This window comes from Ascaphus truei, chromosome 8 (assembly GCF_040206685.1).
Source record: "Ascaphus truei isolate aAscTru1 chromosome 8, aAscTru1.hap1, whole genome shotgun sequence".
NCBI lineage: Eukaryota > Metazoa > Chordata > Amphibia > Anura > Ascaphidae > Ascaphus > Ascaphus truei.
In genome coordinates, this window is record NC_134490.1 from 101,576,831 (window position 1) to 101,648,919 (window position 72,089).

The window sequence follows — 72,089 nt, forward strand, 5'->3', positions numbered from 1 at the left end:
TCGGACATTCCTGTGCCGCGAGTTCGTCCTTCATTGTCTCCGAGAGACCCTGCCAGAAGGCGGCCAACAAGGACTCGTTCCATCCGGTCTCTGCCGCCACGGTCTGAAACTCGAGGGCATAGCTAGCCACCATCCAGGTTCCCTGGGAGATATGAAACAGGGAAGATGCTGCCTTGCATCCGGGCATGTCGAAGACTCTGCGGAACTCCCGTGTGAACAGCTCAATATCCTCGATCTCAGCTCCCAGATGGGGAAAGCCCAGGCCAGGGCGTCGTCAGTGAGCAGTGAAATTATATACGCCACCTTTGATCTAGGAGAGAGGAAACGAGAAGGCATAACCTCAAACTGAATAGCACACTGGTAAAGGAACCTACGGCATCCATGCGGATCCCCTGCATAGCGGTTGGGAGTGGGAAGTCGGGGTTCAGACGTCGGGGTGAGTGAGTCTGCAAAGGGCGCGTTGGCGGTAGGAACCAGGGAGGGAGACGCTGTAGGGAGAGTGAGTTCTGGTTCCTTAAGAAGGCAGAGGTACTCCTGTAACAGAGCCATGCGCTGATCATGGTGCTCAACATACTGTTCCAATTTGGAAAACAAGTTGGCGTGCATGCTCAAGACTCGCCCCACCTCAGCGGGGTCCATGTTTGTTGGGCTGAGCATACTGTCACGGTGTGTTCACCACAAACTAGACGGTACCGCGAGACAGAGGTGGGGATTTGAAATAACACCAACCCACAGCCGCGAGGGCGCGTCTTGATTGTAGATTGGTCAGGGTAGCCGGGTAAGGGTTAGAGAGATCAGGATAATCAGTGATACTTGCCAAGGTCTGGAAAGGAGAGGTACGGATCATTTCGGGTACTATAGCCAACGTCAGGGTTGGAGAGGTCTGGATCGTCATGGGTAATACGAGGTCAGGGAGGCAAAAGAGCGGAGTCCAAGAGTAAAGCCGGGTTGGTACATAGGAGGTCACTGAAAACAAGGCAGAGCAAGGTAGCACGAGACTGGAACAAGGCAAGGCACTGGAGAGGTGAAGCACAGGTAACAAGAACGTTGCTCAGCCGAGGAGTGAATGGTGAGCAGGGAAAATATATGAGAGACACACCAATTGGAAGCCAGGAGCCTGGAGGTGGGGATCAGGAGGAATCCAACGCAGGTTAGGTTCCAGGTGCAGAGGCACCTATGTCTTTAACGAAGTGGGCGTGCGCCTGTGTGAAGAGGCGTGCATGTACGGTGCGCACGTGTGAGGAGAGGTCCCCAGCTGGCGCCGGGGCGCACATCTGAGCCGGCAGCACGGCGTCCGCATGACTGTGGCAGCAACGGCAGGGAGAAGAAGGGACTGAGGCCCCGGACTCCCTAGCGGTTAGGGGTTCCGTGCCGGTGGTAGCGTGGCACTCCGACCCCCACAAGAGGGCACTCTGGGGGCAGTGCACCTCTGCAGACCTCAAAGATACCCCCGGGCGCAAGGTAACTGCAGCTTAAACTCTCTTAAATATTTCACAGGGAGACCGGACTGTGGCCCGCTATGCAGTCAAATTTCATACCACTGCCGCCGAGATCGTCTGGAATGACGAGGCCTTGACGACAGCATTCTGGCTAAAGATAAGATGAATATTGAATGTATGAACTTTTATTTTTACAGGTTTTTTTTATTGGATTTTTTTTTTTAATGCTTTTCATTGCCCATTGACTGCGAATGTATTAATCTGCCTGTTTATTGTACAGATGAATTCAGTGGGAGCCAATGCATTTTTTGGCAAATGCATTTCTTCTACTGTATTACCTGTTTTATTTTCTATGTCTTTTTATTGTTTAAATTAAATTGAAGAAACAACAAGGGAGATAGGGAGTGATCACAGGACCATACTAATTGAATGAAGTGATTGGGTATATAAATAGGTAATCAAATGGTGGGTGCAAACTGTGAACTGAAAAGTGATTCAGAAAAAGGGAGAAGGGGAAACACAAAATGGATGTGCCCCCTAAAAGAATTCACTTAAATGCACACCAACAAAGTGTAAAAATTAACTTTTAATAAATTTACATAAAACATATATTACCAAAGTAATGTGTAATGTGAATTTAAAAATGTATTAAATCAACATAATCAAGCATCCGTTGCCTCAATTATAGAGTCATACTATCCCAGTTGACCACTCAATATTATTGGGATATAGAGGACAGAGGATGCTGTGAGTCAGGGTGTTAACCCCTCTGGAGCAACGGTGAGACCAGATGGTGAAACGTATATATAAATATTCACAAGTGAGTGGCCGACGGATTCAATATCCAGCTTCCCTGCTAAATTCACATCACTACGCACTTCAATGAAAAATTAGCAGTATATTTGAATAAGAGTGCTAAAGTGGTAGAGTTGGCAGATACATTAATAATGATGGTGAATACACTGTATCACGAGACTGCCAAACACAGCAGTACTGGGGTGAATTCACAGTACTGAACTGTGAAAACGCCTCACATGGGGAGCAAAGAATGCAGGCACACTGACTGAAAATAAATGAATAAATAACTGACTACTAGGGTCTACACAGTTAGGACCAGGAGACTGCAGACACTACATTAAAACAGCTCCAAGTAGGAGACTGACAACATTGCGCGTCCAACGCGCGTTTCCCTCCAGCAAAGGTGCTTCTTCAGGGACAAATTTTACTGGGGGAGAGAGGTCTAAACCCTTTTATACCCTTGCAGTACCCTAATTGCAAAATCAATGACTATCAGCTGTTGCCCATGCGCACTGAGCTCTCGCCCAAACTAACTCGATAAACTGCTCAGATGCTAATAAAAGGCAGTATCAGGGGACTCCTTGGCATTGTACCTTTATTTTAAGATGTTTATATCGTGAACCGATCATTGGTAAAGCTTCTGAGGCCATAAAACATAAGCGCCGCATAGAATGTTAACTGCGCATGCGCGGGGACTTAGAAAACATTTCTATTATGGCCCGTAAGTATTGCGCATGCGCGGGAACTTAGAAATAATTTCAATCGGTTCCATACACAGCTTTACCAATGAATCCGTCAGCCACTCACTTGTGAATATTTATATATACTTTTCACCATCTGGTCTCACCGTTGCTCCAGAGGGGTTAACACCCTGACTCACAGCATCCTCTGTCCTCTATATCCCAATAATATTGAGTGGTCAACTGGGATAGTATGACTCTATAATTGAGGCAACGGATGCTTGATTATGTTGATTTAATACATTTTTAAATTCACATTACACATTACTTTGGTAATATATGTTTTATGTAAATTTATTAAAAGTTAATTTTTACACTTTGTTGGTGTGCATTTAAGTGAATTCTTTTAGGGGGCACATCCATTTTGTGTTTGCCCTTCTCCCTTTTTCTTTAAATTAAATTGATTTGAATTGTCATGGCTTGTTTTTTTCTTTTTACAGATTGGTTAGTGATTTTATTTAACGATGTATTTTGGTGGCTATTGGTTTTAATTAATTATATGAATTAATTGTTGTGTTGGCTACTGCTTTTAGGTATTAAATGTATTTTTTGGCTAGTGGTATGATTTATGTAATTGATTGCATAGTGGTTTTGATTATTTTATTGATTGACTAATGGTTTTATTTCTTTAATTTATTGGCTAGTGGTTTTATTTAGTTAATTGCTTGGTTGGCTAGTGCTTTTAATTTTTGTTTATAGGTGTTTAGGTGCTTAATTCACATTACACATTACTTTGGTAATATATGTTTTATGTAAATTTATTAAAAGTTAATTTTTACACTTTGTTGGTGTGCATTTAAGTGAATTCTTTTAGGGGGCACATCCATTTTGTGTTTCCCCTTCTCCCTTTTTCTGAATCACTTTTCAGTTCACAGTTTGCACCCACCATTTGATTACCTATTTATATACCCAATCACTTCATTCAATTAGTATGGTCCTGTGATCACTCCCTATCTCCCTTGTTGTTTCTCTAAGTGACTTTCTGGGGTACTCTAGTTAACCCCTTCTAGGGAGTGGATCCATTTCTCATACATACCATGGCTGGTTATCTTACTAGTGGCATGGACATGTCTGGCTGGCAAGATGAGGCAAGAAATGTTTTTACTAAAACATCACAGGGTACTTCAGATACAGGTCATGATATCGTTAACTATTTTCGCAATATCTCTCAACTCCTACGCACCCAATCTCAAGTCTGGTGGGAGATCACAAGTCTGCAAAGCTATCTTGACTCGAATATGATCCCCAGAGGACTGAGATTGAAACTGAGTCCTGCGTATCACATTACTTCCCAGGACTTTATTAAAAAGTGGGAAGATATTCTGTCCAGATGCTCTAATGAGCTTAGGAATCTCCTCATTGACCATGAGAAATCAAGGTTAGATGTGACTAATAAAGATCTTGATGTCAACCTCAAGGACCTTAGTAAATACAAGCAACTACAGGAATTTGATGAGATGGAGAAAAAGTTGGAAACTAATATGATCAAGTTTAGACAAGAGCTGAAGGATAGAAAACACACTAAATATCTGCGTGATACCAATGACTACGAGCACAGTCTATAGATACCCAATTAGGTCTAGGAGAAGGGGGACTTACTCTGACTATTCCTCGTCAGAGACAGATGCCTCTGACAGTGAACAGAAGGGCTCCAGACCGAAGGGTTCCAATAAAGGTAGAGGTAGCAAGGCCACTAAAGATACTCAGGCTGGTTTTTTAGCACAGGCCCTCCAAAACGTAAAACCAGGAGAGGAAAAAAGGTCTTTAAGAACCAAGAAAAACCCAAATGCACCCACCTAAAGACTACTAACTGTATAGACAACGATGCCCTGCAAGTCTTCAACCTGTCCAGCCATTCCTTCAGTGATAGTCAACTTATTCTGTTAAAGAAGGGATTGTCCTTTTCACCCACCTCGGATTTCAATTTATTCGAGTGGGTGAAGGATTTAAACCTTTTTGGCAGACGGTTACTGTTACATAAATTCTATTCTAAACGTACTGCCAATAACCCCAATGCACTCACTGATGGTATGAGTGTACAGGAAAGACAGGATGTTGCAGACCTTTGTCAGTTGTTTGACCAAAACACCTCACCAAATAGTGATATAACTGGTCCTTTTACTCACCTTAAGACCAAGAGTCACTTTACCCCGCCCATTACTATCTGTCCAGCTGTTGAATTATTTGTCAGTTGCGTTACTAAGGACCTAGAAGCCGAACCTAAACATTATAAGTCTGACAATAACCTCACATCTGAGAAAAGAACTGGCCTAAGAGATCTGATGTCTAACAAAGCCTACACCATTAAACCATCTGATAAAGGTGGAAACATCGTCATTTTAGACACTGAAGCCTATGTTAGTGAAAACATGAGGCTTCTCAATGACAAAGATTGTTATGAGACCCCTGAACGTAGTCCTACACCTGAATACAAATTAGAACTATTGAACATCTTACAGGATGCCCTTGATACAGACATGATAAGCCGAAGTGAGTTTGATTTTATGTACCCCAGGTCACCTACTGTGGCGACATTTTACACCTTACCGAAGGTACATAAACGCTTACAGTCCCCTCCTGGTCGCCCAATTGTCTCGGGCAATAATTGTCTGTCCGAAGGCAGCAGTATCTATCTGGACAAGGTCCTAAGGGATTTCGTTATCAGCCTTCCATCTTACGTTCAGGATACGAAAGACACACTGAAGAGACTGGACGGTATTCATGTTACATCCCAGACCATTCTTGTAAGTCTAGATGTTGAGTCATTATACACTTCCATCGTTCACAAGAATGGTCTTACTGCTGTCAAATACTTTTTAGCAACTAGGGACTGTAAGTTTAATAGACACAACTCATTTGTTTTGGATCTACTGAACTACGTTCTAACACACAATTACTTTGTTTTTGACGGGCTCTATTACCACCAGACCCAAGGTACGGCTATGGGCACGGCTTGTGCACCCACGTATGCCAACTTGTACCTGGGCTGGTGGGAGCTTACCCACGTTTTCAATGAGGAACTATCTATGTACACTGACCACATTTCTATGTGGATCAGGTACATAGACGATATCCTGCTCCTATGGGAAGGATCCAGTCAACTTCTGCACAAATTTGTTGGAAAGCTGAATTCAAATACGCTCAATCTGAGGCTTACAACTGTGCTGAGTACCACATCAATAACGTTTCTAGATCTGAATATCTATGTTGATGGTGAACGAAACATCCAAACTAAGTCTTCGGAGGAACTGCTCCACGATCGAAGAATTTACTACTCAATCCAAAGAACTTCGATCCAGGTTCCTCAACCGTGGGTATAGTATCAAAACATTGAATAAGGCTTATCATCGGGCACTAGATAGTGATAGGGTCTCACTCCTGTCCAGCAATAAGGAAAAGGTGAAAGATAAAACAATCAGAGTCATTGGCACCTTTAACAAAAGATGGTGGGCTATCAAAAAGATCTTTGCTAGACACTGGCATCTTCTTCAGGCAGATGACGATCTGGTGAAGGTTATAGGCCCTAGACCCACTATTACCAGCAGGCGGTCTAAGAACCTATGGGACTCTCTAGTGAACAGCCATTTCCAGCGTGCTAGAACTACCACTTGGTTGAGTCCCGTGAAAGGCATGTACCGCTGCCAGGGGTGTAAAGCGTGCAGACATATCAACGTTGGCAAAGTATTCGCCAATCATGACAACACATCACAATACTGTGTGAATAGTTTCATCAATTGTCGTACTACCAACGTTATCTATCTTATCACATGTAATTGTGGTAAGAGATACGTTGGTAAGACAACCAGACAACTACGCAGACGTGTTCTTGAACACATTAATTCCATCAAACACTCTGCAGAGACATCGGTTGCTAGACATGTCACACAATGTCATAACGGCGATACCAGCGTACTTAAATTCATGGGCATCTACCAGCTGAAATGTCCCATGAGAGGCGGCAACACTGACCAATCCTTGCTTCGTATCGAAGCGGAATGGATTTACAAGTTAAAAACCAGGAGCCCCAATGGTCTTAATGAGGGGTTTACCTTTAGGCCCTTTATTTGATTAAGGGTTCATTGGGACGGACATATATATCTTTGTGTCCCTGTACATTGTGAATATATACTTCACTGGTCTCTCTGACAACCAGCTATATCATTTTCATTGTCCACTATGACAGTTTGCAGCATCTGGTATTGAAATATTAAATAGACTATAGAATTATTATTATTTAGATTAGTGACTATAATACTAAAGTTCTAAACCCAGCAGTGGGTTTAGTGTTTGTGTAGTGTTCGTGTATGTGTGTATATGTGCTGTATATAATGAGCGTAGACAATAAATTCTGTGCATGTATACATTTACGCGTTTCGAATTGTTTAATTGACTTATCTATCACTGCATTGTAAGTTGACACATTGTGTAGAACAATATACTCATGGGGGTTTGCTAACAATTTTATTTGTATAATTATCTTATATAAAATGTGTAATATAGGTCCTATATACCGCTATCCTCTTCCTATAGCTAGTACCCGATCTATTTGCTTTACAACACTCCTATCCAGGTCATCACCCCTGAAGAAGTGCGCATGCGCACGAAACGCGTTGGGCTATTGAGAAGCATTCTAAAGCTGTACTGTGAGAGGAGCAGACCTTCCAAACAGTTTCCAGAGTTGCAGGCTATAGGAGGTGCAATCGGCAGTAAGATCTGGTAGATCGTCCCGCCCGCTGTGACGCACTTCCGGGCGCGGTTGGAGGACTCCACGAGGAGAGGAGGAAGTGCCTCCATTACCAGCCAACAGCATTGGAAACTCCTGAGGGCTACACGTGGCACACGTGCCCCAACATCACCTGCCGGACGTTCACCATCCCCACCTGCATTTATTCTAGGGACTTGCTGTAAGTAGGATTCCGGTTTTTACACACCGTATCCTAGACCTCCTCGTCACTAGACAGCTGCTATTTATTTTATTGTGTTTATTAAATCATTTATAATATTAGTCAGCTTAACTGTCTTTGTTTAGTGTTGTCTTGTGTTATGTATGTCAGTCTGTCTTTATGTGTGTGTTTATTGGTATAAGTTATACAGTGTCACACTATGATCTTGTCCTTTTGTCTCCCCTGCATGATTTAACTAATCCTGATGCTGAGGAACCTGTTGACAACTGGATCAAAGCAACATTTGCTGGACACTCCAATTCACCAATTTGAACTCTAACTCTCCCATTTGGACTTTAAGGCGCCGGTCTGTATTGTTTCCCTACTCCTATCCAGGTGCCATCAGCAGGAGTGTGGCTGTTTGGTTTCATCAGCCCACCTCTGCCGATTCTATGTCTCTACCTTGGCAATTGTTGCTATATTGTAGAATTTCTGAGTCCTCACGCATGCGCACTATGGTTGGGCAGACACTATAATATTCCCTAAGTCCCCGCGCATGCGCCATACCATCTGCTAGAAATCGCGCAGAATTTCAAAGTCTCACGCATGCGCAATACGTTTGCATTTGTATGAAATAATTTCTAAGTCCCCACGCATGCACAGTCCGAACGGCTAATAACCACGAAGAATTTCTAAGTCCCCACGCATGCGCAATACCTATGGCTAGGAATCACGCAGAATTTCTAAGTCTTCACGCATGCGCAATACGTTTGCATCTGTATGAAATAATTTCTAAGTCCCCACGCATGCACAGTCCGAACGACTAATAACCGCAAAGAATTTCTAAGTCCCCACGCATGCGCTATACTTATGGCTAGGAATCGCGCAGAATTTCTAAGTCTTCACGCATACGCAATACGTTTGCATTTGTATGAAATTATTTCTAAGTCCCCACGCATGCGCAGTCTGAACGGCTAACAACCACGAAATATTTCAAAGTCCCCACTCATGTGCAATGTGTATGGAACCGATTGAAATTATTTCTAAGTTCCCGCGCATGCGCAATACTTACGGGCCATAATAGAAATGTTTTCTAAGTCCCCGCGCATGCGCAGTTAACATTCTATGCGGCGCTTATGTTTTATGGCCTCAGAAGCTTTACCAATGATCAGTTCACGATATAAACATCTTAAAATAAAGGTACAATGCCAAGGATTCCCCTGATACTGCCTTTTATTAGCATCTGAGCAGTTTATCGAGTTAGTTTGGGTGAGAGCTCAGTGCACATGGGCAACAGCTGATAGTCATTGATTTTGCAATTAGGGTACTGCAAGGGTATAAAAGGGTTTAGACCTCTCTCCCCCAGTAAAATTTGTCCCTGAATAAGCTCCTTTGCTGGAGGGAAACGCGCGTTGGACGCGCAATGTTGTCAGTCTCCTACTTGGAGCTGTTTTAATGTAGTGTCTGCAGTCTCCTGGTCCTAACTGTGTAGACCCTAGTAGTCAGTTATTTATTCATTTATTTTCAGTCAGTGTGCCTGCATTCTTTGCTCCCCATGTGAGGCGTTTTCACAGTTCAGTACTGTGAATTCACCCCAGTACTGCTGTGTTTGGCAGTCTCGTGATACAGTGTATTCACCATCATTATTAATGTATCTGCCAACTCTACCACTTTAGCACTCTTATTCAAATATACTGCTAATTTTTCATTGAAGTGCGTAGTGATGTGAATTTAGCAGGGAAGCTGGATATTGAATCCGTCGGCCACTCACTTGTGAATATTTATATATACGTTTCACCATCTGGTCTCACCGTTGCTCCAGAGGGGTTAACACCCTGACTCACAGCATCCTCTGTCCTCTATATCCCAATAATATTGAGTGGTCAACTGGGATAGTATGACTCTATAATTGAGGCAACGGATGCTTGATTATGTTGATTTAATACATTTTTAAATTCACATTACACATTACTTTGGTAATATATGTTTTATGTAAATTTATTAAAAGTTAATTTTTACACTTTGTTGGTGTGCATTTAAGTGAATTCTTTTAGGGGGCACATCCATTTTGTGTTTGCCCTTCTCCCTTTTTCTTTAAATTAAATTGATTTGAATTGTCATGGCTTGTTTTTTTCTTTTTACAGATTGGTTAGTGATTTTATTTAATGATGTATTTTGGTGGCTATTGGTTTTAATTAATTATATGAATTAATTGTTGTGTTGGCTACTGCTTTTAGGTATTAAATGTATTTTTTGGCTAGTGGTATGATTTATGTAATTGATTGCATAGTGGTTTTGATTATTTTATTGATTGACTAATGGTTTTATTTCTTTAATTTATTGGCTAGTGGTTTTATTTAGTTAATTGCTTGGTTGGCTAGTGCTTTTAATTTTTGTTTATAGGTGTTTAGGTGCTTGTTGCATCTGTTTTATTATTGTGTATTTTGGACATTCATGCTTTTGTATTAATGTGACCATTGACTGCTATAGTAGCTTATCATGCCCATATTATATGGGTATGATGTACTACTTTGCCACTCAATCGGTACAGGGTGGGTTTAGTGTGTCCAGGGTGGGTGGTTACATAGTTACATAGTAGATGAGGTTAAAAAATGACGTAGGTCCATTAAGTTCAACCTATGCTAAATTTAGACAATAGATACTTTATCCTATATCTATACTTACTTATTGATCCAGAGGAAGGCAAACAAAAAAACCCATTAAGGGGAAAAATTAATTCCTTCCAGACTCCAAGAATTGGCAATCGGATTAATCCCTGGATCAACATCCTTCTCATGTATACTTATTTGGTATATCCCTGTATACCTTTCCCATCTAAAAAGATGTCCAACCTTTTTTTGAACAAATCTATTGTATCTGCCATCACAGTCTCCATGGGTAATGAATTTCACATTTTAACTGCCCTTACTGTAAAGAACCCTTTCCTTTGTTGCTGGTGAAATTTCCTTTCCTCCAACCTCAAGGTATGACCCCGAGTCCTTTGTACTGCCCGTGGAATGAATAGTTCTTTTTAAAGCTCCTTGTACTGTCCCTTAATATATTTGTATATAGTTATCATATCCCCTCTTAGACGCCTCTTTTCTAACGTAAATAAATCTAATTTAGCTAGCCTCTCCTCATAAGTTAGAATGTCCATCCCCTTTATTAATTTGGTGTCTCTTCTCTGCACTCTCTCTAGTTCCATAATGTCTTTTCTTAGGATTGGTGCCCAAAATTGTACTCCATATTCAAGGTGTGGTCTTACTAATGCTTTGTAAAGGGGCATAATTATGTTTACTTCCCTTGCATCCATTATCCGTTTGATGCAAGATAAGATCTTGTTTGCCTTTGCAGCTACTGCATGACATTGGGCACTATTGCTGAGCCTATTGTCTACAAGCACTCCTAAATCCTTCTCCATCAAGGATTACCCCATTATATCTCCATTTAATTTGTAAGTCGCCTTTTTATTCTTGCATCCCAAATGCATAACCTTACATTTATCTGTATTTAACCTCATCTGCCATTTACCTGCCCACGTTTCCAGTCTCTCCAATTCCTTCTGAAGAGAAATGACATCCTGCTCTGATTCTATTACCTTACACAATTTAGTATCATCAGCAAAGATTGAAACTTTGCTCTCGATCCCAACCTCAAGGTCATTAATAAACAAGTTAAAAATCAGGGTGTCACGCCTGTATGCCCGCAGACCTGGCAAGACCCCAGTACTGAGGTGGGAACGGTATTACCCCACACACCCACAGCAGTGGGAGCAAGCCCGGAGTGTGGTATAATGTTGCTGGGCCTGTTGGAAAAGGTGGTTAAGATACTTGCAACGTCTTGTAGGGTTAAGCGTAAGAATGGTCTTGTCCGTGTGCCAATATCCAGGGGTACAGAGAGTAGAGTAGTCGAAGTTCAAAGCCAGGTCCAAGGATTCCAGAGGTCAGCAAAGTAGAGTTTGTAGCAAGGTTCAAGGGTAACAGAGAACAGGGTAGTCCAGGACAAGCAGGGGTCAAAGCCAGGGAAATCCAAAATAACCCAGGAGCAGGTACTAGCAGGAACACAGAGGGAGCAAAGCATAGGTCAGCACACATAGGGAAACAGGAACTATGCAGAGCGATGATAGAGAGGACAGACAGGGATTATAAAGGAAGACACACCAATAGGAGAGAGGGGAGAAGCAGAGAGAGAAGTGGGAGACAACAAGGATAGGTCAGGGAGAGAAGAGGAGGAGACAGAGGGGTCAGACAGAGAGATAGCTTGCAGGGAATGGAAGGAGGAGTCAGGAGAGTGACAGGCCTTAGAAGAGGAGCGTGTGCACGCGCCCTCTGTACGCTGAGTGCGTGCACACAGGCAGAGCGCTGCGCCGTGGGCACGCCAGCGGAGGGAAGCAGAGGACCGGACAGGATCGCCACCGGAGGTGAAGGACTGGCAGCGGGCATTGAGAGTGTTGCCGCAGTGGCTCGGGGACCGCGCGGGTGCGCGAGACTTGCGGGGCATGCGCTGAGGCAATGGGGCAGTCAGAGAGGTAGACGGAGCGGGACAGGAGTGGGTAAGCGCAGGGAGATTGGCAAGGGAAGGGACAGAGGGAGAGAAAGAAGGGGAAGGAATCCCCTGAACCGTCACACAGGGGTCCCAGTACCGATCCCTGAGGTACTCCACTCACGACTTTAGCCCAACCTGAAAAAGTTCCATTTATGACAACCCTCTGTTGTCTGTCCTTTAACCAGTTTTCAATCCAGGTGCATATATTATTACTGAGTCCAATTTTCTTTATTTTGTACACCAACCTCTTGTGTGAAACCGTATCAAAAGCCTTTGCAAAATCTAAGTAGACCACATCAACTGCATTACCCTGGTCTAAATTCCTACTTACCTCCTCAAAGAAACAAATAAGGTTATTATGGCAAGATCTATCCTTCATAAATCCATGCTGACTATTACTAATAATTTTGATTTCCATTAGGTATTCCTGAATGTTATCCCGTATTAAACCTTCAAGTAGTTTCCCTACTATTGAAGTCAGGCTTACAGGTCTGTAATTCCCCGGTTGTGATCTACAGTAGCTCCCTTTTTAAATATAGGCACCACATCTGCTTTACGCCAATATTGTGGTACTGAGCCTGTGGTTAGTCCTCCTGGGTGGGTAGTGGTGCAGGGTTTGTTAACCCCTTAATTACTATAGTGGTTATTAACTGTTAAGGTGATTAAGGGGTTAGGGGTCATAAGATTATATTTTTTTAATGTATCTTTGCTGGCTTTGGAGGACACGGCCCTGCAGTATGCTGACAAGGACACCCTTCATATTGGCAGGGGTAAGTAGAACGGTTTTTATTTACTTTATTTATGCTGGCTGGCTTATGTTTTGTTTAATAATGGGCAAATAATCTATTATCCATATGTGCTTGGTGGGGGGAACGTGTATTTATTGAAATGTAGGCCATGTTTTATTTTGTTAAATACAGGAATGGTACCGCATGTCAGTGGGGACCCACAGGGACCACCCGAGGACCCCCGGACATCCACAGGGACCAACTGAGGCCCCCGGACACCTGCGGGACCACCAGAGGGCCCAGAGACACCTATGGGAACCACTCAAGGACCCCCAGACCCATGTGTGAACCACCCGTGGGCCCCCAGACACCCTTTGTGTTGTCCCCTTCCTTCTTTATATGAGCACTTTCCTCTGCACACTACCATGGTGCAACGCTTTGAAGGCCAGTGATTTTACTTACCAGTGATTTTACTTACAGTAAGTAAGCATGTCTCAAATACGTCACATTTTTATAAGATTTAATGTACATAAAGCATCTTTGAACTGTTGTAATACATTTCTCTTTACCAGGAGTTAGTAAGATTGAAGTCACTGTTTTCCGTTTCTCCTTAAAAGGCCAGGAGATTATGCAATTTTGAAAAGATCATATTTAATATATAAATGACTCATGCAGATATTGCATCTACACGTTTATAATAAACTTAACCCCTTTGCTACTACCCTTCAGATGAAAAGAATATCTTCATACGGTGCTATTTTAAATTGGCAAGAGAGATTTAAGAATCTGAACTGGCGGAAGTGATTTAAAATAGGTACAGTACGTTTGCAGGTTCAAAATGCAAATTTCAGGAAATGTAAACTTCGTCCGGAAGCTTAACTTGAGCCAAAATCTGAGAAAGACTCATCCTTAGATTAGTTTAAATTAATGTTGTTTTCATTTTTTTGTTTTTGTTTTGTGCTTTTTTACAAACGGGTCGAACTTTAAACAGAAAAGAAAAAAAAACAGACTTTTGTGAAAAAGTTCAAAAAACATTTTGGCCACATTTTGAGAGAAAAAAAACTATAGAGTTCGGGCAAAACCAAAACACGAAACCTTTTTAGAACAAAAGCAAGAGTGAAAGTCCCCACCCTTGCAAGTCATTATTTCATCCTTTCCAGAAGTACATGGAGGAGCAGCCGCGAGTGAGAGAGCAGGAGAAATGGCACTGGCTTCAAATCCAGATACTGACACGGAACAAGAGGGGGACGAGGAAGAAATAAGCAGTCAATCCCTTCTCCCAGTACGGTGCTGTGACTTCGAAAGACTTTACAATGATTTAAAATCCCTACTGCAGGCGGAAATTAAGGAGGTAAAAAGAGACGTGGTGAAGCTGGGGACCAGAACAGATGACCTGGAAAATAAAGTGGATCTCACCATCAAAGCAGGGGAAAAAACGGAGAAGAAGACAGGCGACTTGCAGAGGCAGATAGATGAACTAAAAGAGCGGCAAGAAGATGCAGAGAACCGCGACAGGCGGAATAACATCCGAATAAGGGGGTCTCCAAGGAGGTGGGAGACTGCGAAGAGTTCACTGCGCGCTGGCTGGAATCCCTGCTGCCGGACTGCGGCAAGGAGGCTCTGGCCATGGATCGTTGCCATAGAGCCCTCCGCTCCCGACCAGTTAAAAACGAACAGCCGCGGGACATTATTATCCGGCTGCATTTCTACACTACCAGGGAGGCAGTCTTACGCCAAACAAGGGCCCTGCCATTTGTCGAATTCGAAAATAATAAAATGCTAATTTTTCAAGATTTGTCCCCGTAACTCTATTGAGGCGTCGCAGCCTGCTGCCAGTCACTAAAGTTCTGCGCGAGCAGAACGTGCGGTACCGATGGACCATCCCGTTCGGGTTGCTAGTGGCGCGGAACGGGAGGTCCATCACGATGAAAGAACCTGCAGAGGGGCCGGAGTTCCTAGCCAAAATAGGCCTGAAGGGTGCCCCTGTAAGGGCAGCGGACGAGGCAGACACACTGGAACCTGAATGGAGCGGAGGAGCGGGCTCACCAAAGTCCAAGGGGAGCAAGAGGTGAAGGACTACAATAGCCACGATAATGGCTCGCACAATGTTAAAAGTTGTTAAGTTAAATTTCGAGAAAGTTGCCTGCCTGTGAGCTGTGGGATCTTCCAGCTAGGAAAAGCATGGCACCTGTAATGCCCCGGTGAAAGGGAAAAGTGGAAGCCCCCGGATGATTCCCGAATACCCCCCATAAATCTGCACGGTGCGGCGACAGCTCCTGGTAAAGAAAAGAGAGAAACTCACCTTTGATTCCGGACCGGGAGGTAAAGAGAAGATGGCGGGCAAAATGTCGCTCTTCGAGATCCAGCGTGAGGCAAAAAACCAGGAAGAGGTAAAAAGGCGGGAGGAGAGAGCGCGCTCCATCCTCCTCGAGGCAGCAGACAATCCAAAATGGCGGTCGCCGGAAACCGGAAGTTGTCATCAAATGGAGCCGTACAGAGAGACGCCATCTTGGTTGGGGCAGCTGACGTCATAAGCAGGCGGGGGCGCCCCGTCGAACGTCAGCCAAGAGAGGAAAGCCCCACTTAGGAGCCCAACCTGGCGCCAGAAACAGGGAAAGCAGCGGAAGGAGAGAGGGAGGTCTAGAAGGCCGGATGGTCATGGGGTGGGTAGGGATAGACGGCGGGCCGCCCAAAAAGAAGGAGGCAGATTAGCACGGAAGACAGGGGAGGCAGAGGAAGAGGGAAGGAAGGGAAGCGAAAGAGGGGACGAGAAAGAAGGGGGTGAAGAATAAAAGGAGGGGGCCTAGAGAGGGACATAGGGGCAGAGGATATAAGAGCGCATAGGTTCGAGGAGAGAGAGGCAGAGGGTAGGCAAGGTAGAAGCACACTTTAGGGGCATATAGAGTTCAAGTAGAGGTCCAGGTTAGAGCTCATACAGGCAAGTTAAGGCAACTATGGTTATGGTTGTATGTTCAAAGGGTTAAGTGGGGTATAGAGAGAGCGCGGGCACGGGGTGGAGAGGGAGCTTCACGCTCTGGGGTCGGCATGTTCTGCAGATGGGGCCAGGGGAGGTGGGTCCCCCTGGATTCTGTTAAAGTCCTTTGGGGGGTAAATGAGGGTCATGGTCAGGAGGCCACAGGAGCTGCCACCCCAAAGGCGCTGGACTTGGCTACAGGACAGGGAGGCCCTGGAGCCGAGGACATATTGTTCTTTTTGTGCATGTACTTATGTGGTGTTTTTTCCTTTTGTGTTCCCTAGTGGACTTTCCCTCTGTGTCACACCCCGCCACCCCTCACCCCCTCCCCCCTTTACATGTGCGACCAAGGCAGGAGACAGTGAAATTGGAGAAGTCGGAGCCATGAGTAGCGCACCACCGCTGAAGAACAGAACACCCCGTAAATGCACCGATAGAGAGTCGCCTCGAGTCACGCAAAATGAATAAAGAGATCAGGTGCATTTCCCATAATGTCAAAGGCTTTAATAGCCCCGCAAAATGTAAGTTGGCCCTTAAAGATCACAAACGACACAAAGTTGACATTCTCTTTCTCCAAGAGACCCACTTTTCCAAAGTTAGCTTTCCCAAATTTTTAGACAAGGACTTTAGCACAGTACACCTAGCATCAGTAAAAGAAAAAAAGTGAGGGGTAGCCATTGCAATCCACAATAGAATATCGTTTAAGCTAGAAAAGAAGGTAGTGGACGCAGAGGGCAGATTCCTTATTCTCGTAGGATCCGTACAGGGTCAGTCCATGACGGTGGCATCAATATATGCACCATGCGAGCCGGCTTCAGAATTTTTTTCCCTTTTCTTCCGGAAACTGCAGAAGGAGGCAAAGGGAAATATGATTGTGGCAGGGGACCTGAACAGGACGTTAAACCCTAAGCTTGACCATTGCACAGCACCTAGCCTCCCCCTCAGACAGGATGTACTAAACATTACCCAAGGACTACGAAACTGCCAGCTAGTGGATATCTGGAGGGAGCAACACCCACAGATCAAAGATTACACGTTTTACTCAAACCCCCATAACCACTATAGTCGGATCGATTATTTCCTTGTGTCCAATAGACTGGTTCCAGTGGTCTCCCACTTGGGAATACACGACATTTCGTGGTCAAACCACGCACCTATACAGCTGCGGTGCACACTAAATTTACTAGACAGGCTGGGAGCGGGCTGGAGACTAAATGAGCTGTTGTTAAAAATTCCAAAAATTGAGAGAGAGGTCGCAGACAAGATCAAGGAATATTTCACGGAGAACGAGGGTAGTGTGTCATCACACGCCACTTTATGGGAGGCCCATAAGGCTACCCTTGGGATCTCTTATGTGGCTAGATGCTAGACGCAAAAGAGAGCAAGAGAGCCAGATCAAAGAGCTGCAGGAGAAATTGGCATCCCTCACCGCAATGCATAAAAGCTACAAAAATGACTCTGCCCTTAAACAAATTTTAGATACCAAACGACAGTTAAATATACGATTGGCTTCCCAGACTGAAAAGGAGATGAGCTGCACTAAGCGCAGGTTTTTTGAGAAGGCGAATAAGCCGGACACCCTCCTAGCCAGTAGACTCAGAAACAAATTACCAAACTACCACATTCAATCTATTCGCTCGCAGGGGGGGGGGGATTTACCTCGAATCCTAAGCGGATCGTAGCGGAATTTAAAAACTTCTATGAAACGCTCTACGATGGTGGTAAGGTCATACACAATCAGAGAACGAGGGACAATCTCCGAGAATTTTTAAAAGAGGCGAAATTGCCAACACTGAGCAGGACGGAGAGAGAGGCGTTACAGAAAGACTTCTCTTTAGAAGAGTTAACGGAAGTTGTAAAGTCCCTTAAGCCAGTCAAGGCGCCCGGTCCAGATGGCTTCTCAAACCTCTACTACAAAAAATATGTGAAAATTCTAGCCCTGCATATGCTGAAACTCTTTAATTCGGTCTTGCTAGGGGCCTCGTTCCCAGCACAGATGCTTCAGGCGTCTATCTCTCTGATCCATAAACCTGAAAAGAACCCAGCAGACTGTAAGAGCTACCGGCCCATCTCTTTGATCAATACGGACATAAAAAAAATTTCTAAGCTTATAGCTAATAGAGTGGGTAACGTCCTTCCCAGATTGATACACCCAGATCAGGTGGGGTTTATCGGAGGAAGGCAAGCGGCAGACAATACCACACGAATAATCGATTTGATTGATCTGGCTCTAAAGCAAAATATTCCGTCAATGGTATTGTCTGGACGCGGAAAAAGCCTTCGATAGGATCGACTGGCCCTAGCTGAGGGGGACACTAGAAGCATTTGGCGTTGAAGGACGCCTACTGGGAGCCATTATGGCACTGTACAAGGGGCCGGCGGCAAGGGTGCGACACCAGGGGTTCCCATCGGAACAGTTCCAAATCCGTAGTGGCACGAGGCAGGGATGCCCGTTGTCCCCCTTGTTGTTCGCCCTCTGTATAGAACCCTTGGCGGCACATCTGAGAATCAACCCGGATATTTCGGGAATAGCATTAAAAGAGCAGTCACATAAAGTGGCGCTGTAAGCGGATGATGTGATCCTGACATTATCCAAACCTCTCACCTCTCTGCCCAATGTTTTTTCAACTCTGGGGAAGTTTAACCAAATTGCGGGGTTCAAAATTAATCAGGCCAAGTCGGAAGCCCTCAATCTAAATTTACCTAAACCAGTGGAAAAACTAATTGGACTAAACTTTAACTTTAAATGGCAGCCCTTCACGATCAAATACCTAGGGGTATATCTAACTAAAGATTACAAAGCCTTATATAAGGCAAATTATCCCAGGTTGTTTAAGACTCTACGAGAGGATCTCAGGAGATGGGCGGAGTGTGGCATCTCCTGGATAGGTAGAATTCATAGCGTAAAAATGAATCTCCTTCCGCGGGTGCTATACCTTTTCCAGGCCCTCCCGATCCCCCTGCCAAAAGATGAGAAATAAAAAGGGCCCAAGAATTAAAAAAGATATCTTGAGGAGGCCGACTTCAAGAGAAGGGTTGGGGGTGCCTTGCTTGCTCGCCTACTACGAAGCGGCCCAGCTAACGCAGATTCTGCAGTGGCACGCCGACCCGACTCTCCGGAGTTGGGTGGCGCTTGAGAGAGAGTGCTGCGCACCCTTAGAGCTGCGAAACCTAATCTGGCTACCCAAGATAAGCCGGTCCAGAATGCGGACACCTCTGCAGGCCATGCTGAGTTCCTTAAAGGTTTGGGAGGCCACCAAATTTAGATGTTCTCTAACAACACAAAACTCCTTGATGACCCCCATTTGGGGTAACCCGGACTTCGCTCCAGGCAAGGATAGTTCTAATTTTTCAAAGTGGATTCAGTCAGGGTATCTCCGACTAAAAGATCTGGAAGGAAGAAAATTTGTCAAAACCTTTGACCATATCAAAGAGGAAAAAAATATTCCTAACACTGAATTCTTTAGATACCTACAGATCAGGAAATTCTATAACAAGGCCCCTATTCGGCCCTGGAGAACAAATTTTGAGCAGCTGTGTTCAAGAGGAACGGACACGAGGGGACTAACCTCTAGAATGTACAAGGAAGTGATCTGCCCCGAGACAGAAGACGAGCCCAGACTTAGCTACATGAGACAGTGGGAAGCAGATTTAGGGGAGACACTAGAGGACGAGGACTGGGATAGGATCCTGCAGGCAGCAGCTAAAAGCTCTATCTGTACCACGTTAAAGGAGAACGCATATAAAGTTCTGATGCGTTGGTACTACACCCCAACAAAACTATCTAAATTTGTCAGAGGCTATTCTACGCTCTGCCCCAAGCAGTGTGGAGAAAGGGCGGACCTGCGCCACATGCTGTGGTCATGCACAAAGGTGGCTCCGATTTGGGCGGAAATTAAGGAGTGGCTACAATGGTTGATAGGTGTGGAGATCCCCCTTGACCCATGGCTGTTCCTACTGGGCAGGAGGGTCCGGGGGCTCTCGAACGCAACTCATAAATTAATTACACATTTTGCTACTGCCACCAGATGTGAGATCGCAGCATTGTGGAAGCAACCAGATATCCCAATTGTACCCAAAATCAGAAACAGAATTTGGTTTGTTTGCCGGATGGAACAGTTGACAAGTCTGGTTAACGACACCAGCTCAAATTTTCTAAAAGTCTGGTCACCATGGCTGGCGCAGACAGACATCCCGGGGCTAGACAGTGCCACTATTTGCAATGATAGATAAAACATGCGTTCTCCGGTGACCAAACGGATCCATGACCATATAGATCCAGTAAACGAACCGTAGGCAGGAGACCAAAGACACGGGGTCACCCCGAGCGGCGGTGATAACGTTCATTAGCATCAGAGGTAAAATCGAGCAGATGCCGGAAAAGCGGGAAGATTGAGCAGAGGCTCCCATCAACAAGGTCGCCCCCTCCACATCGCCCCCCCCCCCTCCCCTCCCCAGCTTCCCTGAGGTCCTGTCTCCCTGTCTGTCTTGTGAATCCTGTCGGTCAGGTTCTTGTTTTTTGTCGGTGAGTGGAGTAGAAAACGCGGTGGTCCTATGTAAGCCAATGGGTTGTGTTACCATATATGTAATGTACCACCCAATAAAATCAAAGTTATAAAAAAAAAAAATCCAATGTTGTACTTGCCAAATTGAGCAATTGGTGAAATCACTGTATTCAATATTTCTTTTAACATCTATAACATCATGTCAAAGAAAACCTCTTCATCTGTGCAAAATATACTTGTATTTGTTCACAGAATTACCATAACATCGCGAGTTCACGCAACACAGCCGCACTATATAAACTGCACATTTTACAATCAGAGTTTGTCGGGGCTTTTGGGAGACAAGTAGAGACACTGGGACACTGGAACACTGGGTCCTGGGGGAGATTACAGCTTGTGAGTGATTCTGTAAACTTCTGAGTAAATAATTTGTCATTATAATTATTTTACTACTATTGTTTTATTGGCAGTGTGAAAGGTAGTTATTTTCTTGATATTAGTGCGTATCCTTTGTCTTTATTTTCATAACTTGTCTCTGTGTTTTGTGGGTGAGAGAAGTGAGCGGGAGAGGAATGGGAGCAGAGGAGTAGGGCAGGGGAGTGGGTGCAGAGTATAGGTGGAGGGTGTGTGAATTGAGGAGTAGTGCAGGGGAGTGGGAGTGAGGAGAGAAGTGTGCTACGACTGTGAAGGATAGGAGAAGAGGTGGGGTTAGGATGCCTCAAAGTTCTGAAGTTAGAACTACTGTAGATGACCCCAGGGACACAGGAGAGGACGGAATGGATTCGGAGGAGGAGTTAAAGGCGGCTGGGAGGAGTAATCATGTAGAGCGGGACACTACAGAGCCTGATAATGGTGACTCAGATATAAAGGTTCTGTTCGCTGTAGAGCCTAAAACATCGCATTGTAGGCATTTTACAAGAGTTAGAAATATTCACTTCAATTCAGCAGACAATCTACTCCAGAAGAGGTTCCCGACTTATATGACAAGATATTTGGTTCAATGGAACTAAAACTTACAAAAAGAGAAAATAGAAGAAATAATGTATGGTCAAAGATTAATAGTCTGGAAGCGTATAATTTGTTGGCCAAAATATAGAAGAAAAAATACTTTTTAAATTAAATATTACAATTAGAGATTTTCTGCCTTTTATGCAGTAATAAGACAGGGTTATTAATTATACAATGCTAAGTTTTAACGCTTTTGTATGTATGTTGATCGTGTTTTTTCCTTCCCCATGCTGGAGTAAAGTTCAGCTCAATTCAAATATATGGGGTAAAATCTTCTACAGCACAAAGAACACAGTTTCATAGTAAATAACTCACTGATTTGTTGTGATTCTCACTGATATTTAGCATCAGAAGTCTCAGACTTCAATAGTTTCAGTACTTTGCCAATAAATTGCTTTTCTTTGGTCCGAAACACTCAAATATGACTAATTTCAGTTCCTTTCAGGTAGACATCTCTGTACTGAATAGGAGACTGTAAATGCAAAATCTCAAATATACGGTATAATCTCCTGTCTTATTTGGTATCTTTCCGATTGTAGTTTGTTTTTTTGCATTTCCCAGGACACGTGAAAGCTGGGACATAATATTAAAAGTTGTTTTTTTAGATGTGGCAACTGAAATAAAAGCAGATTATTGTATAATATGAGTATTTTTATAACTATGAATTTTATATTTTAACATTATCCTCATTTTAAGTATTTTCATGACGACTAATATAGAAATTCCATCCTCCATTTCCAGCATTCTTGCAGAACTCATTTAAATCCTAAGGGACATCCAGGAGAAACGCATACAGTGGCAGCCGCTTTAGAATAAAGTGGCTGCCACCGCGGGAATTTTTAACCCACGGACGGCGCGCGGCTTTTTTCGGCCGTTTTCGGACGGTTTTCCCGCGCCTTTCAATGATAAGCGCCATCATCGCTTATCTGTTGAAGCGGCCGCCGCGCGGGAAACTCCGTTCAAATTGGAGAAAAGCCCCGCATTTAACCCGGCAAGCTTTAGAATAAAGCTGGCCGGGACAGTACATTATTTCACTGCTAGACTGAGGCTAATCTCCGTGGTCATAATATTTATCCTAAACAAGAATCATTGTAAGAGAATGTAATAGTTAAATCTTCAGGAACTGTAGAGTCCCTCGTAGTGTCTCCGTTTAACTCCGCGAGACCCTATGTTTCAAATAAGACAACAACCAAAAATATACATACTGTTTATACATATTGTGTATGTAAAGAAAAATCTATTTTCTTTTTCAAATGTAGCAAAGAGAAGACAGATAAACTCACGTAGTGCAAGCGGTCCTACGGAGACATGTGGAGCACAATGTTTCAGGGTATAGAAAAGTCTCATCCTCCGGCACCTAAGGTAAGCTTTAAAGGAGTGAAATAAAGGCAATCAAATGTTTGAGTAAAATAATGTGTTCTGAGGTGCTAGTCCATAATAAACCCTCTAGCGCCAGAAGACACCTTACAGCCAGTTCATGTGAATGGATCAGAAGATGCTTTTCAGCACTGGAAGGTGTCTAATGGATCAGCACCCCATTGTAAATTTAGGTAATTATGCCTGAAGAAGAGCTCCAAAGATCTTGTCACATGTTCTTGTAGAGGAGCATATTTGTTGGATATTTGTTGTGATATCTTTTCATGAAAGATCTTTGAAGCAGTTTTACATACAGTTTGAACACCACACAAGTCTTTTCTTCAGTTAAACAATGCTTTACAAAAGTTATAATAATGCAGATTGTAAAAAATGAAAGCAAACTATTGCTACATTACTCGTGCTTTATTTTTCATGTATGGTAATACTTGACCCATCAATTGCTACTGGTAGATTTCACAGTTTATATATCCAGTTGTTCGGCCTGCCTCCTACCTAAACCTACCATCTTTGGAAAAATAGCCAAATATAAAAGTAACTGATACAGTGTAAGGAATCGGGGAACACGTCCTTTGCGACGTGTTCCCTCCTTAGCTATCACCGCACAGACCTCCACTCTGGCACCAGCGCTTGTGCTGCTTACATAGTGCACGCAGCTCATCTATGTTGCCGCGGAGCTTAGCTCCGCCACCTCGGACACGCTGCACTTCTCTCGCACGTGACGCAGTGCACCGCTCCCCAGCTGCGTGGCAAGTATTCTTATTGCCCACTTGTCTCCTGCAGCCTATCTCTGCCTCCGCAGAGGCCACGCCTCCATTCCGCCCCATGCCTCATTGTATCCTGTCTGCTATAAATGCCTTGCTCATTCACTCCTGCTTTGCTGAACATAACTGGTTGTAGCCTTGAGCTCCTGCGTTTGTTGTGCCTTGCTCCTGTCTTGTCTTTCTTGCAGTTTGGATTCCACGTGTACGAACCTGGCTTGGCTTCTGAACCACTCTGGATATTCACCCCAGCTTACCTTCGACTCTGCAGACCTCTCCAACCCAGACCACGGCTATAGGGACTTCTACGATTCTGACCTCTCCAATCCCAGACCACGGCTTAACGGACTTTGACAATTCTGACCTTTCCATCCCAAGCTTCCACGCGTTGAGTCTCTGGCACTTGCGGCTTGATCGTTACTGCATCCGGGGACTGTAAAGCCATCATGTGAGGCTGAACTATCACGAGAGGAAGGACAACCCGGAAGAACAGTGATGCGCACACCAGAGGAGACGCCAGCGCAACGGACCCTCCGTGACAGCCTGTCACAACTTGGTTCTCACTCCACTCCCGGATAGCATCGTGCCGCATCTTATGCTCATGTATGGGGCTTTCCTGGGAGTTCTGATTGCCTGCCCCATTCCTGTATTTTTTCTTTGTGATTAGAGTTTATTGCTTCCATCCATCTGGTTCTACTTTTTCTTTTTTTGTATTCCACTGGGTATACTTAGAGTGCAGTTGTCGTACACACAGATACATGCCCATCTGTGTGACCTGCTGAGACCACCACCCACAAGGCATAGTGCCTTGTTGTTCCATGGTACATGCTTATTGTATGTTTTTCTCTTTCTGAGTATATCCTTTTATAGTGTTACAGTGTGCAGGTGTTGCACACACAGTTATATGCTTATCTGTGTGACCTGTTGAGATTACCACCCACAAGGCTTAGAGCCTTGCTGTTTCATGGTACATGCTTATTGTGTGTTTATTATATCTCTCTATTTTCATTTGAGAGGTATCACTATTCATACAGTGTTGCACTATATTTTCATTTTTTATGTTTTATATGTTTTCATCGGTGTCCTGCACTCCCTGATTTCTCCAACCCATTACCTTCGACTCTGCATACCTCTCCAACCCAGACCACGGCTATAGGGACTTCTACGATTCTGACCTCTCCAACCCCAGACCACGGCTTAACGGACTTTGACAATTCTGACCTCTCCATCCCAAGACCTTGACAAGTATCAGGACTAACCCACTCTCTCCAACCCAGACCCAGCTACGTTGAAAATCCGCCTGCCAGGCACGCTTCCGCTGCTGTGGGTGCGTGGTTCTGTACTTCCCCACCTCAGTACCGGGATCCTGTCTTGCTTGTGTGCAGCGCAAGCATTACAGTATGCTCAGCCCAATGAACATGGACCCCCCTGAGATGGGCCAAGCCCTGTCTTCTATCTCTGAGCATTTCCAATACTTGGACAATCAGATTGCTTCCCTGACACAAAGTCTGGCAACTCTTTCTTTCAACCAATCTCAATCTAGAATTGTTAGGCCTGCTACTCTGTCTGTTTCTACCCCTGAAGTCTCTCTCTCTCTCGCCACGTCTCTCCACTCCCAATCGCTATGCAGGAGATCCCCATGGATGCCGAGGTTTCCTCAACCAATGTGACATACAGTTCGGGCTAACCCCTTCCCGCTTCTCTTCTGATAGATCTAAGGTGGCATATATTATCGCTTTATTAACCTGAGACGCTTAGGCATGGGCATCCCCCATCTGGGAGCAGAGACCTGAACTTATCCAAGACTTCCCACGCTTCAAGAGAGAATATAAGCAAGTCTTCGACACCCCTGGCTGTAAGATTACTGCTGCTTCTTCATTGTTCCACATTTCACAGGGTCACAGATTGGTTGCAAGATATGCTCTGGAGTTTCGGACCATCGCAGCAGAGATGGGCTGGAATGATGAGACCTTATCTGCAGCTTCCTGGCAAGGTCTCTCCTAGACATTAAAGAATGAATTAGCTGCTCAAGAAAGACCCACGGTGCTTGAGGATCTTATTGCCGTATGCATTAGGGTAGATCAATGCCTTCAGGAAAGGAGGCATGAACGCCATCACTCACGTTCTCTCACACCAACTGCTCCTATCTCCAATCTGCCTCCTCCCATTTTCCCAGCTCTTGAGGCTCCAGAACCGATGCAGTTAGGAAGTCACCAGATCTCCCCTTCAGAGAAATAACGTCGGAGGACTGGAGGATTATGTCTCCACTGCGGAATGTCGGGTCACCTGGTGCTTCACTGTCCCACGAAGCCGGGAAATGCAAACACTCAATGAGGTATGAGGGGATCTCATTGGGTACCATTTCTTCTTCCCCTCCTATTAAGAAAGGTCTGCCTACCAGGGTCATGCTGTCGATCTTCCTTGAGGGTCCTGGCTTTCTAGTTCCTGCCTCTGCCTACATCGATTCCGGGTCTGGGGGAAATTTTGTGGATCAATATTTCGCTACTAAACATAAGATTCCCCTGGTCAAGAAGTCAGTGGGTCTAGAAGCTATCGATAGACGTCCTCTCCAGCCAGCCTTCATTTCATTAGAAAATCCAACTCTTACTCTCTTCACCATAGATGGTCACAAGGAGGAGATCTCACTGGTTGTTATCCATTCACCCTCAGGGCAGGTAATTCTGGGCCTCTCTTGGCTCCAACAACACAACCCGCTTATAGGCAGGACAGACAAGAAAACTATACAGTGGTGTGTTGCCTCTGAAGTTGCTTCTTTTTCCTCAGTACATCGCTGGTGTAGTGACCAGTACTCCTGCCAAAACTACGCTTCCTGAAGTACATGCAGCTTTCATTGATGTTTTTGATAAGGTTCGTTCCGAAATCATTCCTCCTCACCGTCCTTATGATTGCCCCATTGATCTTCTGCCTGGGGCCATACTTCCTAATGGTAGATCTTATCCTTTGTCTCTTCCTGAGACTAAGGCTATGTCGGAGTATATTCAGGAGAACTTAAAGGGGGGGTTCATTAGGACTTCCTCCTCTCCAGCTGGGGCGGGGTTCTTTTTTGTTAAGACGAAAGATGGTCCTCTCCGCCCATGCATAGACTATAGGGGTCTTAACAAAATAACTCTGAAAAATCGTTACCCCTTGTCGCTCATTTCTGAATTGTTTGATTGTCTACAAGGTTCTTCCATTTTTTTCTATACTCGATCTTCTTGGGGCCTACAATCTGATGCGTATTCGACAATGGGACGAATGGAAAACGGCCTTCAATACGCGAGACGGCCATTACGAATATTTGGTTATGCCTTTCGGACTCTGTAATGCCCCAGCTGTCTTTCAAGAATTCATGAATGATATTTTTCGGGATTTCCTCAACATTTTTGGAATCGTCTATCTCGGTTATATTCTTATTTTTTCTAAATCTATATCCGAACATATCCAGCACACTAAGCTAGTGCTCTCCAGTCTATGCGAGAATCATCTCTATGCCAAGACGGAGAAATGTATTTTTCACCAAACGTCCACTTCTTTCTTGGGATATATTATCTCTGATAAAGGCTTCTCCATGGATCCTGATAAACTCAAGGCAGTTCTAGATTGGCCACAACCCACTTCTCTCAAGGCGATTCAGCGGTTCCTTGGCTTCGCCAATTATTATCGGAAATGTATCCGTAATTTTTCCGCCACAGTGGCTCCTATTCCCGCCCTGACGAAGAAAGATGCGGACACTTCTTCCTTGTCTCCTGAGGCATGCCAACCCTTATAAAAGCGGTCGTCTCTCCTCCCATCTTACGCCATCTGGACCCTAAGCTTCCTTTTACTTTGGAAGTAGACGCCTCGGATATTGGAGCAGGAGCCGTACTTTCACAGAGACAGTCTCCCCAGGATAAGCTACATCCCTGTGGGTTTTTCTCATAACAATTCTCTCCTGCAGAGCAAATCTACGATGTTGGCAACAGGGAACTCTTGGCTATCAAGCTTGCTCTGCAAGAGTGGAGACACCTCCTGGAGGGTACTGAAAATCCGATTTCGATCCTCACGGACCGTACAAATCTTTTATATATCGAGGGTGCCCATTGCCTCGGTTCCCGTCAGGCTAGCTGGGCATTGTTCTTTTCTATATTCAACTATATAATTTCCTACATTTCTGGTACTAAGAATCTAAAGGCTGATGCCTTATCCCGTCAATTCGGCAGTGAAGACAAATCCGAAGATATTCCTGAGACCATCTTACCCGCCAAATATGTCATCTCGGCTAACTCTTTCGATGCACTGGACAAGATCCTGGAGACTCAGATGCTCATCCCCGAGGGTATGGAAGTGCCGGAGGGCTGTTTATATGCTGCACCTCAATTTCAGCAGAAAATCCTTGAGTGGGGTCAGTCCTCTAAGTCTGCTAGTCCCCTGGTAAAAAAAGAACTTCCGATCTGATCAGACGCACCTTTTGGTCCAATATGTTTAAGGATATCAAGGAATTTATCCACTCATGTTCCACCTGTGCTCGAATTAAGTCCACCCGCAGTAAGCCGTCTGGTCTGATTTGCCCTTTACCCATTCCAGACCGACCATGAACCAACCTCTCAATGGACTTTATTGTCGAGCTTCCAGTTTCTAGTGGGATGAATACTATTCTCGTTATTGTTGAAAGGTTTTCCAAACAGGCCCATTTCATTCCCCAAGGATACAGTCACGAGCTGTTTATTATCATTTAATTACGTTTTAACCCCCTATTTTTTATTCAAGGTTATCAATAAAGTATATTTTAAATTTACAACATTACATTCCGAGTGATTGAGTGCTGCAAGACTGGGTCCTTTTTCTTCTGTATGATACCATTTCATTACCATTTAATTCCCCTCAAGGGTCTTCCTAATTCTGCCACCTTGGCAGATATTTATATCAAATAAATATGTCGTATTCATGGAGTTCCACTCTCTATAGTGTCCGATCGGGAGTCACAGTTCATCTCGAAATGTTGGCGTGCCTTCGCTCAAACGTTGGATATCACTCTTCTTTTTTCTTCTGAGTACCATCACCAAACCAACGGACAAACCGAAAGAACAAACCAGTCACTAGAGCAATATTTGCGATGTTTTATTTCTGATGCACAGGATAACTGGGTGTAACAACTACCATGGGCCGAATTTACCCATAACTCGCTCAGAAATGAGTCCACCCAAGAAGCACCATTTTTTTTTATAAATTACAGGTTCCATCCAGCTCGTCTTCCTATTTCTTAAAATCCTTCCGGAGTTCCACCTGCAGATTCCAGAGAACTCGCTCCAAAATTTTTGGAAGAGAATTCAAAAAACTCTACAGATGGCAGAACTCAGGTAAAAGATACAGGCGGATCGCCATCGCCGTAAGGCACCCAAGTTTAGGCCAGGAGACAAAGTGTGGCTTTCATGTAAAAACATAAGATTGAAGATACATACAGTACACTGAAACTGGCTCGAAGATTCCTGGGTCCATTCACCATTCTCAAACAGGTAAATTCCATGGCGTATCGCTTGCAACTGCCTCCAGCTATGAGAATCCCGGCAGTCTTCCACGGTTCATTGTTAAAGCCTGTTTTTAACGTTTTCAGTTTCCTAACATCTCACCTCCACCTGTCATCGTGCAGGGTCAAGAAGAATTTGAAATTGAATCCATAATCGATTTCAGATACTCCAGAGATGTGGTCTAATTCCTCATACACTGGAAAGGCATTGGACCGGAGGAACATTCTTGGATACCTTTTCATCAGATTCATCCTCACCGCTCATTGAGGCGGTTCCACACCAGGTTCCCGCACAATCCTCATGGGAATCATCCTGAGGCCGATTCTCAAGGGGGGGGTAATGTAAGATATCGGGGAACACGTCCTTTGCGACGTGTTCCCTCCTTACCTGTCACCGCACAGACCTCCACTCTGGCACCAGCGCGTGCGCGTACCCCGGCTCTGCTTACAGAGCGCGCTCAGCTCTTCTATGTTGCCACAGAGCTTAGCTCCTCCCCCGCGGACACGCCTCGCTTCTCTCTCACGCGCACGCACACGTGACGGCGTGCACCACTCCCAAGCTGCGTGGCAAGTATTCTTATTGCCCACTTGTCTCCTACAGCCTATCTCTGCCTCCGCAGAGGCCGCACCTCAGTTCCGCCCCCTGCCTCATTGGATCCTGTCTGCTCTAAATGCCTTGCTCATTCACTCCTGCTTTGCTGAGCAAAGATAAAAAAAGAAAAAGAAAAGTAATTGCGCCAAATGATTGATTCGTGAAACCCTTGAGGTTAAAATCAATAAATACACAATTAATTATAACGTGACATGAACCATTCGGGATCATAGGGGTCTAATTAAGAGTATAAACACTAAAAGTAAGTAAAAAAAACAAAAACCCAAATGAATTGCTGCTTCCAATACAAGGGACCCCAGTCCTTGGTAGTGAGCTCAAGAGAAAGAAAAAAACAAATAGGAAGCGCAGTGAAAAACGGGTTAATGGCAAATTGACAACTTTATGTGGATATAAAAATCACAAAATAAATGATATACAACAATTGTTATATTAAAAAACAATATTGAGAATAATGTCCATATGATTGGAATCACTGGTGAGCGGTGATCGTAGCTGGCTGCTGCAAGCAGAGAGTCAAAAGGATAAACAAAGGTGAGTAAAGCAGGTGCAGGATTGCAAAATTGAATTATAGTGCAAGGTTGAAAATTTCCTAGGACCAGGGTGACGGCCCCAGATATGCACAGATCGTTGGGGGGTGGAAACAAGTAAAGGGGGGGGGGAGAATGTATATGGGCCGTTAATAAGCCACTACTGGATGAGCTCACCCAACCTCCGATCGTTATTTTGGAACGGCACGTAGATTCCTCCCTATAGATTCCTCCCCAGCCAGCTCCTCCAAGTCTCAGATGTAAGAGACCAACTGAATCCAGCCATACCAGGTTTCCGGGTATGGCATCACGGCCGGACGTGATGCACTAACCCTTCCCGGCTACAGCAGGAACTGTTGAATCCTCCTCCGCAGCACAGATCGCCAGACACAGACAGACACGCCAACAGCAACGTCACCGCCGCTTCCTCCAGGGCACACAGCAGTGCCAGGTGAGACCAGTCAATGGGACAAAAGGGAGCACAGACCCCTGGCTCCTCCTCCTACGCGTTTCACCATCAAAGTGGCTTCATCAGGGATACCATAGAGTAGAGATCATAGAGTATATATACCCCTAGTGATAGCTGCACTAATTAAAAAATCCGCATTACATGTGTATTCACTCAATCAATAAAAACAAGGGAATAAATGAACTCCTACTCACAGTATAAAGAATGGTTCATGTCACAAAAAACACACAAGCAATTAAAATACACAATGATATAATACCATAAAATGAATAACTTTTAAAACTGTAAATACATATATATAAATACATTAAACATAATAAAACAATCTCTTTATTTAAACATTTAATGGAAAAAATTGCAGATCTAAATCAATCAATAAATAACATTCTCACATCTACTATTGAAATGCTAAAAGATCCAGCTCCTTACTGAGACCCCTTGGACTCAATGTTTGTCATTTAAAAATCCAATAATTCTCCTGTTTTCTGAGCCTTAATAGTCTGTCTCCTCTCATGTTAGTTTTCTGAATCTGTTCAATACCTGTCATAGAGAGTCCGTCAATACACATATTATGTTTGTAAGGAAATGTCTAGAAACTCCATGGCCTATAAAACCTTTTAAAATATTTCTTCTGTGTTCTGTAAAATGTTCTTTTAAACTTCTTTTTGTTCTTCCTATGTAATAAAGGCCACACCGGCAGGTAAGTAAATAAATAACATATTTGGTATTACAATTAATGAATTGTTTAATTTTAAATACTTGTCCTGTAGCGGTAAACATAAATTCAGTACTTTTGTTAACAATATGTTTACAGGTCAAACAATTAAGGCGTCCACATTTGTAACATCCTCTCGGGCATGTCGGTAACCACATATTTTCTGGATGTGGATCTTTTGTTAGAGTGTTTCCACACTTTCTCAAAACTGTTGGAGCTAAAACGTTTTTGAGGTTTTTTGCACGTTTAAAAACAATCTCTGGTTTATTTTTGAGGGTTTTTCCTAAAATTGGGTCATTTTGGATAATTCCCCAATGTTTCGCTAGAATCTTTCTTATTTCATTAGAGGCCCCATTAAACTTTGTGATGAATAAACAATTGTTTCCATCAATGGGGTCAGTTTTCCCTTTCCTTACTTCTTCACTTTTTCCTTCAATTAGTGATTGTCGATTTTGCCCCCTTACTAAAGCAACATACAATTTATCTTTTTTGTAACCTTTTGCCAAAAATTATTTATATAATATTGCTGCTTGTTCCTCAAAATCAGAATCTTTTGTACAGTTTCTACGGACTCTCAAGAGTTGACCATAGGGAATATTATTAATCCAAGACCTTGAATGGTTGCTTTTTTGGTCAAGGTAACTATTTGAATCAACTTTTAAAAAAAAAGTTTTTGTCAAAATATTTTTCCCTTCATTGAATAAAACTAAATCTAAAAAGTTAATCGATGTCGGATTATGTTCATGGGTAAAATGTAGATTGATATCATTTTTGTTCAAATAATCATAAAATTTTAAAAGGTCTTCTGTTGTACCCCTCCATATTATTAAAAGGTCATCTATAAAACGTTTATAAAAACAAATATTCTTGATGAAGGGATTGTTGTGCCAAATATTATCAATCTCCCATTTCTCCTTGAACAGATTTGCAAGGCTAGGGGCAAATTTCGTCCCCATAGCTGTTCCAATATTTTGTATATAAAATTTCCCTTCAAATAAAAAATAGTTATTCTTTAAAATAAAATCTATACTTTTTGTAATAAAAGATCTCTGTTCCTTACTCATAAAAGGGTCCTGTTGTAAAAAGTAATCGACAGCCTCAACTCCTTTCTCGTGTATAATACTTGTATATAAGGCTGTCACATCACACGTAACCCATAAAAGATCATCCGCCCATTGAATATTACTTAAAAGCTCTAAAATATGTTTCGTATCTCTTGTATATGATTCTAGTTTCTTCACATGGTTCTGAAGATATGAATCCACAAACTCCGACAAATTGGATGTTATAGAGTTAATCCCAGAGATAATTGGGCGTCCAGGGGGGTTTTATTAAACTTTTGTGGATTTTGGGCAGATGGTACATTACCGGAGTGCTAGGGTGTTCCACATTTAAAAACTTAAATTCTGCTTTATTTAAAACACCTTTTTCCAAACCATTGTTTAAAAGGTTCATTTGAAACTTCATTAGTGGATCTTCCCTAAGCATAGAGTAAGACTCTCTATCTCCCAAGAACCTAAGAGCCACCAACACATAATCAGTTCTATCTTGGATCACTATGCCGCCCCCCTTGTCTGCCTGGCGGATAATAATATCCTTATTATTTTTCAAATCTTCCAGAGCTTTTACTTCACTAACCGTTAGATTAGGTCTTTTTCTTGGAGGATGTTCACAAAGTGTCTCAAGGTCTTTTAATACAAGATCATAAAACACCTCAATATTATGTCCCTTAGAATGTGACGGGTAAAAACTAGATCTGGGCTTAAAATTCGAATGAATAGTTTCATTAACATTTACAAGAGAATCCAAAAGAATCCCTGCTTCCAGAGACCCTTCATCCTCCTCTAAAAGTGCAACCATAGACGTAATGTATTCCTGCTCATTTACCTGTATCGCATTATCATATATCGGAACATTTTGTGTTGCATTTTTAAAAAAATGCCGTTTTAGTGTTAGCTTTCGTGTAAACCTGTGTAAATCAATAAATAAATCGAATAAAACGGGTCCACTAGTCGGTGCAAAGGAAAGACCTCTCTCAAGGACCATGCTTTGTTCTTCAGTGAGCGGGAATTTGAAGTTGAAAATACTTCCCTGATTATTTTCCCTAGCTATTTTACATTGTCTCTTTCTTTGAACTTCCTTGCCCCCTCTGCTACCTCTCTAGTTTTTTCAGATCTTTTTGGGTTTGTATTAATTGTTTCTTCCGTTTTTCTAAAAGTATTCTCTCTTTCTCCTGTAAATCCTTCAGGTCTATATCCTTCCCATATTTTGTGTCTAACTGTTTCATCTTCTTTGCTTTTTTGTCTCTCTCTAAAAAAGACACTGCTGATGTATTTCTGAAGCTATCTAGAAGACCAGACCTAATCTTGGGTTTGGCTCCTAGATTGGCCTCTATCTGAGAAACCTCAGTAATTCTGAATGTGTCTGAAATAGGTCTTGAAGAATCTGGACCTAGATCCTTTGGAGTTGAGAGATTAAAACCTCCCCCAATTTTGGGTACCGTCTTACAACTAGATTATCTATGATTTTTATTTTTATTATTATCATTTCCCTCAAAAAACCTTCCAGACTTAGCAGGTCCTACAGCCCCCCTATACTGGTTTATAGAAGTTTGCATCGGTGGGTCCAATCTCTGATCGTCCCCATTATTAGAATTCAAATGTTGGCCCTCTCCTGCATGTGACCTATACTTCTGCGATCTAGGATAAACTTTTCCTTCACGTTTAGGGGCCAAATTTCTCTGTTTATTTGTAGCATAGTCAGTGTAGTCTCTATCAAAATTTTTATCTTTGGATGATATCAATTCCTCTTCAAACTTCTCTAGTTTTGAATCTGTAATTCCTACTAAATCACAAAATTCAAGAGTATCACTAAACAATTTTAGTTCTCCCTGTAACTGATCAATTTCTTCTGCTAGATTTTCTAGGATTTTTTCTCTATATGTAATAAGTAATCTAATAAGAGCAAAAGAGGAAACATCTAAAATTTCATTCCAAGATTTGGTAAATTCCATATCATCAAATGCAGACTTCTTTGAAAGTCTCAAACCTCTTGGAATTCTTCCCTCATTTAAATATTTAAAAAAATAAATAAACATCCCACCAATGGCATGCCTCTAGCTTCAGGAAATGCTCTAATCTGGAAAATTCAGAAGATAGGTCACAAACATCTTCTTCCACTATTATTTTGTTTTGCACCTATTAGGTGTTTCCTTCGTTTTGTTAATCTATCGTTTCCTGACCTAACGCTTGCCATCCTCTAAGGGACTTTATAAAAAAGCAGAGATTTCCAATAAAAATAGAATTATGTTACAAAACCTCCAGTGAGGACAATACAAGAAGTGTTTCAAGATAACAAACAATTCGGCCGCACTCTAAGAGTGGATTAAAGATAAAAAAAGAAAAAGAAAAGTAAGTGCGCCAAATGATTGATTCGTGAAACCCTTGAGGTTAAAATCAATAAATACACAATTAATTATAACGTGACATGAACCATTCCGGAGCATAGGGGTCTAATTATGAGTATAAACACTAAAAGTAAGTAAAAAAAACAAAAACCCAAATTAATTGCTGCTTCCAATATAAGGGACCCCAGTCCTTGGTAGTGAGCTCAAGAGAAAGAAAAAAACAAATAGGAAGCGCAGTAAAAAACGGGTTAATGGCAAATTGACAACTTTATGTGGATATAAAAATCACAAAATAAATTATATACAACAATTGTTATATTAAAAAACAATATTGAGAATAATGTCCATATGATTGGAATCACTGGTGAGCGGTGATCGTAGCTGGCTGCTGCAAGCAGAGAGTCAAAAGGATAAACAAAGGTGAGTAAAGCAGGTGCAGGATTGCAAAATTGAATTATAGTGCAAGGTTGAAAATTTCCTAGGACCAGGGTGACGGCCCCAGATATGCACAGATCGTTGGGGGGGTGGAAACAAGTAAAGGGGGGAGAATGTATATGGGCCGTTAATAAGCCACTACTGGATGAGCTCACCCAACCTCTGATCGTTATTTTGGAATGGCACGTAGATTCCTCCCCATAGATTCCTCCCCAGCCAGCTCCTCCAAGTCTCAGATGTAAGAGACCAACTGCGCTTCCTATTTGTTTTTTTCTTTCTCTTTTGCTGAGCATAACTTGTTGTAGCCTTGAGCACCTGCATTTGTTGTGCCTTGCTTCTGTCTTGCCTTTCTTGCAGTTTGAATTCCACATGTACCGACCCGGCTTGACATCTGAACCCCTCTGGATATTGACCCCAGCTTACCCTCGACTTTGCAGACCTCTCCAACACAGACCACAGCTATAGGGACTTCTACGATTCTGACCTCTCCAACCCCAAGACCACGGCTTAACAGACTTTGACAATTCTGACCTCTCCATCCCAAGACCTTGGCAAGTCTCAGGACTAACCCACTCTCTCCGACCCAGACCCGGCTACGTTGACAATCCGCCTGCCAGGCATGCTTCTGCTGCTGTGGGTGCGTGGTTCTGTACTTCCCCACCTCGGTACCGGGGTCCGGTCATGCTCGTGGGCAAGGCAAGCGTTACATACAGGAAGAAAATTAAAATTGTTCTCTATGAGATCTATACAACTGAACATAAGAAAAATGAAGATATAATAAACTCTGTAAGCAAATAACCCTGTTTATAAGGCATTTCATAATAGTAACAAAAGTATGTATTACTGTACTAAACCCTCAGTTGCCAGATTGGCCAGCAAAGCATGCTCTGCTGGGTTAGTGTGCATTCAATTATGTTTAAACATGTTGCATGAAATGCTCATACTATACTGTAGCTTCCTTTACAAATGGGGACATCAATGCACTTACACAAGCTGAACAAACATTTAACTAGATTCTTGCAACATCTTCTTTGAATTACACAATCAAACTTTTTGCTCTGGTTATACAGAATAAAACTAAACACCTTTTATTATTGTCTTACTCTTGTACAGTGTTGAACTTCTGGAAAAAAAATTGTCTGAATTCACTGTAATATCATGATATCAATTTTGAAACCTCTTAAACAATACATTTATTTTAGAAAGAGACCGCCAGTTCAGAAATAGAATCACGGAAACCGCAGCTGTGGAGAATTCATTTCCTTCTCCTTTTTGTAGCAGTGAGGAAACTTTCTTTATGTTTACTGTAATATTGTCTCTTGATTCAGCGACTATTGAACACTCCAGACAAAATGAAACTGGTCACAGCCCACTTGTTTGCCAATTCAATACTAGGAAACTACGCAGCGCAAGAAACAACAACAAAGATTACCCACGGAAAAAGAAAATCACATGAAGTGGGAGTGCTCATACGAAATTAAAATGTACAAATAGGAAAAATGCACCTACATGAGGAGAACATTGTCTATTTTAATATATTAGGCCTATTTTAATTATAAATATCTGATTATAACTGTCAATTCAAATTCTGTATGCATTCATTGGTGCACAATACACAGTAGTTATGCAGTAAATAGACTGTATTAATTCAGTGTTATTCTCTGAATTATTACACAATCAGCATACTAGTGTAGCCCTCTTTCCCTCTAATGTGAAGGGTCTAATGTGCTGGCGTTACCTGTCGGCTCACAGGGATCTGAGCCTCCGCGACTGGGATCCTGGGGTAACAAATATACTGAGTGGCAGCACCTCCACCTGCACGGGATTCCAATTGGATTGGATAACCCCGAGCAGGAACTATTAATAACAGTCCACAGGTTATAAGAATATAAATAATAACATTTACTGTGAGCAATAACCATTAACCACTTACAGGCAATAGCAATACTAATGGTTTACAGCTAAACCTCGCCGCGCAGGGCGTTGTCCCACCACCGTGTATCCCCACACCGTGTCCACAGTACAAGAGGTGTCCCTTGGTCACTTCACCCAATAAGTGTCCCCAAAAGATGCCCACCCCTCTAGGCGTGATCAGCGCCTTATTATATAGGTGTTCTAACAACGAGAAGCAGGGGATCTGCCAATCCAACGATATCCTCCGCTGGATGGGATGTCTCCCTATGACGTCCACAATGATGCTCACTCACTCTCTGGTAGTCTGGTCCCAGACTGCTGCAGCAATAGTTCAAATGAAACTAACTGAAGGGCCTTCCCTAGATCAGCCACAAGCTTAGGATGAGTTGGGGCCTATCTGGGGCCTAGGGGATTTCTGGCCTAGTGCAGAGGGTCACAGACCCCTGCACCTCTACAACCTCCCCTAACTGCATCCCTGCTCCAACTGCCAGCAACCCTCAGAGTTACAAATGTATCAACTGCCTCACAGAAGAATCCTTTCACTTCATTGGCCAGGCCTGGCCACCTGACCCAGCCCTGTGGCCTTCTGGGGGCTGTAGTCCCCCCGGAACCCCCTTAACATTGGCGGCGCTTGCGCTATCTCTAATGGCCGCCGCAATGCTCCCTGTGCACCTGATCCAGCCCTGTGGCCTTCTGGGGGCTGTAGTCCCCGTGGAAACCCCTTAACATTGGCGGTGCTTGCGCTATCTCTAAAGGCCGCCGCAATGCTCCCTGTGCATGAGCGAACCCTGTAATGGCCGCCGCACCAGGGGAAGATACTGCGCAGGCGCGCGCAATGCAAAGATGGTGGTGCCCCGATCCTATGCTCCCGTCGGAACTCCAACGATGCGCTCGCCACTCCGGCAGCCCCCACAACAACCCCCCTTCTCCCCAGCTGCAGCGGAGATAAGGGGCCAGTCGGGGAACCCAGGTCACATTCTACCCCCGGTAAAACACCAACGACCTCGCTTGGGAACAGCGAAACATATTATGACCATACACATATTTTTACACAATAAAAATGCAGATCATATATACTGCTGCGGCCGAGTTTATTCGAGCATTTGCCCGTTCTCGGCCACAGCAGTAACCTGGCGCGCGCCAGAGGGTGCCGGGCGCGCGCCGAAGACACGGAGGAGCGCCCTCCGATCAGGGCTTTCTCCTCCCCGCTGCCGGGTCCGCCGGGTCCCCCGGAACCCCCTGCCGCCGTCCCCCACATCGCGAGACACCAGGGCTCCCTCGATGACGCGCGGCACGCCGAGGGAGTGCGGCTAGCATGCCGGGGCATCCCCAGGCTTGCGGAGCTAGCCGCACTCAAATAAAATGTGCCGCCTGTGTACAACTTATCACGTCATATCAGCTCTACATGAGATTATACATTTCACTGAACATCACTATGACAGATCTCACTTTACTGCAAGCCCACTGCTGAGCCTCATAATGGGGTGCCCCAAATTGATCATAGGTCATCCTCATTGGAGGCTGACCAACTCTTTGGCTCTGGGGGAGCTGCTCTTTGGGCACACCCTCTGGAGAGTAACTCACATAGTCCTGAGGCTCAGCCTCTTCCTTTGAGGGGACTAATGTCTCTGCACAGTCTTGTTGAGGTATAAAGCAAGGGCTCTGTGGATCCAGAGGCTGGCTCATGGGAGCCACTCTATTTGGTGCTTGTTTACAGGGCCCTTTACCTGCAGCTCCTCCGGGAAGATGCCCGTGGGATCTGGGGGCCCCTTTGAGAGGGTCCCTCCATAGGTGGTGTCAGCAATAGTCTCTTGACCGACCTCTGTTAAGTTTGGTTCTCCATCCAAAGGAGTAGCTGGTATTTCAGGTTCATCTTCTCCTACGTGAGGAATGGGAAGCAAGTGATTTCTATGCCATACCTTTACCCGGCCTTCGGAGTCTTTGATACGATAGACCGGGAAGCCAGGCATCTGAGACTCAACTTCGTATACTCCATCCCTCCAACGATCAGCGAGTTTATGCTTCCCTGGAATCCCTAAATTACGAATGAGGACAGCGTCTCCAGGATGAATTTCTCGATGGCGAACTTTATGGTCTTAACGCCGTTTGTTACTACCATTTGTCACGCTTGTGCTCTCCTCACAAGCGCAGGGAAGAAAGGGAAGGACCGTCAGCGAGGTGGGGAGGCCATAGGGGATACGAAGGGAGTAAGTTGCCGCGTAGCTTGGGATCGGCGCACGTAGTCACGTGACCACGCCGCGCGCATGAGAATGCGCGATGCGTTTGGAGGTGCGGTGCCTACTCAGAGACACGAGTGATCCAGCTGCATGTGCGCGCACGCTCTGACAGCAGAGCGGGAGTGCGCACTCTCAGGCACCAACACGGGGGTTGTGGGAAGCCAACGCTTCAGCACAGGAGTCTGGAAATGGAAACCAGGAAACATGGAACATGGGCATGGAGTCCAGAGCACAAGGTAACATCCAGAGAAGGACTGCTTCTTGGAGAACGTCCAGACTTCTTAAAGGCATAGTGACCGAAACAGCAAGGTGCAGCGAAACTAAACATAACATAAGGGTTCTTAGTCTAATCCATTAGCCAAGGAATTATAAGCCTGCTACCACGTCAAGGTGAACCCTACTAAGCAGGTACCTACACTACCCGACGATAAACTGACCTCAGTAGTATAAGAGTGACTGTCCCAGTCTTCCGGGATCCACAGGAGATAAGTAAAGGTCCCAAGGAGGTCCAGACAGGAACAGTATGCGATGAGTACTAGCAGGCACCAGGGCTGGTAGCAAACGACTAAATGCAAAGAGAAAGTCAAAGAGAGGCTTACTTCCTGTCAGGAGGAAGAGGGCAGGGTTTGCCAGAAAGCAAGATGGCGTTGCTTGCTTCAGAATCCTTAAAGACACAGGATCTTGACTCGCAGCTAGAGGGCGGCGATCAGAAGTAAACAGGTAAGGAAGGGACCCGCCGCAGGGGGCGTGTTCCGCGCATCGTTACAGTACCCCCCTCTTAAGGATCGAACTCCGAGCAATCCAAGAGACTAAGGGGCAGCGATGCATCGGAAGGAAGACTCGCAGCTAGAGGCAGCGCCCGCCACACAGAGAATCAACAGGGAATCTTGACTCGCAGCTAGAGGGCGGCGCACACCATACAAGGAGACATCAGGGAAACTAGGCAAGAGGGCAGCGCCCGCCACACAGAGAATCAACAGGGAATCTTGACTCGCAGCTAGAGGACGGCGCAGCCATACAGAGAGACATCAGAGAAACTAGGCATGGGTAGAGAATACGCCAGATAGTGCCTGAGAGTAAAAAATAGGGAGCTTTTCCTCTGTAATGGGAGACACAAGGGATTTCTCTTCTGGAGCTAGGGATGTGACCTTGGCTGACGAAGAACAGGGAGTTACCAAAGGAGGCTCAAGGGGTGCCCCACAGGGGTTAATAGAGGAATGACCCTGGGAACAGAACTTAGACATTCAAGCTTAGAACGTGGAAGTAGAAAGGATTCTTTCTCTGACGGGGAAAGCACACAGGACTGCCTAGCAGGGGTTAAAGCAGGAAAACCCTCAAGGGCTGGAATGGGAGATTCAGAGTTAGAAATAGAGGGAAAAAGGGAAAGTTGACTCGCAGCTGGATGGCGATGCACGCCGTCACGTGTACGCGCCACACGTGAGAGAATGCGTGACGCGACCGGGGGTGGCTGGGCTCCGTGGTACGAGTAGGAAACCGCGGGTGCGTGCATGCTCTATAAGGAGAGCGGTAACTGAGATGCGGCAAGTAAGGAGGGAGCACGCCGCAGGGGGCGTGTTCCCCGATTCCTTACACCATTCAATTGAGATGAGGCCTTTTCTGCTAATTGGTATGCTTTCTGCAAACTTTTGCAACCGTTGTATGTACTTGAAGTGCGTCCTATTGGATACCCCATCGGTAGATATCCTCAGACGTATATCCACTGGTAGCCGAGCTTCTCATCCGAACATCAGAAAGTAGGGAGTGAACCCAGTGGATTCATGACGAGTGCAGTTGTAGGCATCCACTAAGGATTCCACATGTTTACTCCACTCGCTCTTCTGAGAACACATTAGGGTGCCGAGCATGTCGAGGACAGTTTGGTTGAACCTCTCCGGCAGATCTTCTTCCTCCGTATGATAGGGAGTCGTTCGAGACGTGGTGATATTTTGCAGCTTAAGCATTTCCCTGATGAGATTACTTTCAAAGTCCCGGCCTTGGTCTGAGTGCAGCCGATTGGGCAGTATGAACAAAGTACTTTCCCCATACCCATAATACTTTGGCTACTGTAACAGCCCTCTGACCTTTGGTTGGAAAAGCTTGTGCATACCGAGTATAGTGGTCTTTAATCACAAATACATTGCTGATACCTTGGGCATCGGGCTCAATACAAAGAAAGTCCATGCATACGAGATCCACGGTCCCGGAGCTTTTTAAGTGCGCCATTGGAGCAGCCCTTGTGGGCAGGGTCTTCCGTTGAATGCACCTGGAGCATAGCCGGCAGTGCTGTTTCACTGACTCTCTCATGCGTGGCCAGAAGAACCGGTCTCCTGCAAGTACATACGAATTATGGCCCACACTGTGTCGATGTTGGTCCCCAATATGATAGGAGCATTGGTGTGTTCTTGAGGTTCCGGGCACACCAGTGCTTCCACTTCCATGGGGTGATGCTTGCTTGTATTCAGTTGAGGAATGTCTAAGCAAACCTTCACTACGCCATCAATGGGGTAATCCTCGTGGCTTAGTCCCTGCAGCTTCATGGCATCTGCTGACTGCAGCGGCAGATGGTGGAGATGTTCATCGTAAAAGGGCCGGTACACAATCGTTACTTGAGAACCAGTGTCCAGCAAAGCCGATGAATATATACCTTCCATGATGACCCGTACAAGGGCAGCCGGTCCAACGCGACATCAAGAGTCCGGCTTCAGGATGGTCTCAGCGGAAACCGCAGTTGTGTCGTCAGCGGGCAGGGAGGTGGCTTCAGCAGCTTGAGTTGTGCACATCATGATGTTGAGACTGGGATGATTGGTTCAGTGCTTCCACAGCGGCAGGGTCACCCCCATTATGGAGCTTTCACTGGTTGAGCGACTGCCACTGCTAGGCCGGGTGCTCAGCCCAGAGATGGGACAGGCATCGGGGGTGGACGTTCAGCCCAATTATTAGCTCCTGCGAGAGCACTTGGAGTAAAAGAAATGCTGGGAGTGAGAGGGTCTACTTGGTTAGGAGTACTGGACACCGGGACAGTAGGTGGCCAGTTACTGGCGAAAGGTTTGTCGGAAATCTGTTGGGTCTGTGGAGAGTCCACAGATGTAAACATGTCCCTGATTTTGAGTAAGGCCGAGTATACGAGGGGGTAGCCTTCTGGCGGGGCCTACGGGGCTTGTAGAGTCAAAGGGGCTGTTTCCCAGCATTTCCCAAGCCAATTCCAATCTGGCTTTCGCCCCAAACACTCCACGTAACTACCCTGCTATAAGTTTGCAATGAAATCCAGTGTGGAATAGAACAGGGACAACTCACTGGTGCAATATTCCTAGATTTTGCAAAGGCTTTTGATACTGTTGATCATGCTATCCTGCGTAACAAGAGACAGGGGGTGCCCAATGCTGCATCCAATTGACAAAACATATAAAGTAAAATACTTCAATAATAATAATTGGTTATTTAGTTAACCCTTTGGCCAAAGGCGTCATAAGCCTGCATACCAACGTCAAGGTATAACCAAAATAATGCAGGTCCTACACTACACTGTGAAACCTTTCCTTTTACCTCTGTGAGAGGGGAAAAAACCATAATGGGTCTTGTTCCTGCAGCAAGTGAAATGACCTTCCAAGTTAAAAGGGTGAAGGAGGAGGAGTGAGCTCTGGGGGGAGGTGCCACAGCCTCCAAAGAGACATAGGTTAACACAGATACCCAGCAAGCTCAAACTCCCCCACCCACCACAAAGTGAATATATATTTATGTCAACCAGAGAGCTACTGAGCGTGGCAATTGTATATAACAAGAGACAGGGGGTGCCCAATGCTGCATCCAATTGACAAAACATATAAAGTAAAATACTTCAATAATAATAATTGGTTATTTAGTTAACCCTTTGGCCAAAGGCGTCATAAGCCTGCATACCAACGTCAAGGTATAACCAAAATAATGCAGGTCCTACACTACACTGTGAAACCTTTCCTTTTACCTCTGTGAGAGGGGAAAAAACCATAATGGGTCTTGTTCCTGCAGCAAGTGAAATGACCTTCCAAGTTAAAAGGGTGAAGGAGGAGGAGTGAGCTCTGGGGGGAGGTGCCACAGCCTCCAAAGAGACATAGGTTAACACAGATACCCAGCAAGCTCAAACTCCCCCACCCACCACAAAGTGAATATATATTTATGTCAACCAGAGAGCTACTGAGCGTGGCAATTGTATATAACAAGAGACAGGGGGTGCCCAATGCTGCATCCAATTGACAAAACATATAAAGTAAAATACTTCAATAATAATAATTGGTTATTTAGTTAACCCTTTGGCCAAAGGCGTCATAAGCCTGCATACCAACGTCAAGGTATAACCAAAATAATGCAGGTCCTACACTACACTGTGAAACCTTTCCTTTTACCTCTGTGAGAGGGGAAAAAACCATAATGGGTCTTGTTCCTGCAGCAAGTGAAATGACCTTCCAAGTTAAAAGGGTGAAGGAGGAGGAGTGAGCTCTGGGGGGAGGTGCCACAGCCTCCAAAGAGACATAGGTTAACACAGATACCCAGCAAGCTCAAACTCCCCCACCCACCACAAAGTGAATATATATTTATGTCAACCAGAGAGCTACTGAGCGTGGCAATTGTATATAACAAGAGACAGGGGGTGTCTCTATCCTGCGTAACAAACTCCAGAGCTCTGGAATAGGGAAGCATGCTTTAAACTGGTTTCAGTCCTACCTATTAGGTAGATCCCAACAAGTGTCCATCTCAGGCTCTAACTCCAATCCCCTTGATATCACCTGTGGCGTCCCGCAAGGCTCTGTTCTGGGGCCCCAACTCTTCTCAGTGTTCATCAATGATCTTCCCACAGCTTGTAAGGAAGCTTCAATACACATGTATGCAGATGACACAATCCTATATGCACACAGCCATAGTCTCTCCAACCTTTTTGAGACTCGAAAACTGGATTTCCCAAAACAAACTGTTTTCAAACACTGACAAGACTGTAACAATGGTATTTGGGACCAAGACTATATTTGTAAAGCTTCCAGTGACTGAGCTCCAGTTCAGAACCATCGCTAACACCACCCTAACTCTTGTTACTAGTTTTAAATACCTGGGCATATTATTTGACTCCCACTTAACATTCGGAATGCACATTGATACCCTGACATCTAAAACCTATGCCAAACTAAGTGTACTTTACAGGAACAAATCTTCCCTAAGCCTGCTGGTCAGAAAGTGTATCGCACAGCAGATGCTAATGCCAATTATCAACTATGGAGACATAGTATATGGCTCGGCACCCCAAACACACCTTAGCAAACTTGACACCCTCTACAATTCAATTTGTCATTTTTTTCTCCAATGCAACTACAGTACAACACACGTCACTGCGAAATGCTCAAAGAACTAGATTGGTCATCACTCGAGTCTAGGCGCAAAGTTCACCTTTCCTGTCTTGCCTTCAAATACTTTCTGGGTAAGCTACCCATCTATCTGAACAAGCTCCTCACCCCTACCACATGCATCAATTATTATCTGAGATCAGACTCCAAAAGACTGTTCATGGTCCCAAGGCTCAACAAAGTATCCGGCCGTTCCTCCTTCTCTTACCGTGCACCCCAAAACTGGAACAACCTACCGGAGACTCTCACATCCACCAACAGTTTAAGTACTTTCAAAACTAAGGCTATCTCACATTTTAATCTGGTCTGTAACTGTTACATAAGCCTATAATAAACATCTTCTTTAACTGTGCATGCAATGTAGTGTTTATAATGTATACCCTGTTCATTTGTAATTTTTACTCTATGCCCAGGACATACTTGAAAACGAGAGGTAACTCTCAATGTAATACTTCCTGGTAAAACATTTTTATAAATAAATAAAATAAATAAATATCCTGTCCCACTGTCAATAATATGGCACTTCATTGGATGGTGGTGTCAAACTCTGTCGTCCCCGTACCCTCACTTTGTCTAGGCCCAAGAGCTTCTTTAGGGAGTCCCGGATTTCACTTTCCTCTACTAGAGCTGGGACACTCCCTACTGCCACTACGTAACTGGGCGGTTCTCTGACCTTGAAGGCACAGGCATGGACCTCATGACTTGAAGGAGTTAAAATGATGAAGAATTAATTTTGACTGAACGCTAGGGCACTCCAGGTCTAAGATCTCAGCAGCACCTGCAAATGTAGCCCTCTTTCCCTCTAATGTGAAGGGTCTACTAGTGCTGGCGGTACCTGTCGGCTCACAGGGATCTGAGCCTCCGCTACTGGGAGCCTGGGGTAACGACTATACTGAGTGTCAGTGCCTCCACATGCACGGGATCCCAATTAGATGGGATAACCCATCCAAATCACTTACTGTATAACACAATTTAAAGGTAAACATCCAGCCTGAGCACTTAGGGAGTTCCACTAGGAATTCACCAATAATTGTCTGGCAGGGTGAGGCATGGTACAATATGGAGGAGCCTTTAGGGAGTTCACTGCACGGCATTGGTGACACATGTAGGTATGGGGAGTGCTGGTGGGCATCACTGAAATTATTTTAATTATCCAGGCATAGACTGGGGCAATGAGATTAGCGTTACAACAAAAGGGAACAGGTTTTTGGTGGTGCTTAAAGACAATTATATGACCCAAATTATTGAGGAAATAACCAGGAGAGGGGCAGTTCTGGATTTGGTCATATCAAACAATGTAGAAGTAATAACAAATATTCAAGTCCTGGAACATTTGGGTAACAGTGATCATAACATGGTCTCATTTGAAATAAATTATCAAAAAAACAGATTACTTGGGTTCAACAAAGACCTTCAACTTTGGAAAGGCAGATTTTAATAAACTGAGGTCTAATCTAGTAGTAATACAATGGGATGATGTTTTTGCAGGGAAAAATGTAGACGATAAATGGGCAGTCTTTAAAACATTGGGGCTTATGCAGAGAGCATAGATAAGGAAATAGCCCCATCTTCTGGCGAAAAAACTAGCCAGGAATCCTTAAACTCGGGAGAAAATGGCGCGATTTTTAAAAGTGCCCAGAAAATTTTTCAGAGCTGTAAAACTCGCCAAACTCGTCAAACTCGTGGCGAGAACCTGAAACTCGCCATGCTAATATAGCGTGGTATTCCAGAAGCTCCAAATCGCTGGAACACGCCAATATGTGCATTAGTATGGCGAGTTTCAAATAGCCAGAAAAAGTTGGCAATTAGCAGTTTTTTGCCGAAATGAGTTAACGACGTTCTCTGCATAACACCTTCACTAACGGCAAATCTGTGGCTATTTTACAGCCATTTTAAACTTTTTTAACGTTCCTCTCTGCATAAGCCCCATTGTTAGAAAAGCACACTTATCAGTGTATACCCTTGGGTAATAAGTATAAAAGAAATAAGTCAAAACCAATGTGGCTAAATAAACAGGTAGGGGAGGAAATGGACAAGAAGAGGAAGGCGTTTAGATTCTTTAAGTCAGAAGGGACAGAGACATCGTATCAGAATTATAAGGAATGTAACAAAAATTGCAAAAGGTCAATCAAATTAGCAAAAATGGATAATGAAAAAAAGGATTGCAATAGAAAGTAAGGTCAACCCTAAAAAATTCTTTAAGTACCTTAATAACAAAAAAATGGGAAAAGAAAATATAGGACCCTTTCAGTGTGAGATGGGAAGGCAGATTATTGGAGATAAGGAAAAAACTGAGGTATTAAACAAATTCTTTGCCTCTGTGTTTACCAGGGAAGAATCAAGTTCAATAGTAGTGCTGCAGGAGGAAGCCACAACCTCCATATTAATGAACAATTGGTTAACTGAGGACGAAGTTCAAAAGCGACTTGAAAAAATTAAAGTAAATAAGGCACCTGGCCCCGATGGCATACATCCAAGAGTTCTCAAGGAGTTAAGCTCAGTAATAGCAAACCATTATATTTAATATTCAAGGACTCCATTTCCACAGGCTCAGTACCACAAGATTGGCGTAAAGCAGATGTGGTGCCTATATTTAAAAAGAGAGCTAGATCACAACCGGGGAATTACAGACCTGTAAGCCTGACTTCAATAGTAGGGAAACTACTTGAAGGTTTAATACGGGATAATATTCAGGAATACCTAATGGAAAACAAAATTATTAGTAATAGTCAGCATGGATTTATGAAGGATAGATCTTGCCAAACTAACCTTATATGTTTCTTTGAAGAGGTAAGTAAGAATTTAGACCAGGGTAATGCAGTTGATGTGGTCTACTTAGATTTTGCAAAGGCTTTTGATACGGTTTCACACAAGAGGTTGGTGTACAAAATAAAGAAAGTTGGACTCAGTAATAATATATGCACCTGGATTGAAAACTGGGTAAAGGACAGACAACAGAGGGTTGTCATAAATGGAACTTTTTCAGGTTGAGCTAAAGTCGTGAGTGGAGTACCTCAGGGATCGGTACTGGGACCCCTGCTTTTTAACTTGTTTATTAATGACCTTGAGGTTGGGATCAAGAGCAAAGTCTCCATCTTTTCTGATGATACTAAATTGTGTAAGGTAATAGAATCAGAGCAGGATGTAATTTCTCTTCAGAAGGACTTGGAGAGACTGGAAACGTGGGCAGGTAAATGGCAGATGAGGTTTAATACAGATAAATGTAAGGTTATGCATTTGGGATACAAGAATAAAAAAGCGACTTACAAATTAAATGGAGATATATTGGGGGAATCCTTGATGGAGAAGGATTTAGAAGTGCTTGTAGACAGCAGGCTTAGCAATAGTGCCCAATGTCATGCAGTAGCTGCAAAGGCAAACAAGATCTTATCTTGCATCAAATGGGCAATGGATGGAAGGGAAGTAAACATAATTATGCCCCTTTACAAAGCATTAGTAAGACAACACCTTGAATATGGAGTACAATTTTGGGCACCAATCCGAAGAAAAGACATTATGGAACTAGAGAGAGTGCAGAGAAGAGCCACCAAATTAATAAAGGGGAAGGACATTCTAACTTATGAGGAGAGGCTAGCTAAATTAGATTTATTTACATTAGAAAAGAGGCGTCTAAGAGGGGATATGATAACTATATACAAATATATTCAGGGACAATACAAGGAGCTTTCAAAAGAACTATTCATCCCACGGGCAGTACAAAGGACTCGGGCCATCCCTTAAGGTTGGAGGAAAGGAAATTTCACCAGCAACAAAGGAAAGGGTTCTTTACAGTAAGGGCAGTTAAAATGTGAAATTCATTACCCATGGAGACTGTGATGGCAGATACAATAGATTTGTTCAAAAAAAGGTTGGACATCTTTTTAGATGGGAAAGGTATACAGGGATATACCAAATAAGTATACATGGGAAGGATGTTGATCCAGGGATTAATCCGATTGCCAATTATTGGAGTCAGGAAGGAATTAATTTTTCCCCTTAATGGGGTTTTTTTGTTTGCCTTCCTCTGGATCAATAAGTATAGATATAGGATAAAGTATCTGTTGTCTAAATTTAGCATACGTTGAACTTGATGGACGGAAGTCTTTTTTCAACCTCATCTTCTATGTAACTATGTAACTATGCTGCTATGCATAAATGTGTGTGTAATGTTTTTTGGAATTAGATAGATGTAATTTTTTGTGTTGTATGCTGTACTTTAGGTCAGGGTGAGGCTTGCTTTTGTATATTGTATTCTTTTTGGTACTTATATTTGGTATGATGGTAACCTGTTCTCTTTAACGATTGAAATAGTTAATTGTCTAATTGTTATGGATGGTAATTTAATTGTTTTGGGATGTGATTAATGAATGCTAATTGATTATGGTGACTTGCTTGGTTTAAATAGTATACTTGTTTTGATTTAATGGTATTTTGTTTGGAATATTTTATTGTTAACATTGATTTGCTGAGTGTACATGGTGCATAGATTGTATGCATCATGTATACAATGTAAATTCAATGTTTTGATTGGCATTTGATGCTTTAGATTGGAAGATGACATTTGATTTGTTTCGGGAAAAGGATTTTATTTGACTGTGGATGATATGGAGAAGTGGTATTTTTATTAGAGCATGTTTTTGTTAACCCTTAAACATTTCTTTGTATATTGGTTCATCATGTGTATTTTTTATTTTTTTTGCATGATGAAGCCACTGTACAAATTAATGGGTGAAGGGTTGGTATCGGGCCAGGGTGGCTTAACCCCTTAATTACATTTGCGGTTATAATCCGATAAGGTGATTAAGGGGTTAATTGATCTCAGAATGTAATTGCAATGTGTTGGCTATGTATTTTGTTGGCAACGGAGGACAAGGATTTTGCTGGCGAGGGGGCTTCTTATTGATGAGGTCAGTAGAACTTTATTTATTTTACTATGCTAGTTAATGTGTTTAATAATGGCCAGATAATCTATTATCCCTATCTGGATAATAGTTATTTTGCACATTATTGTACTGTATATGTTGGGGGGGGGGGGGTGTATTGATGTATTTAATGTCTAGGACATGTTTATTTTTTTAACATACAGGGTTGTTTCCTTTTGGTTTGCGGGAGACCTCTGGAGACCACCTGCGGTATCCTCGGGCTTCTCACGGGTAACAGGCTGCCGGGTCCATGGGGGACACCTGTGGGGAAGAACCAGTGGCCCCACATCTGTGGGGGCACCGCGGACCCATAGGGACCACCCGTGGGTCCCAATACCCCCGTGGGAACCACCCGAGGCCCCTCAGACACCTGTGGGTCTGACCCGGGGCCCCCCAGACATCCGCGGGCCGACAGTGGAGACCCAATTGTGGCCCACGGTAACCCGCGGAGACCACCTGATGGACCATGGCACCTTGTGGGAACTACCAACAGGCCTCCAGATCCTGTGTGAAACATGATGCTGGATTACTGTAGGTCTGTGAGGTGACCCGTCAGGCCCACCAGGGACTCACATGGGTCTGGGGTATTAACCCTGTATGTAAAATAACAAATCATGTATTTATGGGAGGGCACAGAGGGTGGGTAATGTATTTAATAAATATAATGATGTTTATTGTGGGGCTGTGTATTGTTTTTATTGTGGGTACTGTGGGTGGGGGAAGGGGGTCTTGGCCCCAAGGGTATGTGGGTAGGCCTCCCGGCTGGGGAGTGGGTGAGGGTGGTTAGGCCTCACGGGGTGGGGGGTTATTGGGGGAGGGTATGTAGGCCTCCCGAGTGGTGGGTGAGGGTGGGTTAACCCCTTAATGACTGTAGCAGTTAATCACCGCTATGGTGATTAAGGGGTTAGGGGACATTACATTGGCTGTTTTTATTCTTGGTCATGTTTTGCAGCATCGTAGAGGGCATGGACGGTGATGAAGATGAGGATGGCCTTCATCGTGTCAGCCGGACATGGGTGAGTAGTATATGTATTTATTGTATTTATTGTTCTTTATGTATTTTAAATGGGCACATTCACTATTATCCATATGTGGATAATAGTAATTTTGCACATTACTATACTGTATGTGTTAAGGGTGGTGTATTTATGTGTTGTAATTTTTTTGGGGTGCACAGAATTGGTACTGCAGGCCTGCGGGGAACACCCGCGGCCCCCGCCGGCCTCTAGTATCATTGCTGTACATCCCAAAAATGTGATATATGTAATGGGGGTATAGGGGTTGTTGGGGGCACAGGGGGTGTATGTTGTTTATTGCAATGTTTATTGGGGGCAATTGTCCCTAATAAACATGCTATTATGCCTTAACCCCTTCAATGCCTTAGCGGCTATCCGCTATAGTAATGAAGCAGCATTAATGTATTTTAATAATATTGTGCGGGAGCAGGAGGTCCCCGGAGCTGAACCGCATTGATTTGTGGCTCAGGGACCCCCTGCTTCCCGAGTTACAGGCCCCAGTTTGGGGCATCGGTTCCATAGTCGCCGCCATATTTATAGTGGGCACGTCGCGTATGGGACGCTATAAAGATGGCGGCGACACTGGCACCCGATGACACATACCGGGGCCTGTAACTCGGGAAGCAGGGGTCCACAAAGCAATGCGGTTCAGCTCAGGGGACCCCCTGCTCACTGTACACTATTATTAAAAATACATTCATGCTGCTTCGTTACCATAGCAGATAGCCGCAAAGGTAAGGAATGAGTGTTTATTGATATGTGTGTTTTACTCATAGTGTAGATGTGTAGAGGGTCTCTAGAGCTGAACCAATTTGGTTTTAGGTCCGGGGACCCCCTGCTTCCCGAGATACAGGCCCCTTTATGGGGTGCCGGTATCCCTCTGCTTTGTTTACATTCCACGGTCACGTGATTGGGACATTTAAATGCAGTGGGATACCGGCACCTCATTTTGGATACATCAGCTTAACACCCTGTCTCCAAATGGGTTAAATGAAGAAATTGATATGGCAGCTTTTTTGTAAAATAAAATAAATTTTATATTTTTATTACAGATTGATGAAATTGGAAAATTAATCTATATTTAGTTATTTTATAATGTTTTAAAACTATGTAATGGTATTGCTTTGCAGTGTTCACAGAGTATTTAATTAATTATTTTAAAGGTACAATAAAATTATGGTTTTACTTTCTTCAATATATAATTATGTTTATGCTATTAAAGAATATTTTCTAATCAAGCTACATACTCGTGAGAACACTGTAGATTAATACTAATAGGGCACCGATGTACAGAATTGATCAATTGATGTCAGTAACTAATTGTTTAATGAATTCATGTTTGCTATATAATGTCGTGACTTGAGCAACCAGCAATGAACGTGCCCCTGAGGAAGAGGACAAGCGTCCTTGAAACGCGTAGGGCGGACATTGCTAAAGGTTGCTGCTGTGGCTGGCACTCGGCACTAAGAGAACACAGTGAGCAGGGATCCTGGAGTTCCGTCTTCGGAGAAGAAGCAGGTGACTGCCCATAATCCAACCCCCCGATCGACGTCACGCGCCGACGTCGCGAGTCATCTGACGCGGAAGCTGAACGGTTGCTGATCGGGACAACGAGGAGGGCCGTGCATCAACGCAGCAGAAGAAGCGAAAAACGTCCAGACACCCCTGTTCCTGCGGTTGTTATTTATACCGAGATGCCTATACCAATTTTTATTCTGTGAGTTTTTATAACCGTTTTTATTTTCCATAAATCTGACAATATTACCCTATGGGCCTTGCGCTTTTTTCTTTTCTCTTTCCTTGTCTATAGCTTTCCCTGGTCCCGAGGTTGGTTCCAGATGAAAAAAGGCTGCATACCCATAGGAGATCAGGCTTGGACTCTGTATTTGGGACCACAAAAAGCAAACTTCTTGGACACTAAGTATTTTAATTGATTGTAACAATTGTTGAATGTTTTGCTGTGTAAATCCCTTGTAACTCATTTTCTCCCTTTGTGTGTTATTAATACACAAGGAGGCTGATAAGTAAGAGCGCTGGTGGACACATTTGGAGGCAGAGGGGCTTACACCCACCTGCTCACAATTGTGTTATACTCAATTTCACATCACTTTACTAATCTAAAACCCTTCATAGGCTGCTCTGCTTATATAGTATGGAGTCTCAGCACAGTCTAGATAGAGCCTCTCAACATAATTTTTTAGATGAGAGACTCCAAAGACGTGGTGATATCAAAGAAATTTTCCCATGTAACAATAACATTACATCTGGATTGATTTCTACACTAGATATTAAGAGTGAATTTAGACACTTGGAAAAATTGCTGAAAGATGAAACTTTCTCATTTTGGGATAAGACCAGTTTAAATGAGTATCTTATTAATAATAGAATTCCCCGAGGACTTCGCATTGATAAAAGACCTACATTTGAAGATAAAGTTTTTTCAGATACGTGGAATGAAATTTTAGATAAAAGTTCCATGGCCCTCATGAAATTGCTAATATCATATCGCGATAAACAGTGTAAAAATCTAGAAATTGAAATACAGAAATCGTTTAAAAATATGGCCAAATTTGAACTGGATAAAAATTATATTAACTTTAGTGACATATTGAATCATCGTATTAAACAATTTGAGATTGACACAAAAATAAATAAAAGTGACAAATTCCTAAGGGACAAGCAAGATTATTTAGATAATAAACAACGTAATTGGTCAAAGGATAAAACTAAAACCAACAACAAAAAATCTTATAAAGCTAATCTAGAAAGGAACCCACCTAAGCCCAATCTTATCGATAATGGTAATAGCATATTACCAGATAATACTCAGTGTAACACTGGGGGTATTATTCAGGATTTTAATAACAGAATATCAACTAGAATAGATCAAGTTAATACACCCAGAGAGGCGAGAACCTCCGAAATCATTGCAGTAAATATCCCACTTAGTCATAGGTTTTCCCCCATCAGAAATTCTGAAACCCCACTATCTAGAAGGGAAAATATCAATAGTAATAGTTTAAGATTGGGAGCTAGACCAAAAACACATGCCCCTATAACTAATGCTACTATCTCTAATGTACAGAAGGCCTCTACTCCTAAGGAACATTTTTTAGGGAGAACAACGAGGTCACGAACCCGGCATACGGGGCAAGAAAAAGAAAAGGAAAGGATAGAAAGAGACCTAAGGAAGATGGAGTTCTTTCACCCAAGAAAGACAAAGGGGCCCCACGAATTACTAGAAGAGGTAAGAGAGGGGGGATCAAGAGACAAAAGAAGGGAGAAATTTGGTTCCCCACAAAGGAGACACTAAGAGAAGTGGGTATATTTAATTTGTCCTCTAGAATTCTTAATAATGAACATATGCAGGTTTTAAAGAAAGGACTGTCCTTTGCCCCATCGAGCAAACCCAAATTATTTGATCTCTTTATCGATCTAAAGAAATTTATTAGGAAAATGACTCTGAAACGACATTATCTTAAATTAAAGAATTTTAATATTATTAATGAAGATAAAAATGTAGATATAGATATTACCAATTTAACTTATCATGACTTAGATAACTCTCTTTTAAATTTGGAAGATCTTACCATTCACGATTGTTTGCTAGGTAGTGCCAATATAGAATTAATAGAAGCTGAAATCAAACATACGAGTTTTAAACCTAAATCCATTTTTAATCCCGTACAATCAAAAGGAACATTTTTAGACACCTATTTTGCCTTGGTGTATAAAGATTTTAAACTAATGTGTGAACAGGATTTTTATGTGAAAAATATCAAGAGTAACTTATTTCAATGGGAACTAAAAGCTATTGAGGATCTGAAACAAGATAATAGTTTAGTAATCAAACAGGCAGACAAAGGGGGGGGCATAATAATACAGAATAAGGAAGATTATATCCTAGAGGGTTTACGACTAATTAATGATAATACCACTTACCAACTGCTTAAAAAGGACCCGACAGGAGTTTTTAAATTAGAGTTAGATCACATGCTAAGGGAGGCCCTAATGGTAGGTATTTTAAGTAAAAAAGAGCATAGTTATCTTTCTATAACCCATCCTATAATCCCCTTTATGTACCATCTGCCTAAAATACACAAAGATTCTATTCAACCCCCAGGTAGGCCAATAGTGGCAGGAATAGACAGTTTAACATCACATCTGTCCAAATATGTAGATTCCTTTTTGAAAGAATATGTAGTTCAGCTCCCCTCTCATATTAAGGACACCACACACATACTCAATTTAATTAAACAAGTACAATGGCATAAAAATTTTATTTGGGTCACTTGTGATGTGGAATCTTTATATACGAATATATTACACATAGATGGATTGCTAGCATTAGATCATTTTTTAAGAAGGGATGTTTCCATGGCAGTTACCCAAAGAGAGTTCATTTTAGATTGTGTAGGATTTATTTTAAATAGGAACTATTTTAAGTTCCAAGAATCATTTTATCTTCAAACTAAGGGAACAGCAATGGGGACATCATTTGCCCCCAGTTACGCAAACTTGCTGATGGGATACTGGGAGGAGTTATTTATATGGAATAATAACCCCCATTTGGCCAACCTAGTACTTTTTAAACGGTTCATTGATGATATTATAATTATATGGAAGGGCAGTATATTAGAATTAGAAGAGTTTTTAGGATATATTAATTCAAACTGTTTTAATTTAAAATTTACGTCCAGTTTTAGTTCCACAAATATAGTATTTTTAGACTTGGTTTTAACTAGCTCTGATAACAATGAGATAATTACTAGTACACACTATAAAAAGGTTGACAGCAATAAATTCTTGGATGCTGCCAGTAACCACCATCCACGATGGATAAATAATATTGCCTATAGTCAATTCCTTAGAATCAGGCGCAATTGTAACCATCAGAAAGATTTTGTCAGACAATCTCAATTATTAAAAACAAAATTATTAAATAAGGGACATGACAAACACAATGTATACAGGGCCTATCAGAGAGCTTTAAACATGGATAGATCACTCACACTTAAACAAAATGGTAACAACAAAACTAGTCAGGACACTCAGGATGCATTATTTATTACACAATACAATGGAGCAGCTACTAAAATTAAAAACATAATGACACGTCACTGGGATATATTAAAATGTGATCCAGTGTTAGCACCTATCATTTCTGATAGACCTCGCGTAGTTTATAGAAGAGCACGGACCATTAAAAACATTCTAGCCCCCTCTAAACTAAGGCAAACAAATAGACTTGTAAATAAAACGGTAGTATCATCCAAAAGAATAGGTAACTATTGCTGTGGAGGGAGGTGTATCACATGTAAATATATAAATAAAGGAGCCGTGTCTATTAAGTCAAAATATTCAGTTAAATCATACCCCATAAAAGATTTTATCAATTGCAAAACTACATTTGTAGTATATTTATTAGAATGCGAATGTGGTCAACAATATGTAGGCAGAACCAAAAGAAGTCTAAAAGAACGATTTTTAGAACATAGAAATAATATTCTGAAAGGGTTAATGACCCATAGTGTCCCTAGACATTTCTTTTATAAACATAATAAAGATCCAGCCAAATTAAAGATCACAGGAAGAACACATAGGGCCCAACGAATATGGAGGAGACAGGGTGCTAAGGCTGAGACAACGAGAAACTTTTTGGATACATCAGCTTAACACCCTGTCTCCAAATGGGTTAAATGAAGAAATTGATATGGCAGCTTTTTTGTAAAATAAAATAAATTTTATATTTTTATTACAGATTGATGAAATTGGAAAATTAATCTATATTTAGTTATTTTATAATGTTTTAAAACTATGTAATGGTATTGCTTTGCAGTGTTCACAGAGTATTTAATTAATTATTTTAAAGGTACAATAAAATTATGGTTTTACTTTCTTCAATATATAATTATGTTTATGCTATTAAAGAATATTTTCTAATCAAGCTACATACTCGTGAGAACACTGTAGATTAATACTAATAGGGCACCGATGTACAGAATTGATCAATTGATGTCAGTAACTAATTGTTTAATGAATTCATGTTTGCTATATAATGTCGTGACTTGAGCAACCAGCAATGAACGTGCCCCTGAGGAAGAGGACAAGCGTCCTTGAAACGCGTAGGGCGGACATTGCTAAAGGTTGCTGCTGTGGCTGGCACTCGGCACTAAGAGAACACAGTGAGCAGGGATCCTGGAGTTCCGTCTTCGGAGAAGAAGCAGGTGACTGCCCATAATCCAACCCCCCGATCGACGTCACGCGCCGACGTCGCGAGTCATCTGACGCGGAAGCTGAACGGTTGCTGATCGGGACAACGAGGAGGGCCGTGCATCAACGCAGCAGAAGAAGCGAAAAACGTCCAGACACCCCTGTTCCTGCGGTTGTTATTTATACCGAGATGCCTATACCAATTTTTATTCTGTGAGTTTTTATAACCGTTTTTATTTTCCATAAATCTGACAATATTACCCTATGGGCCTTGCGCTTTTTTCTTTTCTCTTACCTCATAAAGGCGCCTGTATTTCGGGAAGCAGGGAGTCCCCGGACCTGAAACCAATGCGGTTCAGCTCCGGAGACCCCCTGCACATGTACACTATGAATAAAATTGTTTTAAAAATCATTTTTTATGTGCCAATGTTTGCGCAGAGAGAGCAGCGGATCTCTCTCTGCTGCAGACACATCTCGGCAGGGAACGGCTTCTCGGCAGCTTCTCGCCAGGCAGCCTGTCTCGCCACAGTTTACTCGCCATTTTTTCAAATGGTGGAGGCGCATTCATTCGCCAGGGATTCGGCCCTTCCTGCATACAGCGAGGGTAACACGCCAAAAACATGGCAAATTCAAACCCTGCCGAATGCAATTTTCCACTGCTTAGTGCATAGACCCCTAAGTTGGGGTCCAGAAATAGGGACACGTTTTAGGGGTGTGGTGCGGTCTGAGCCCAGAGAGGAGCGCAGAAGGCTCCAGGTGTCCGAGTCTGACTCGGCCAGTGGGTCAGACCGGGACTCCTGGCAACGCAGGCTCTTGTGTGCAGAGCCGGGGTCTACCAGTTTAGATAGGGTTTGGACTGGTAGAAGACAGCTAGTGGTACAGAAGGAGTGTAGGCAACAGTTGTTACATGGGGTCCATTTCACACCACTAGTGGGGCATCAGGGGGCCACTTGCAAGAGAGCCCAGTTGTTGCAGCCTTGCTACTCGCTGGGGCCATCCGGGGCTGGAGCAGAGTTTTGCTATGCCAGGGATGCCTGGCAGCAAGTAGGTAAGGCGGGTGATCATGCGAGGCCAGCCCTGAACCCGTTACAAGTGATAGGGGAACCTTACCAAGGGGTAGCTATAGACATAGTGGGACCCCTCATGATCCAGAGTTTGTCTGGCAAGTGTTACATGCTCATGGGGGTAGATCCTGAGGCTGTGACGCTTGCCACCATCAATGCGAGGGCAGAAGCATTGTTAGAGATTTTTCCTAGAGTAGGTTGCCCTAGTGAGATTCTGGTGAAATTGATTGACTAAAAAATACCACACAGAAAAGCGCTCAACTATTAAAACAAAAAATGTGACTAAACTGTGCTTACAGTGCAGGCTAAGGCCTTGGCCATGTTTAGCGCTTGCTGGCGGAAGCGTGCTGACGCGCGCTCCCGCTCAGCACTGAGCCCCTACAGCCGCATTTAGAGCGGCTTTAGTAGGGTCTCACCTGCGCTTCCGCAGGTCTTAGGGGAATTTAAAATTCCCCCGCTTGCCGGCGCGACAGGCCGGTCACTTGAGCGGTTCGCCCAATGAGGGTGAACCAGCTCCGTGACATCACTGACCCGCCCCCGGCCAGTGATGCGCCCGCCCCTGGCCCGCCCCCTGACAGCCTGCTGACAGCGCGTGCGGTAAGCAACCGCAAGGCCAGGGAAAGCACCTGCCTCAGCACGCCAGCAGGGAGCATGGCCGAGGCCTAAGAGGCAAAAGTGATAAAACCACTGATGCCCAAAAATATGTGCCAGAAAACTCTATCCAAAAATAATCAATAGATATCTATTGATTTTCTGTCCATAGGCTGCCATACTGTCACTTCTAATTATTGCATGAGGTTGGGATTCTCTTTGCTGTGTACTATCTAGTTGTTACACACTGTTTTCTAGCACTCTTTATCTCTATTTTTTGGGGGCTCATTTTGTGCTGCACAATGGTGTGTTTGTCTTTTTTCTTCCAATACAGCATAGACTGACATGGAGGACTGCACATTGAGAATCCCGTTGATATAAGGGACTGACCCACCACATCCTATATTCAAAGGACTGTTTTTTCATATTGGACTGGTATCGTATATCAGGGCCTGCGCCAAGGAGTACATGCTCTGTCCTAGTGAGATTCTAACTGATCAAGGGTCACAATTCATGCGTGAATTGTTACAGGGTCTCTTGGGATGTGTGCGGGGTAAAGCACCAGCGCACCATCCCTTATTACCCCCAGGCAAACGGTTTATGTGAGAGGTTCAATGGGACCCGGAAGCAGTTGCGTCAGGCAGGTATAGGGATTGAAGGAACAGAGTGGGAGATTCACTTACAGCACTTGCTGTCTGCATACCGAGAGGTACTGCCAGAGTCTACCAGGGTATCTTCCTTCAAGCTGCTATATGGTCGCAGGGTCCGGGAACCTCTTGATTTACACTGTGAGAGGTGGACGGGGAACATTACCCAGACTGATGCGTCTGTGCGACAGTATGTGGCAGCTCTCAGAGACCAGTTAGAACTGGTTATGGGGTTGGCACAGGCTGATCTCAGGGAGATTCAGACCAAGCAGCAGACTTGGTGTGATTACAAGGCCCCTAGCAGGTCATCCATTTCAGGACAGCAGGCAATTGTTCTGCAGCCCACTCCGCAGAACAAATTAAAGGCTTCCTGGTCTGGACCGTACCCGGTTTTCAGGACAATGAATGAGTACACCTATGGTGTGAAGGAAGATGGTGAGACAGAGAGAAATAGGGCTTATCATGTTAACATGTGTAAGGAGTATTTCAAGCAGAGTGTGGCATCAGTGCTGGCTGTTTGTAGCACAGTGATGGGGGACCCGGCGAACGATGCTCTGCCTAACCTCCTAGGGGAATCTAGGCAGGGGGGCACAGTGGAGCAGGTAGGGATAGGGTCCCAGTGCAGTGCACAGCAGCGTGTGCAAGCGAGGGTTATGCTAGGACCGCATAGGGTTCTGTTCCCAGGTAAGGCAAAACACATAGCCCAGATCATCCAGTGGAGACTGGTGATCAGAGACCTCTGCATAGGTATGCCTATCAGGTGGTAGCAGAGAGTGTAGAGAGGGCACTGGAAGGGATGCACAGGTTTGCAAGGGCATACTTGGACAACATGGCTGTGGTTAGTATGTCGTGGGACTTACATTTAGTTTCTGTAGCTGCAGTGCTGCAGAGGATCAGGGAGGCAGGGCTGACGCGGAAGCCTACAAAGTGGGTGGTGGGTATGGCAGAGGTACTGTACTTGGGCCACCGAGTGGGTGGAGGGCACCTTAAGCCAGAACCAGAATGGGATAAGGTTTTGTTAGGCACTTTTATGGTATTTCTTTTCTCATTTGTTAGGCACTGCAGGTTGCTACAGGAAGACTGTACCCCAGTACAGCGCAGTGACCCAACCCTTGACTGACGTGACCCAAAAGCGACTCTCAGGTCTGGTAGTCTGGTCTCCTGCCTGTGGACTCTGCCAGGGGGGTGAGGAGGGGGATGAACCTCCCATTTTGCATCTGAGCAGAAAACTGCTGCACAGGGAAGTGGCATATGCCACTAGTGAGCAAGGGGGTCTGGGGGAGAATGGCCAGTTGCAGCGCTGGACTCTGGCATTGCAGGACTTTGACTTTGCTATTCAACACCAGAAAGACAGCCAGCATGGCCATGCTGATGGACTCTCCCCACAGGATATTCCTCGTGAACCAGAAACCTCAAAAGGTTCCGGGTGTGTGGGACCACCAGGAGAGGTGGTTGCCACAAAGCCCTCCTATTGAGGTGGGGAAGTCTGGCGGGGAAGGGGTTAACCCGGCTTATAATAAAGGTCAAGCCCACTTGCTTACCCCTGACCCATGTATTGGGGTCATAGAGTGTTAGCTCTCGGGCACAGGCATTGTGTATGCATTACTGTAACTGTGTGCCAAATTTGAGAAAACTGCAATTTTTATGTTTTACATTTTTCCAGAGATGCTGGGACCAGGAGATTTTCAGGAGGTAAATTTCAGGGTGTGTTTGCTGGAGTAAGTCGTTACAGATTGTGGCTATGTATCTGGGTTCTCAAGTTATTAGTTACCCCACAAATGTATCTGGGAATCAAGAGAGATTCTCAGATACATAGAAGCCCAGGGCTCCGGGCTGACCCCATCCTGAAAACGTTCTTGCGACTCATCACTAGGACGTCCTGCTTCAGTATAATCCAGGAAAAAGTAAAATGAGGCACAGGGTTCCCTAGTATAAGGGAGAAAGCCCAAGTAATGCCCAGGTACTCTGAATCCAGGATAGGGGTTCAGGGGGGAAATCATATCATGTGTTAAATGAATGCATTATGATAACAATGTTTTTGAATCAGGGGGAAAAGACTGTCAATTTGAACTTTATGTGTTGTTTGCTACGTGATTACTATTTGTTCAGCTGTTTGGTGTTTATCACTTTACCATTGATTGTGGGGGTTATATATACTCTTGTCTTTGTCTTTGGCATTATGCCTTTTCATTTGAGAAAGACCTTCTAAGGTCGAAACGGTCGTTGTGTATGGCACAATAAATTTGAACTTTTGAAAAATCCGTGGAGCGCTGGATCCTTCCTTTATAGTTCAAGTCTGGATGATTGTAACAGGTATCCCTTTTGAACCAGCAGCACCAGTAATACTGTTATGTATATGACTTGTGGTGTGCAGCATATAATTGTTGTTTTTTGACTAATAGATGAAAGAGACATTTGTCCCGGAGGTGCGATCTGTTGTGTTAGCAGGAAAGGCTAAATAAGCACAAATATTCATAGCTTCAAAGAGTCCGTTCAAACGCAAGGAACTAGAAGTGTGAATCATTTGTTAGCCCTTCCATGCTAATTGAGGCCCGTATCCTCAGATCAAAGAAACCATGTGGCCAAGGCCAGACTTAGTGGCATTTGAGCCAGGGGGGCAGAGGGGGGGTTCGAATAGTGAGTGAGCAAAATGGTGACTCGGGCACATGTTCTCTCACTACTCTGATGCGAGGTGACAGGTGGGGGAAGATAACATTTTTCTTGCACATGCTCAGTTGTGATACTGAGGCTGTGTGCCAGTTGTTGCAGGACTGGAAGAATCTGACGATAGGTGTAGAAATTGGTTCCCACGCCAGAGATTGGCTGTACAATATGGAAATAGGACATTTGGAGTTTTTAAAAGTTGGTGCAGTACTGCACCGACACACTTTATTCGAGCAAATACCCAGTATGTACCTGGCAGATACCTGGAATGCGCCGCTCCTCACCTCTGACAAGCCCCGTTGCATTTGCCTTCCCAGCCTGGGTTCATGCCTGGCTGACGGGCGGCTGATCTGTTAAATGATAATGATTAGGATTTAATAGGCTGCAATGCTTCGCGTGTCTACCAGATGGCATAAATTCATGAATTGTAATGCAGTATATATATATATATATACTGTGCAGTATTGCAGCCAGCGGGAATAAAATGCTTCAATCCCTGCCTGGAAAATAACCCAATGCACTCGGGCAGAAAACAGTCACAAACCTCAATACACCCGGGTATACCCGAATTTGTGGGACTAGCCGAGCTCGAATAAAGTGTGTCGCCAGTGTAAGTCAGACAGTTAGTTCCATCTAAGAGTTCCATCAGTTCCAAATGGACAGGACTCACTGTGGTTGCTTACCCTCATACAGAGGATTGTTTGGGGAGGTGGTTTGGCTATACGCTGCAACTGCAGACAGCTATCGGGACTTTCAGTGACTGTGCGCATGCGAGTGACGTCATCTGGATGTGACATGACCAGCGGGTCTGCGATCAAAATAACAGCAAGCGTGATGGCGGTGTCTGAGCCCTGAAAGCACACTGTGGAGTCTCCAGATTGGGATCCAGCATGGAGGGAGTAATAAAGTTTCTATCAACGCTGTTTGTTAACTGCCCTATCGTGAGTAGGATTCCAATTTTTACATCACCGGATGGGATCTCCACAGTCTATGTTCTCTATGTCTATTTAGACAATTGTTTTGTCTTTTTATAGGTTTTTTATTCTTAGTAATAAATAGCACCAGTTTTTTTCAGCTATTTTGAGTTATGAGTGTGTGGTTGTAAGTTGTTGTGGTCCTTTTTAGTTTCATTGTTTTATACCAGTTTTGCACTATGATTTTTTTCTTTGTTTATTTTCACGTCATGCGACATCAATCAAGATTCATCTGGTAATTAATTGGACACTAAGGACTGGTCTGATATTTAATCTGTGATCACCTTAGGTGTTGTATGGTAAATCTAGGCGCCAGTTATATTGTGTTTTCTATGTGTTTATCTTGACCTGTATCGGTCATAGTTTCTAGGCAGCCTAGACCTTAACAAAAAAAACCGCTCTATTTTAATCACTTTAGTAATAATTTTTACTATATTGTTCTAAGCATTAGCGCTGTAAGCACATATTTTTCTTTATTATCACAAATACAAAGCTATACGTGACAGCTCCAATGAGTCCATGCTTAAAACATATGTCCAAAAAAAGTCCCATCTTGCTGCTTCTCGGCAGCTACTAGTTAAGCACGAGTTTGAAAAGCTAGCGAAAAGTGGCTTCTCACCGCGCGTTCTGCAAATTTTTTTGAGCACCAAAATAATTTGGCAAAAAAATCTCTTATCGCCAATTTTTCGGGGTTTACTGAATAACTGTTGGCTTTTTTGGCGTAAAGGTGGTGATAAGTGACATATTGGAGCTTTGTGCATAGGCCCCTAAATCGGAAGCGCTGAATATAAATCTCCCAAAAGAAGTAGAAAAGTTGATAGCTATTAACTTCAACTTTAAATAGCAACAGACTTCTACCAAATATCTGGGAGTCCTTCCTTACAAATAGTTACAAAACTCTTTATCATGCACATTTTTCCCAACTAATTCAAAGTCTCAAGGATGACATTGGAATTTGGTCCACGTATAATGTTTCATGGATTGGTAAAATACATTGCATTAAAATGAACCTCCTCCCCCATATTTTGTGCTTATTCCAGACCCTACCGGTGCCGGTCATACTAAAAGAGATCCTCTCCCTCTAGTTCTTGATCACTAAATTAATTTGGAAGCATAAGAAACCAAGAATCAGAGGAAGAGTTCTGGGAAGACCGACACTGGCGGGTAGTTTTGCCATATCTTGCTTGTTGTCCTATTTATAAGTGGCCCAACTCTGTCAAATTGTCCAATGGCACATTACTCCTAATTTGAAAAAATGGGTTTCTCTAGAAAAAGAAGTCTGTCTACCTTTAGATCTAAAGACTTTAATCTGGTCCCCAAAAAGGATGATGAATTCGCTAAGAGATCCGCCATCCTCTATGAGCACCTCACTGAAAATCTCGGAGACCGCTAATGGCCCCACTACTAATTAACCCTGATTTTGCTCCCGGTCTGAACGGAAAGGATTTTACAATTTGGCATCAAAAAGGGCTTCTTAGACTAAAGATTTAGGAAAGGATAATATAGTAAAGACGTTTGATCAAATTCGGGAAGAAAAAATATGCCCCATTCTGAATTCTTCAGATACCTTCAGCTTCGGGCCCTTTATAATAAACATATAGCCTTTCCCCCACTAACGAATTTTGAAAAATAATTTATACTTGAGCCAGACACGAGTGGGCTTACCTCACAAATGTACAAAGAAGTTACTTGTTTGGTTGTACAGTTTACACTGAAATTGCAGCACATGAACCAATGGGAGGTTGACTTGGGCAAGGTTTTGGAGGAAGAGGACTGGATTGAAATATTGGAGATCACCGCCAAGAGTTCAATTTGTACCACATTAAAGGAGAACGCATGTAAAGTTATGATGAGGTGGTATATCACCCCGGTTAAGCTTTCCAAATTTATAATTGGATACTCTCCAATGTGTACAAAAAACTGCGGAGGACAGGCAGATTTGTTGCATATGCTCTGGTCTTGTCCTCAAGTTGCATCCCTCTGGGGGGGAATTAAGAATTGGCTACAGAGGATATTGGGCCTCGATTTATCTATGGATCCCTGGTTATTCCTTCTAAATAAGGCCTGCACAACCTGTAAAGTGAAACGGCCCAAACTGCTCCAAGGAAAGCAGATTCGGACCACACTTTAATTGAAATTATCTAATTTCCGGGGTTATTTAAAAAAAAAAACTCCCTCACCACCCCCCTCATGACTCTTACTTGCAGGGTCCGGCGGCATGGTGCGGCGATCTCCGTCTTCTCCCCTATAAATTCTACTCTTTCCCCTGCCGGTGCTGAAAAAATGGCTGTGCAGCGTCAAATTACACTGCTTTGCCATGGCAATGGCGTCACGTATCATCACATTGCCATGGCAGCACAGCGTCTTTTGACGCCGCATGGCCATTTTTTCAGGACCGGCAGGGGACAGAGAAGAATTTGAAGGGGAGAAGACGGAGATTGCCGCACACCGTCGCCAAACCCCCGGGCCGCACAGTGATTCCGGGCGGGCCGCTTGCGGCCCAAGGGCCCACATGTTGTGAAGGCCTGTTCTAAATAGATCAGTGCAAGGTTTGTACAGATCTGAAAGTAAATTGGTTGCCCATTTTGCAACTGCAATGAGATATCCCACAAATTTCCAAAATTCGTGATAGAATTTGGTTTGTCTGTCAAATGAAGAAATTGACAAGCCTGGTCAATGATACCGGTTCTAAATTTCAGAATGTTTGGCAACCATGGTTAGCTCAATTAGATATTCCAGGAGTGAATATGACCACAATTTTGCTATGGTAGATGTAGGTGCATTCTCCTTTGATGTACAATTCAATTCGAACAAGCGGAGGATTATATTTGAAGTCTTTGCCAGAATAGTGCGGAGGCAGTAACGATTGGACCAATCAAGCAGAAGAAAGTAACTAGACCCGTTCCCCCCTCCCCCCAAATGTGTCCCCCCTGATTTTTGTTTAATCCCAGAAATTGTAATGAATGTTGTGTATGTATACTATGTTTAATTACAATATACAGTTGTGTGAAAAAGAAAGTACACCCTCTTTGAATTCTATGGTTTTACATATCAGGACATAATAACAATCATTTGTTCCTTAGCAGGTCTAAAAATGAGGTAAATACAACTTCAGATGAACAACAACACATGACATATTACACTGTCATAATTTATTTAACAAAAATAATCATTGTCTTGTTTCATGACCCAATTTCGGCCAAGCTTTAGCTGCCGGACAGATGGCCTCACATTCGACTCTAGAATACTTTGGTATACAGAGGAGTTCATGGTCGACTCAATGACTGCAAGGTTCCTAGGTCCTGTGGCTGCAAAACAAGCCCAAATCATCACCCTTCCACCACCGTGCTTGACAGTTGGTATGAGGTGTTTGTGCTGATATGCTGTGTTTGGTTTTCGCCAAACGTGGCGCTGTGCATTATGGCCAAACATCTCACTTTGGTCTCGTCTGTCCAAAGGACTTTGTTCCAGAAGTCTTGTGGTTTGTTCAGATGCAATTTTGCAAACCTAAGCCGTGCTGTCGTGTTCTTTTAGAGAGAAGAGGCTTTCTCCTGGCAACCCTTCCAAACAAACCATACTAGTTCAGTCTTTTTCTAATTGTACTGTCATGAACTTTAACATTTAGCGTGCTAAATGAGGCCTGTAGAGTCTGAGATGTAACTCTTGGTTTTTTTGCAATTCCTCTGAGCATTGAACGGCCTGAATTTGCTGTGATGTCCACTCCTGGGAAGATTGGCAACTGTCTTGAATGTTTTCCACTTTTGAATAATCTTTCGATGGACTTTAAATTTTTGGAAATGGCCTTATTTTTTCACACATAGCTTCTACATTTTGGCTTTCTTTTTGTTAAATAAATCATGACCCGGTGTAATATGTCATGTGTTGTTGTTCATCTGAGGTTGTATTTACCTAATTTTAAGATCTGCTAAGGAACAGATGATTGTTATTATGTCCTGATATGTAAATCATAAAATTCAAAGAGGGCGTACTTTCTTTTTCACGCCACTGTAATGTAAGTTACAAAAAAGGAGAAAAACCTGTGGAAGCTTGAGGGACTTCTCAAACAGCAAATAATAGGAATAGTTATATTCTGTCCCAAGATCTTCTTTTAACACCTACACATATTTTTGTGTTTCCAGGTGTTTTTAAGGGTCCAATTGGACCTTTCCGCAATCCGTCCATCTGGAGATAGACAGAGGTTCATATTGACTTAACCTTCACCTGTTTAAATATATACTGCAGAAGCCGAGACATAAAATGAGTGCCTTGGTCAGAGAGAATATTTTGGGGTAGCCCTAATCTTGGAAATAAATCAATGTGTTGGTTAGCTACTTGTTTTGCCATGATGGAACATAATGGGAATGCTTGAGGCATACTCAACAAAAACTAACATATTTTATTTATACCTACCAGTTGAAAGGTCTAAGAGCTCCACCAGGGCTATCCCGAGTCTTTCAAAGGGCCTTCCAACCTAAGATAATGGCCCCCTTGGGGAACAGCAGAAGGTATAACTTTGTCATTGATTTTCACAATCTTTTATACTGTATTAGAAGATGAAAGTGCTATCATATAAGATATAATAATAATAATAGGGTTTCAAAGACAGGAATATGATTGATGGCCTGATTTTTAAGTAAATGAAGACAGTAAACCAAAGCCTCGCCTTTTGCCTCACAAAGTCAAAGGTTTATATATATATAATTATTATTATTATTAATCATATATATTTTTTTATTATTATTATTATTTATCAAAATTCATCTTTAATCCAGAAACAAGATAAAATATATTAAGCACTGCTATTAATTTATTCAAATACTGTTCTGGATGTGAAATAACAAGTAAAATGTAATCTGCAAACATAGACATGTTTTATAATGAGCTGGACCTATTTGAATACCAGTAATTAGATTATCCTCCCTAATCTTTTCCACTAATGCCTCCATAACCATAGCAAAAATAAGAGTTGAAAGAGGACACCCCTGTCTTGTCCCTCTAGAAATTAAAAAAGACCCATTAACTAAAACCTGAGCACAAAGAGATTTATAATTTGCTAATATGAATTTGATAATGTTAGGACCTAATCCAAATTTGTATAATACTTGTTCCATAAAAGACCAATCTACTCTGTCAAACACTTTTTCTATATCCAAAGCTAAAGCTACTGAAGAAATCTAGATTTTTACAGATGTTATAAAAAAAATTGATGTCCTAAATTAAATCCAGATTGTCAGATTGAGCAAGTTTTCTCATGGCTAATATTTTAGTAAATAATTTAGCATCTAAATTAAGTAAAGCAATAGACCTATAAGAGGAACATAATTCTGTATCCTTATCTGATTTAAGAAGTAAAGATATTGAAGCATCCATCATAGATGGAGTAACTTGTTCAGAAACTAGTAATGAATTAAAAAGATTAGTTAGATGAGGTGTAAGAAGAAAATATACATTTCTATAAAAAGATGCAGTATATCAATCTGGGCCAGGAACTTTATGCATCTTTTTTTTTTGTTTCAAATATTTATATTAGGCAATTATACAACAACACACATCATACACAATGTACAGCCTAATACCGGACATTTTTTTTTTGGGGGGGGGACGAAAAAAGCTTGACAACCTTAATTGTCATACAGGAGAGGCCTTCACAGAGGGAAGGCGAGGAAAGTAGGACAAGATGGGGGGGGGGAGGGGTACCCTCCCCGGCCGCCGGGCATATGGCTTTGACAGTTTTAGCTTTTAGAAACGGGATGTCCTGGTTCTCCTTGCCTGGGTAAACTATTTCCCTGCGTGGCATGTGTGGGTAACCTTTATCTTATAAAGATTAACCAGGGCTCCCATATTCTGTAAAATGTAGTTAATTTTTGCTTAAGGAGAGCCGTTAACGTCTCCATGAGCATCACCTCATTGATCCTCTTTTTTATGGTTCCTTTGGAGGGGGTGGATATTTTCTTCCAAGATGCCGCTATCTCACATCTTACCGCTGTAAGAATGAAGGAGATTAATTTCCTAGCTGGACGGTCAATTTCGTTCATTGGCCTGGCCAGTAGGTAGGTCAGTGGATCAATGGGTATTTATTTATTTATAAAATATTTTACCAGGAAATAATACATTGAGAGTTACCTCTCGTTTTCAAGTATGTCCGGCTCCGGTGTGTCTGTCCAGAGGCCATACTTGAAAGGGCTCAGAGATGCCTAGGTGTGAGGCCATATGGGCCCTGGGATTATTATAGAGCACCCATATCCTGGCATTAAACAAGGCAACCTAACACCCTTTGCTAAACAGCCAGCCGCTGTGGAGCCTCGCACCGTGGGGGGGGGGGGGCGAAGGGGCAGAGGAGGCTATTTCAACTGCCCGAAGAAAAGGCTCAGGGGTGGGAAACCCTGTATGAGTGTTTTTGATTGGTCGTTATGCGGTTGCTAAGGTTTTTTGATTGGGCTGCAGGTTTTCTGGGACCTGGACACCAGAGGTTTGAAAAGCTCTGACACAGGTCAGATTCTTCAGTTCTAAGTGTTCTAAGAGTCCCATTGGAGAAGTGGCCTGGAATATTTTGCTGTGTGTTTGCAATTAGGAAAGATTAGTTTTGTTATCCCAGTTTTCCAAAGTGTGTCTTTTTACTGTATTTTTGTGTAACATTGTTGTGTGCGTTCATTAGGTGAATAAACGCAATTTATTTTTATCTCTCTGCTTGCTCACTCAATGATCCCGGTAATTAAAAGTTGTAATAAGCTGGTCTTACCGTGACAAGCGTTATTTAATGGTATCTCAAGGTCGATGACCTCTTTAATAAAGCTTTGGACCCCAGACCAATATTTCACAATTTCTGGACAAGTCCACCAGATGTGGGCCATGTCCCCCCGTTGTCCACAGCCTCTCCAACAGAGATCGGATGCCAGAGGGTATATTTGTTGTAATCTCACTGGAGTAAGATACCAGCAAAAAATAATTTTATATATGTTCTCCTTCGTTGTGGTACATATGGAAGTTCCTGAGGCTGCTTCCCAAATTTCTTCCCAGTCCTCTCTGTCAATAGTCATGTTCAGATCTGCTGCCCATTTGAGCATGTAATCATTGTTTGGGGGGTCCGACGACTTCCCTAATTCAGCATAGATTTCTGAAATTTGACCTTTTTGGTGGGTATTGACTCTACATAGGCGTTCGAACTTGGTGAGAGAGGGAAATTCTGGTTTTGGGGATATTTTTTTAATAAAATGTCGGATTTGAAGATATTTAAATGTGTCCAATTCTGCAATTTCATATTTAGCCCGTAAATCTTGGTTGCTCAGGAGCCTCTCCAGACTTAAGAGATCCGCAATCGTCCTGATTCCTTTTAACTTAAATTGATCGAACAGCCTGGATCACCATCCAGGAGGGAATTTCGGGTTGTTAAAGATGGGCGTGAGTTGTGAGCTAGGTGAAGAGAGCCCAAATCTGGACTTATATTTCGACCAGACCTCCCAAGTGTTTCTTGTCGCCATTAGTTGCAGTTTGTGCAGTTGCATATCTCCTCTATCCAGATTCCAAAGGCACACTTGTAGAGAAGGCATTCTGGCATAGTGTGACTCTATTTCTACCCAGCAACAATGGGCTGGGTCTGTATTCCACATCACTGCTTGTTTTAGTTGGACAGCCAGATAATATTTTTTTATATCTGGAATGCCCATGCCTCCCCTTGCTCTTGATGACAACAGTACTGACCTAGCGACTTTGGGTCTCTTGCCCTGCCAAATCAAATTAAAAAGCCTATTTTGAATATTCTTCAGTTCAGCGCCAGGTACCTGGACAGGAAGCGTTTGAAAGAAATATAATAATCTGGGGACTATATTCATCTTAACTGAGATCATTCTTTCAATCCAAGAAATCTGGTAACCTTCCCATTTATCCAGATCTTTTTTGATTTTTTCCAGGAGAGCTGGATAGTTATCATGGTATAGAGATCGATAGTTCCTTGATACATTTACTCCCAAATATTTAATGTATGAGGAACACCATCTATAGCTGAAATTCAATTTGAGCCATTTCACTTCTAAGTCTGAAAGACTTAGATTTAGGGCCTCGGATTTCTCGTTGTTTATTTTGTACCCTGATATTTTACCAAAAAACATCAGTTCCCTTTGAAGGTTAGGAAGGGAAGTTTGGGTTCGATCAAAGTCAAAATGATATCATCGGCAAATAAGGAGATTTTGTCATTCATTTTTCCGATTATAATACCCTGGATATTCGTGTTGTTTCGTATTTTGGTCGCTAGAGGATCGATAGTGAGGGCAAAGAGAAGAGGTGACAGGGGGCAACCCTGCCTTGTGCCATTTTTGATCTGGAATCTTTCAAGATTTCCACCAGAGAGTCTAACCACAGCGGATGGATTCTGATAGAGCACGCGAACTCCTTCTAAGAATGAGTCCTTAAAACCAAATTTCTTTAAAGTGTTATCCAAGAATAGCCAATCAATTCTATCGAATGCCTTCTCTGCGTCCAGGCTTAGTAGCATTGCCGTTGCACCCGTCAAATGAACATGGTCAATTATATTAATTATTTTACGGGTATTGTCCGAGGCCTGGCGACCCGAGACAAAACCGACCTGATCAATATGTATTAATCTAGGTAGAATGGGATTCAGTCTGTTCGCCAATATCTTACTATACAGTTTGAGATCATTATTCAATAGGGAAATTGGCCTATAGCTACCACATTGTGCCTGGTCTTTCCCTTCTTTGTGTATAATAGCTAAATTAGCTAATGACATTGATGATGGGATTGGATTCCCCTCCATGAATGAGTTGAACAGATTTAGTAAATGGGTGGACAATATTGGTAGGAATTTCTTATAGTAGACATTTTTAAAGCCATCACGGCCCGGTGTTTTGGAGACTTTTGATGTTTTCACTGCCGCAGTCAGTTCTTCCAACGTTATTTTAGCGTTTAACAGAGAGTTTTCCTCTTCTGTCAGGGAAGGAAGGCAGCAATCAGCTAGATAGTCAGTGATTGCCTCTGCTTCAGCGGGTTCTGAATTAGGAGAACAGGTTCTCAGATTGTATAGCTTAGTATAAAATGTGGT